The 59,352-nt window shown below is 33.2% G+C and overlaps 1 protein-coding gene and 1 long non-coding RNA gene across 2 annotated transcripts; both read right to left on the minus strand.

The window, feature by feature from the left end:
- Positions 1-3,624: 3,624 nt before the first annotated feature.
- LOC141283800 (uncharacterized) lies at positions 3,625-37,516 on the minus strand. The gene is made up of 3 exons (XR_012338218.1): positions 37,428-37,516; positions 14,649-14,878; positions 3,625-5,341 (listed from the first exon to the last, which is right to left on the minus strand). It is a non-coding gene; the product is annotated as an uncharacterized lncRNA (long non-coding RNA).
- A 3,334-nt stretch (positions 37,517-40,850) lies between these two features.
- LOC141283824 (DBH-like monooxygenase protein 1 homolog) lies at positions 40,851-52,144 on the minus strand. The gene is made up of 4 exons (XM_073817144.1): positions 52,091-52,144; positions 49,703-49,845; positions 42,655-42,823; positions 40,851-41,839 (listed from the first exon to the last, which is right to left on the minus strand). The coding sequence occupies exons 1-4, from the start codon at positions 52,103-52,105 to the stop codon at positions 41,678-41,680; spliced, it is 489 nt and encodes a 162-aa protein (XP_073673245.1). The 5' UTR covers positions 52,106-52,144; the 3' UTR covers positions 40,851-41,677.
- Positions 52,145-59,352: the final 7,208 nt, after the last annotated feature.

Raw genomic sequence — 59,352 nt, forward strand, 5'->3', positions numbered from 1 at the left:
AAACGTACAAAATCAGCAGGGGATCAAATAATTTTTTTCCTCAGTTTCTCAGCATGGATTTCACTCTGTCCGTGAGCATAACAAGTAAAAAAATCAATGGTACGGCATTTGGTTTAATCCTACACTTATATCTTTCGCCACCTGTAAGCCTTTTCAATAGCTGTGATCATTAGTATTTTATATTCTGAGTTTTGTGGTAAAAATATAACAGGTAGCAACCATTTCACATCATCAAAATAATAGCACCCACCATAGTCCAAAATATGCATAAAACTGTGGATTTTTTTAAATAACGTAAATCTTTCATGGGTTTTCTACTAGGTATTTGAGTGCAAGACATCATTTACATTATAATAAGCCAGACAAGTGTTAATACCCAGGGTTTCCTTTAACAAAATAAGTTTTTATAGTATTTGTTCATTTTATTGTTATAGTTGTAAAATATAAATAAACTCATAGTTTTAAATATGAAATGCACAGTATTTTTTAAATGAATGACTTCTTTTTTTCATCGTTCTTTCCTATCAAAATGCTTGCTACAGATGCGAAAATGCAGAAAACTGAACCTGATCCAATTTAAAAAACAAAAAAAATTATTATTATTATTTTTTTTATGACAGATGAGGCAATTGACATAAGGTGAGGTCATATTTATTTTGTAACATGCAAAAACTTTGGACAAGAATTTCGGAATCAGCGTGCAATGAGCTTAAGGGTGTTTAAATATTAATTTTCATGGTTGTACTGTACCGTTCTTGCCAGATTGTTCCACATAAATAGCACTTTTGCAAATCATGTCCCCTTACATAATATGTTTTTGGGTATTGTATCCAATGAAAACTAGTGGGTTTACTGGCTTTAAACTGTCATTACATAAGTTAAAAGATTGAATACAACTTTGTAAGGCTTTAAAACATAATGTAATGGAAATACTGTATGCACAATATATGTAAATATATTAAATGTCAAACTACTCTGACAGTTATATTTGCTTTGTGAGATTTGAGGTCATAATCACAAACTTTCATTTTACACGCTAGTGCACTCTATTATTCTGAGCCAGGTTTGTTCTGTCCTGTTTAATCGAGATAGACGCAATAAAATGCCTAAGGGATCTGTGGTTAACTTTTTATACACAATCAAATCAGACTTTGTGTGTTACTTAATGGCTTTGCTTTGAAATTCCAAGTTATGAAAATACAGGATATGCACAAAAAAAGCTTTGTCTTTATTTTAGCAGTATTGCTTGTGGTGAATCCCTCATTGGAAAGGCATCTTATTCAGCTCGGCCCGTCTTTGTGCTTAACTTTTCCTTAAAAGGCAATTCGTGTGGGTTCATGAGCAGGATTCTTAAAAAACATGCTCCCATGGCAAAGATCACTGTTCTGTGCGAAGAAGACACGCAGTGTTATCCGTACAGGACATTATCGAACGAAAACAGAATGTAGAAGAGTAGACAACATGAAAACAGCAGAGAACGTAGATCATTATACTTGCTGCTATAGCTTGCAAATCACGTTAGTGGAAAAAATACTAAAGAGGTGCCCAAAAAAGACGTTTTCCAGACAACTGTCGAGTCTTGACCTACTAACAACACGTCCAATCTAGCACGCTACCCTGCCAGATGTCGACCCTGCAGTTTCTGTTTTCTTTCAGTGTATTCAGTCATCTCACATGCCACCTTCAGGCATTGAGTTGCTGAGTAGGTCACGTCTTCTGGCCTTCAAAAAAGTAACTTTTTTCTCTCTTTCTCTTTCTTTCAAGTTCTCCAATTTGCCCAGGTGTTAACTTCATTTGCCATTCAATAGACTGCATGAAAATAAGAAAGACGGAAACTTGACTTCCTTTCATTTATTTGTGCAATTTGCCTCGTTCGCTGAGAAGCGAGGAAGCCGTGTACCCAAACAGTCATTATCCGTCTTTCATAAGCCGACATCGGTTGTTTGCTTTTGGGTGATTTAACAGGAATACCATTTTCTCTCTCTTTCTCCTTGTAATTTGGCAAGTACTCCTAACTGGTTTCCTGAAAGCGCTTTGAGTACTGTTGGTCAGATCTACCTTTTTTTGTTTCATCATGTGCCAAGGTAAACGTTTCATTCATAGGGAGTGTGACTTAACTGTTTTTCTTCACCGTTTTTTCCAAAACAGGTGTTTCATAGCGTGATACCCTGCTATCCTTCTCAGTTTTACTGCTTCTGATCCAAAGATATCAAAGGAAGCAGGTATGTTGTTTTTTTTCTCCAATGAATATTTAGTTCAAAACATTGCATTCACCCTGTAAATTCATGTGGCTTTGCCTTTCCTGAAGGCGCTGTCAGAGTCTGACAGGCTAAAAAGACCTACAGGTGTTACGGCTTATTTACTTAATGGTCACAGTCAGGCTTTGAATAACATTCGCTTCTCACTTCAAATGTTTTCAGGCATTTTTACAGTGCAGAAATTAGTCTTTTGTGTGTTTTTAAACCCATTATTATTAACTGAAAAATCACCTTGACTGTTCTTTTTGCCCACACTCCTTTGCACTTTGTAAATGTGTGAACAGCTTTGTCAAAACCTGAAAAGGCCTGTCAGTAATGGCCACTTTCTCTGGAAGCTGTTGGTCTTCTATTGACTTGCTAGACAGTTTTAGTACCAACAGCCAAATAGTTTGTGAAGTCCACCCTGGGAACTTCTCATAAACTGCAACTTACTAAGCCACAAGGGGTCAAAGACGAAAAAGGGTTTAAACATAAAAACAGTAAGTGTAATACTGCTTTAAATTGTTGTTTTTCCCAAAAAATATCAAAAAGTTTTCTGTTTAATTTAAATGCATTTTTGTTTTAGTTTTTCTGAGCAAAAAATAAATATCATACATTTTTTCCTGAATTTACAGAAGACACCCATTAAAATGGTCAAACAGTGTAATAATCTTGTCAGGCATATTTACAACTATAATCAGTTCATGACATATTAAAAGATGAAATACTTTTACCCCAAATACTAATTTTTAATGTAATTCTATGTTTGTTTTTTTTTTAAATATTGCCACTATCCTGGGTTCTGCCCATTTGTTAGTAAGCATTTTGTATTTAATAAAAACACACTAAAATTTGATATGCATTACACCCTTATTCTTTTAAATATTTTATTATGTAAGTCAGAATATATTTTTACATAAATATTGTGACGCTGAATGACAATGCAACATTATTTCAACACAATTTTGACATTTTATTCTCCAAAAACTTAAACTTTACTTATATTTAATGTGCTTTCTATGGGCAATCTTTTTTGTAAATTTATTTTGATGTGGACATCTTAACGTCTTTGACAGTGATAAATAATAATACATTTGTGTTAATTATATTACATTTAGAATTTATATTTTAAAAATCTGAAATCTAATTTAAAGGCCTGATATTTATTATATTTTATTTTAAACTCTAAATAAGCAATGACCTAATTAACAAATAATATATGTGGAATAACATATAAAATGTTACACAAAACAAGTTCATTCTTCAATTTTAATAAAACAGGAAGAGAAGAAATGATGCTCTCAATTCAGAGTCAACTGTCATTATAAGATAAGCTCTCTTTTGGGCTTTAGGGACGTGTGTGCTCATATCAAATAGCTACACTCTGTTATTGAGGTTTTTCCTTTTTATTAGGAAGTGTGTGTATGTCATAAAGATATATTTGAAGAGGACACAGTTAATGAGATAGCGGCTGTGTAAACAACCCTTAATGTCATTGTTCATAAAGTGTTTCATGTTCATTTTCAGTAATGGCAGTACTAGCAATTAGGCCTTGTAAAGCTTCAAACACATGCAGTACACAAGATCATTAACATGCACCGTGCAGAGTAAATTATTTTATATAGCCATGGTGAGAAAATACATATGATAAATTGCATATGACATCTACAGTACACAGATACACACATTTTTAATTTTTTGTGTTTTTTAAAGAAGTCTCTTATGCTCATCAAGGCTGCATTTATTTGATCAAAAATACAGAAAAAAAACAGTAACATTGCAAAATGTTATTATAATATAATCTAATGTTTTTTTTTTAATATGCTTTAAAATTAAAAATTAAAAATTTATTCCTGTGATGCAAAGCTGAATTTTCATCAGCTGTTACTCCAGTCTTTATTGTCACATAATGCTTCAGAAATCATTCTAATATGCTGATTTATTATTTTTATTATCAATGTTGGAAACAGTGCTGCCAATATTTTTTTGGAACCTGTGATGCTTTTTTTTCAGGATTCTTTGAGGAATAGTATTTATTCAAAATATAAATCTTTTATTAATTTCTAAGAATTTAATCATTTAAAATTTCCTGACTGCAAACTTTTAAACAAATGCTGTTCTTTTTAACATTTTATTGATCGAAGAATTCTAAAAAAGCATCACAGGTTCCAAAATACTAAGCAGCACATCTGTTTTCAACATTGATAATAAATCAGCATATTAGAATGATTTCTGAGGGATCATGTGACACTGAAGACTGGAGTAATAATGCTTAAAAATTAGCTTTGTATCACAGGAATAAATTACATTTTAAAATATATTCACATATAAAACAGTTTTTTTTAATTGAAAGAATATTTCACAATTTTACAGTTTTTTTCTGTATTTTTGATTAAAAAAAAGCAGCCTTGATGAGCATAAGAAATGTCTTTAAAAACCATATATATAAAGGAAAGGAAAGGAAAGGAAAGGAAAGGAAGTGAGGTGAGGCCAAGTATGGTGACCCATACTAGGAATTTGTGCTCTGCATTTAACCCATCCAAGTGCACACACACAGTAGTGAACACACACACACCGTGAACACACACCCAGAGCAGTGGGCAGCCATTGCTGCGGCGCCCGGGGAGCAGTTGGGGGATCGGTGCCTTGCTCAAGGGACTCACCTCAGCCGTGGTATTGAGGGTGGAGAGAGTGCTGTACATTCACTCCCCCCACCTACAATCCCTGCCGGACCTGAGAATCGAACCTGCAACCTTTGGATTACAAGTCCAACTCACTAACCATTAGGCCACGGCTGCCCCCATATATATATATATATCAGCTTGGCAGAACTTCAGTCCATTAATGGTGTTACACAATGACATCATGCTTTAACTGTGTGTCAGCATTAAACAACCTCTTTCACAGGAACACTGGACACCTTCCGAAATATTCTCAGACTGGAAATCATAAGAGCGAGAAAAGCCGACACCTGTTTAGTCTACGCTGCTGACCCAAATCTGATACAGATGCTGGTTCACACTTTATTAGCTGATGCTGCACATTCAACCGCTCCGATTAGAGCTCCACCTCGCTGCTGCTGAATCAGACGAGATGCGATAGTCCTGTGGAAAGAGAAGACAGGCTTGATTGTGTGGCTTAAGGGTGTAACTGGGTGAAAGTCTTAATGCAGTGTGGTCACTCAGCCTTGACTGATCATCGGGTTTAAGAAACGGTATCGCATAGAACGTGTTCTGCAAAATAGCAAACACCCAGAGTCCGGCCCTTGAGTCATTGTCCAAGTATGCTGGAAAATGGCTTTTCATAGTCTTTGTGATGGTTTTGTTTTAAACACCCTCATTCCAGTGCTAATATCGCCTCTCAGATCTTCCTTGCAATGTCTGATTAACTCACCATCAACATACTTTGAAGATTTCTAAAGGCAAAACAGGAAAGTTGAAAGACTTGAATGAACACAATTAAGCTCCTCATATCAAAACACTTGAGTTGCACCTACATTAGCACATTTTCGCAGCTAAAAAATGTCTTAGTCTGTTTTGTCACTTTGTACACGGCAAAATATTATTTTCATCCTTAGTGTTTTTGTCTTGTTTTCTAGTATATCTGAAAATTCTTAAATCAGGATGCATTTACATACAAGTAAACAGACTTGAGATATTATGTCTTGCTTTCTGAAAAAAATTACCCAAATTTTGTTAGTTTTTGCTTAAAGCAAAGATATCTGCCAATGGGGCAAGCAAATAATCTTTTAGCCTTTGATTTAAGATTATTTTTCTTACCCCATTGATATGTTTGCTTGTTTTAATCAAAAACTAACAACATTTGAATTTTTTTTATGAAAACAAGACATATATCTTAAGTAATTTTACTTGTCCAGTTAATGCATCCTGATTCAAGAATTAGTATCTTTGTTTTGTTTCTAGTCAAAATATAAAAAAAAAAATCTTAAATTAAGATAAGTTACATAAGATATTCAATCTTGTTTTAAGCAAAATGCACTTTATTTATTTATTTCCCCCCATGAAACAAGTAAAAATATCTGCCAGTGGGGTCAAATATTCTTTAAACAAGGGTCTTTTACTTTCCCCGCTGGCAGATAATTTGACTTCTTTTAAGCAAACTGTGCTTAATTATTTTTTTCTCTCTGGAAACAAGACTGAATTTTTAGATATTTTGACTAGAAAGAAGACAAAAATACTTAGAACAAGCTAAATAATCTGCCAATGGGGTAAGCAAAATAATCTTATTTCAAACTGAAAACAAGATTATTTTCATAATTGAAATGATTATTTCAACCCTATTGGCAGATTGTTTAGCTTGTTTCAAGCAAAAAAAAAAAAAAAAAAAAAGCTATTAATATTGACTTGTTTTTACTGAAAACAAGACATTTTTTTTACTTGTCTAGAAAATCCTTGATTTTAGAATTTTACAAAATATTAAGTAAGAAAAGCCTTTTTTTGCAGTGCACTTTCAAACCAAGCTGCTTTCTGTAAGTAAACACTGCAAAAATACACAAGCAAAATAATCTGTCAATGGGGTAAGAAAAATGTTCTTGTTTTCTGTTTGAAATGAGATTTGTTTTGGCAGATTGGCATATTATTTAGCTTGTTCTAAGCAAAAACTCACTTAATTTTGAATTGTTTTTCTGAAAACAAGAAACTAATTTTAAGAATTTTTAGATATTTTGGCTGGAAACAAGACAAAAATCTAAGTAAGAAAGGCATTTTTTGCAGTGCTTATAAATGCATCTTAATTTAAGAATTTTTAGATATTTTGACTAGAAACAAGACAAAAATACCAAGCAAGATATGCTTTTTTTGCAATGCACTTTCAAACTAAGCATTGCGAAATCTGTGTGGATAAATTTCATGCAGGATTCTTAATTGAACGGATTTGCATTGAAACGTTGCTTGTAAAGATGAACAGAACACTGGTAAATGTGACATTTTTGAAGTGACCTTTAACGTGTGTTTTACGTTGATTATATGAAATATTCTTGTTCCACTGTCTGTAAACTTGTGTTCATTGGTCTTATGTAACAAATGACTAAAGAATGAAGCGAGATGTCATCATATGGCTCTGTAATTGAATAATGGTCAATAATTACAGAAAAAAATACTAGTTGCAGAATTAACTCCCCCATGCGTGTGTCAATTATAGGTTTCATGTCTTAATTTAGTTTTGGAGGCTGCATTTTTGCCTCCAAAATAGATGTATGCACAAAATCCATGGTTATTTGAATAGAAAACAGAGTAGTTTATAATATAGCAATAATGTGGTTTTAATAAGAAGCAATAATTCTGATATTAGATAATAGCATTAGAAATAAGTTATGTAAGGGTGAAGTTATTATGCAATAGTGAATAACTTGAATAACTATGACTCAAACTGCTCTTTGTGATTTATTTTTTTATTTATTTTCCTGGAACGGGAAGTTTCTAAATATATAGTGTCTCAAGGGAGACAAAGTTTCCAGCTGATGAGTGATGAAGTTTCATCACATTCACTGAGACGAGGAAGTAGAGAGACATCTTGAACGCATTTGACCCGGGGTTTTAGAGGTCAGCTGTGTTTGCTCACAAGTGCGTTCTCCCTCAAAGTCAAACAAAGCTGATCAATTATGTGTACATTCCACTGACAGAACTCAACAGGACTGATTCTTTCTCGTAAACATTTGTTAAAATGTTTTTAAATTGGATTTTTATTTTATATTTTCCAAAAGTTTTTAATTTAGTTTATTTTTTTGTATTTTTTTGTAATATTTTTTTAATATTACTATACGTTTATTTTATATTTATTTCAGTTTAAGTTTAGTTCTAGTTTGTTTTGAAGTAGTTATTATATTTTTTGTAATCATTTTAATTTAGTAACTTTGCTTTTTTTGTCATTTAATTTTTTTTATTACTAGGTTTCATTTATTTTTATTTCAGTTTTAGTTTTTATTTCCAGTTAGTAATTTTACAGTTTTTCAATATTTTTTATATCTAATACTTTTTCCACTTTGCATACAATTCTCCTACCATTCGATTTACATTAATACATTTTAATGTTATTTTAGTCTTAATTTATATACTCGTATAGTTTATATTGATATTTTGAATTAGATTTTTATTTTATATATTTATTTATTTATTTTTCTAAATATTACTATATACGTTGATTTTATATTTCAGTTATGATTTTAGTTCAGTTCTAGTTTGTTTTAAATTAGTTTTTATTATATTTTTAATTTAGTAACTTTGCTTTGTTTTTGTGATTTAATTTTTTTTACTATTTAGGTTTCATTTATTTTTATTTCAGTTTCAGTTTTTATTTCCAGTTATTTTAGTTTTTCATCTAATATTTTTTTTTATGTCTAATACTTTTTCATTTTAGTTAGTTTTATTAATTTTGTTCTGAGATTCATACAATTCTCCTACCAGTATATTTACATTAATACATGTTTACTGTGTTATTTTAGCCTTATTTACATACTGATATAGTTTGTATTGATATTTTGAATTAGATTTTTATTTTATATTTTATTTTTATTCATTCATTTATTTTTCTAAATATTACTACATACGTTTATTTTATATTTATTTCAGTTTTAGTTTTAATTCAGTTCTAGTTATTCTGAAGTAGTTTTTATAATATTTTTTGGTATTTAAATTTTAGTTACATTTTTAGTAACTTTGCTTTGTTTTTGTCATGTTAATTTTTTTAGTATTACGTTTCATTTATTCTTATTTCAGTTTTAGTTTTTATTTTTTTATTTATATTTTTATTTTCTACATTTTTTTCATGTATTTATTTTTCTAAATATTACTATATAAGCTTTTTATATTTATTTCAGTTTTAGTTTATATTTTTTGTAATAATTTTAATTTAATAACTGCTTTGTTTTTGTTATTTATTTTTGATTAATATTTAGGTTTCATTATTTTATTTCAATTTTATTTTTTTATTTATATTTTTATTTGATATATTTTTTTTATTTATTTGTTTTTCTAAATTTTACAATATAAGTTTATTTTTATTTCAGTTTTAATTTTAATGTTGAAGTACTTTTTAATTTCAGTTTATATTTTCATTTTTAGTAATCTTGCTTTTATTTTTATTTTTTATTTATTATATAATAAAAAAGACCTTTATATGTGTAAAACCAGTTGTCTTTCAGAATTAAGTTGCCTTATTATATAAAACCTTTTTGTGTGTTCGTGTAAAACGCAGACAGAAATTGATTCAAATGCATGAATTTGGGACTGTACACTGTCATGTAAGCAAGTCTGTCATTTATATGTTGCTTTTCTTGCAAAATCCGGGGACAAAGGAAAAGATTATATAAAGAGGTGGATTACATGGCCTGTTTGGAATCTGGATATATCTGGCTGATGTGTCTGGCAGACACCCATTTGGACGCAGAGTCGTATTGTCTGTCAGTGAAGGAGCCCCAGAGAGCTGCACTGTCTGTCTGGGCATGACTCATACTAAACAGTGCACTTTTACCTTCACTAAACCCACGCCACAGTCTAGTCATTGGTATGCAATAATCAAACCCCCTGAGTACCTCCTACAGTGTCATCATTGTGCTCTACAATGTACTGCCTCTTTCTAGTGATGATCCAGAGAGAAAGTAATGCACTTCAAAAAATGCTTAGCTTACTTAGTGTTTTTGTCTTGTTTCTAGTCAAAATATCTAAAAGAATTTATTTAATTAAGATGCATTTACTAGATAAGCAAAATGACATAAGATATTTTGTTTTGTTTTAAGCAAAATACACTTCATTTAATTTATCCCCCCGCTGGAACAAGACTTAATATCTTATGTAATATTGCTTATCTAGTAAATGCATCTTAATATAATATTTTTTTTTAACTAGAAACACGACAAAAAAAAAAAACGTATTTCAGACAGAAAACAAGATTAGTTTTCTTACACCATTGGCAGATCATTTAGCTTGTTTCAAGCAAAAACGCGCTTAATTTTGACTTGTTTTTCTGAAAACAAGACCATTTTTAATTGTATTGAAAAAACTTCTTGATATTTTGTCTGGAAACAAGACAAAAAATCTAAGTAATAAAAGCATTTTTTGCAGTGAGTGATTCACTGCAAAAAAAAAAAAAAAAAAAAAGGAATTTATTTTGTCTTGTTTCTAGTCAAAATATCTAAAAATAAATTCTTAAATGAAGATGCATTTACTAAGCAAAATAACAAATATTTAATCTTGTTTTAAGCAAAATGCACTTAATTTATTTATTTTTTTCTCCCTGGAAAAAAAGGAAAATTATCTGCCAGTATTTTATGTTATGTTATGTTATGTTGCAAATATTCTCAAAACAAGAGTATTTTACTTTCCCCACTGGCAGATAATTTAATTTATTTTAAGCAAACTGCACTTAATTTAGCTTTTCCCCACGGAAACAAAATCTAATACATTATGTAATTTTTCTTGCCTAGTAAATGCATCTTAATATAAAAAAATTCAGATTTTTTTTTTGACTAGAAACAAGACAAAAATACTAAGTAATATAAGCCTTTTGCAGTATGTAGTGAACATGACCACTGCAAAAATGTTTTTCTTACTTAGATTTTTTGTCTTGTTTCCAGACAAAATATCTACAAATTCAAGATCAGAGAAGGAATTTTTTTGTTGTTGTTTTCAGAAAAAACAAGTCAAAATTTAGTGAGTTTTGTATAGAACAAGCTAATGGGGTAAGCAATGGGGTAAGCAAAAAAAAAAAAAATCTTATTTCAAACAGAAAACAAGATTATTTTTCTTACCCCATTGGCAGATTATTTTGTTTGTTTCGAGCAAAAATGCACTTTATTTTGGCTTGTTTTTTTTTTTTTTTAAAACAAGACAATAATTATTACTCGTTTAGAAAATCCTTCTTGATTTAAGAATTGTTCGATATTTTGGCTGGAAACAATACAAACAATCTTAATAAGAAAAGCATTTTTTGCAGTGAATATGTGATTTTGGATAATCTAGCATTGCAAGTAGTACTAATATGATCCTAGGATTTAAAAGCAACTCATAAAACCAGTGTGTTTTTTGTCTGAGGGCCTCACGATGGGTTTTTTTCTCTCTCTTGAGCAAGATTTAACCTATATGGCATTTAGGTGACAGTTACGTAAAATCTGCGTGAGCTTGTGAAAAGCAGGTCTGTTTCTATTTAGGATCTCCCATGGTTCAATCAAAGTGTCTGTTTTCTTCTGTGCATGTATGTGTAATGGTGCTAAAAGCCTCAGATTTATGCTCTGGAAATAGTTCAAAATGACGTTAAGCTTTAGGGCTGGACACAGTTTGTCCTGTTCCTGATAGTTTGTTCAGCAGATTTGAGATTTGTTTTAAAAAATCATGCGCGTATGAGTTGCAAATGAGAAATATATCAGCTGATGAGTCTCAATTTGCACAAAACTTTGGGGATATTTTATAAAAAGTATTGCGAAATGATGGCGTTTCCATTAACCAATGTTATGCGACTAAACGTTTTTTTTTTTCCTCTCACGATAAGTCATGGCAACAGATTTTGCCTATATTTATTATATTTAATTTTTTTGCTATATTTAATCGAATGTGACTTGTAAATGCGAAAAAAAAAAACCCATTTCCATTGCTGTTTTGCGAAATAATATTCCTTTTTTTCCAATTGCCTGGAAAACCACTTCATGTGAGCGTAAAAACTTTTTTGAAATATGTGAAATTTTTTGCGCAATTGACGCATTTCCATTAGGCATATTTTCAATTCGCAATTTCAATTTGCACAATTTAAAGGGTAATGGAAAAACAGCTTTAGTTTAGTATCAGATTTCTGTAGTATCAGATTTGACACTGATTTCCATCCGAAGTTGCGAATTTAACTTTTGCGCAAAATTGGAATATTGCATTTGCAAGTAATGTCTGTCTCCATGCAACTAGTCAAGAGAACAAAATGATCACTTCCTGATAAACTGGCATTATATATCACCAATAAAGTAGGAGAAGCCACTGAATGTAATAGCTTTCATATATAATAAATTACTTGCGCCTCAGAGCAACCAGACGAAACTAGATGAAAATAAATGCGGTCGCTGATTTCAAAGGTGGATGCCTGCTGTTTAAAACTTAGTTGTGTAAGACAGTTTCTAAAGGCAATTATACAGAAATACTTTGTTGACCATAACAACATTTCAGATGCTGTGGATCGAGATCGGTTTGCTGGTTAGTCAGGTTTTGCCGTCCCATATGAGGATTTTATTCGGCAAATGCGTTTCCATCTCCCATTATTTGCAAAATAATTTTTTTGCGAGTTAAGAGATTTTTATTTGAAATGTAGCATTTCCATCCCTCGTTTCTGATACGATACACTCTTAAAAATAAAAATGCTTTAAAAGGTTCTTCAGAGCGATGCCATAGGAGAACCATTTTGGTTCCACAAAGAACTCTTCAGTCAAAGGTCTTTAAAGAACCATCTCTTACCTTTTTATAATCTGAAGAACCTTCTTTTGCCACAAAGAACCTTTTGTGAAACAGAAAGGTTCTTCAGATGTTATGGAACCATTGAGACACTAAAAGTTATTTTATGGCATCATGAAGCACCTTTATTTTTATGAGTGTAGTTCAAAATGCACAGAATAACAGGGCGATGGAAACACAGCTATTGTATTCAAGAAAGTGAGACATGGTTTATGTGTTGATTTTCTTAGCCGAGGATTGAAAGTGTGTACATATGTAGGATTTACTGAGGGTTGACTTTTGGTTGCTGGGTGCTGAGTTGACTATGTGATCGTATAGTGATGCAGGGGGTCCTCTTGCTCCAGATTGCTCAGGATCCACACTGAGGGCCTATTCACTGGCTCCAGCCCCAGAATTCCCCTGTGTCCAGGCATTCCAACACCTTTGCTTTTGAACATTTCGGAAAGTTGATAAAATCTCTACACATACACTCTTAAAAATAAAGGTGCTTCAAAAGGTTCTTCACAGAGATGCCATAGAAGAACCATTTTTGGTTCCACAAACAACCATTCAGTCAAAGGTTCTTTAAAGAACCATTTCTTGCTTACCTTTTTATAATCTGAAGAACCTTATTTGCCACAAAGAATCATTTGTGAAACAGAAAGGTTCTTTATAGAACCATTTAGAGAAAAAGGTTCTTCTGGCATCGTGAAGCACCTTTATTTTTAAGAGTGTAGGTTCATAGAGAATAAATGTATGCTTTGGATAAAGCGTCTGCTAAATGAATAAATATAAATATTTTTTAATTTCACGTTTTTTTTATATGTGACCCACAAAAAAGTGTTGATTTTTCAAAATTGAGATTTATACATCATCTGAAAGCTGATCCAGCTTTCCATTGATGTATGGTTTGTTAGGATAGAACAATATTTGGCTGAAATACACCTTTTTAAAAATCTAGAATCTGAGGGTGCAAAAAATCTAAATATTGAGAAAATCACCTTTAAAGTTGTCCAAATGAAGTTCTTAGCAATGCATTTTACCAATCAAAAAGTTTTCACATATTTATAGTAGGAAATTTACATGGTCCTTACTTAATATCCTAATGATTTTTGGCATATAAGTAGATCAATTTGACCCATACATTGTATTTAAAATATACCTGTGCTACTTAAGAGCTGGTTTTGTGGTCCAGGGTCACATATAATGTAGTGTCATTTAACATGTTAATTTACAGCCCTCATATTTATTTGACAAAGTTTACACACTGCAAAAAATGATTTTCTTACTTAGATTTTTTTAGTCTTGTTTCCAGCCAAAATATCTAAAAATTCTTAAAATAAGAAGTATTTTCTAGACAAGTAAAAATTGTTGTCTTGTTTTCAGAAAAGTCAAAATTAAGTGTGTTTTTGCTTGAAACAAGCAAAATAATCTGCCAGTGTGGTAAGAAAAATAATCATGTTTTCTGTTTGAAATAAGATTTTATTTTGCTTACCCCATTGTCAGATTATTTAGCTTGTTCTAAGCAAAAACTCACTTAATTTTGACTCTAGAAAATCCTTCTTGATTTTTACCATTTTTAGATATTATGGCTGGAAACAAGACAAAAAATCTAAGTAAGAAAAGCTTTTTTTGCAGTGTAGGTCTCCAATACTTGATTCCAATATTCCATACTGATCCATTGCTTATACTGATGTATAATCACATTTCCTTTATTAGACCATTTTGGTGAGACGGGGGCTTTACACATTCTCATGTTTGGTCCTGATGACGTCTGAAGTGATGTTAGTACACTGCATGTGTGTTTGCCTTCCACTCATTCTCACAGCGCGCTGTTGACTTCTCTCACCATAAACTCACACAGACCTGCATCCACAGGCCAGACGCCGAAACAGACCGACAGACAGAATCAGAGGGAATGATAATAAAAGCCTTAAGCTGGATTTCCAAAACAATTACAAATCATGCTCTTAAGAACATCTTAACTTACGTTGTACATTACTTAAGAATGAAGCGATGCTTGTTTCCCAAGCCAGCATGCCGATCATGTGCGATTAACATTTGTTCGTGTAATAGCGGTCCAAACCCAGAGTTAGATCCATACTGTAGCGTCTGCTGATCTTGAGACACGTCTGGAATCCTTATATCCTTTCCATCTCGCCATGTCTGGTTCCTCAGGTTCTCTGTTTCTGAGTAAGCATTGGGCCGTGGCCTTCTCTCCTGTCAGAGGGAAGCAGAGGAACCGGTCGGTGAGAGCTGGCAATGTGTCAGGCAGCACTGTTTCCAGCTGCTGTTGCTGAAGAAAAACGAGACTCTGGAAATAAAACCAGACAGACCCAAGTGCCTTAATAACTCACAGCAGGGCCTACAAGGAAAAAAAATAACAGAAAAAGAAGGGAGACGGAGACGGAGGCACGGCCTGATAGCAAATTATACGAAGGAAAATAGCAAGCAGTGTTTATGTTTCAGAATTTGAAAACACATTTTGCAGGATCTCCGTGTGTTACAGCCTTTTCATTTTACCAGCCAGCAAATTCACTTTAACATTTGACATGATGCAAAGACAATAATGTCATGGATTGACTGACAGCTCAGATTTAAATAAAAAGCAATAGAAAGAAATGTTGGCACTGTACTCTGCCAGTTGCTTCTAATTTGCACAGGTACTTTTTTGTAAGTCGTTTTTTTAATCGTACATATGCTAACAGAAGGAAAGAATAGAAGAACCTTTTTTGTCTAAATGGTTCCATAAAGAGCCTTGAACATCTGAAGAACCTTTCTGTTTCATAAAAGGTTCTTTGTGGTGAAAGGAGGTCCTTCAGATGATAAAAAGATAAGAAAGAGATGGTTCTTTAAAGAACCTTTGACTGAATGGTTCTTTGTGGAACCAAAAATGGTTCTTCTATGGCATCGCTGTAAAGAAACCTTTTGAAGCACCTTTATTTTTAAGATGAAGTTAAAGGTAAAATTTGGCCAGAAATCAAATGACTTTTTTTTTTTTAATAAGATATTTTGAAAAATGTGCTGGTTGCTCTTTTCCATGCAAATACATATACATTATTTATATCTATATTAATTGAATTTTCAGAATCATTACTCCAGTCTTTAGTGTCACAGGATCCTTCAGAAATCATTCTAATATGCTGATTTATTTTGGGAACAGTTGATAATAAAGTTGTTTAATATTTTTTTTGGAACCCGTGATACTTCTTTTCAGGATTCTTTGATCAAAAAAAGGTTATAAAGAACAGCTTTTATTTAAATGCTCACCTTCATGTCGTTCCAAACCTGTTTTATCTTCGAAACACAAATTAAGATATTTCTGATGAAGTCTGAAAGCTTTCTGACATTCAAGGCCCAGAAAGGTAGTAAGGACATTGTTAAAATAGTCCATGTGACATCACTGCTTCAACCTTAATTTTATGAAGCTACGGGAATACTTTTTGTGCACAAAGAAACAAAAATAGTGACTTTATTGAGCAATTTCTTTTCTTCTGTGTCAGTCTTTAACATGCGTTTACAACCGTACAGGTTTGAAACGACATGAGGGTGAGTAATTAATGACAGAATTTAAATTTTTGGGTAAACTGTCCCTTTAAATACAATGCATGAGTCATATGGACCATTTTTATGATAGCTTTATGGCACTTTCTTATCATTTTGGAGCTTGACACCCTCAGTCCTCATTTGCTGTACTTAACTGCCACTCAAAAGTTTGGGATCAGTAAAATTTTTAATGCTTTTAAAGGAGACTTTTCTGCTCATCAAGGCTGTTTTTATTTGATTAAAAATACAGAAAAAAACTGTAATATTCTGAAATGTTAATGCAATTTAAAATAGTGGTTTTCTATTTTAATATACTTTAAAATATAATTTATTCCTGTGATGCAAAGCTGAATTTTCAGCATCATTACTCCAGTGTTCAGAGTCACATGATTCTTCAGAAATATATATATTTTTTTCAGGATTCTTTGATAAATAAAATATTAAAAATAACAGCATTTATTTAAAATGGAAAACTTTTGTAACCTCGTTCAAAGTTTGGGGTCAGTCATTTTTTCTTTCTTTATCTCTTTGAAAGAAATTAATACTCTTATTCAGCAAGGATGCGTTAAATTGATAAAAAGTGATAGTAAAGATTTATATTGTTAGAAAAGATGTATATTTTGAAAAAAAAGCTGTTCTTTTAAACTTTTTATTCTCAAAGAATCCTGAAAAAAGTATCACAGATTCCAAAAAAATATTGTTTCCAACATTGGTAATAAAAATAATAAATCAGTATATTAGAATGATTTCTGAAGGATCATGTGGCACTGAAGATTGGAGTAATGGCTGGTGAAAATTCAGCTTTGCATTATTTTGGACTGCAATAATAATTTATAATATTCATTTTTTCTGTATTTTTTATCAAATAAATGGAACTTTTTTAAAAAAACACAAAAAATCGGCAGTGTATATATTGAAAAGAGAGGCCAGAATCATTAATGAAAGAAAAAAAAGTCATGTTTGGACATCAGAATGAATTAATTAATGTGTGAACCACAATAAATAATATAGAACTTATATGTAGCATCTATACGGTAATTGCAAAGAAGAGGAATGCATATAGTCTCTCAAACTCTACTGTATAAAAATGCTTACATTCACATTTTTAGGACCTTCAGAATCATTGTGTGTGTTTACATGAGTGAGAATAAAGTGCAGACATATCTTAAATCTAGTCTGTGGTTTGCTTGACCTGTTTGGGTGTCAGTAGTAGAGTTTCTCGTGCTATGGCACGATATGTTTGTGCAGGTGTGGAACGGCCCATAGGAGGAATTTCCTGCCTTATGGGAAGCTTAGAGCTGTGTGGCGTACGGCTAGACTGCTTTAACGACCCAGTACTCCTCACACACCCCTCATTGAGCACCTCCACACCATTCACTCAACACTTCCTCACCTTCAACACAGGTTAAAGGTCACAGATGAAACTTTTAGACTGCCTCTGTGATCTGTAAACACCTGAGTAGATCTTATACACACTCACTCACATAAGAATTGCTTGGATTGGACACATGCACTGAATTGTATTGTATGCATACACTGCCACTCAATCAGTAAGATTTTTAATGTATTTTAAATAAATTTCTAATGCTTATCAAAGCTGTGTTTATTTGATCAACAATACGGAAAAAAATGTAATATTGTGAAATATTATTACGATATAAAACACAATTTTTCTATTTTAATATACATTGAAAATCTAATTTATTTAACACTTAGAACAAGCAAAATAATCTGCCAGTGGGGTAAGCAAAAATATCTTATTTCAAACTGAACACTGCAAAAAATGCTTTTCTTACTTGTTAATTTTTTTTGTCTTGTTTCCAGCCAAAATATCTAAAAATTCTTAAATCAAGAAGGATTTTGTAGATAAGTAGAAGTTACTGTCTTGTTTTCAGAAAAAACAAGTCAAAATTATGTGCGTTTTTGCTTGGAACAAGCAAAATAATCTGCCAGTGGGGTAAGAAAAATAATCTAGTTTTCTGATTGAAATATACGGCATATACATTTTAAAAAAAAATAAAAAAAATAACACTACATAAAAATATAAATGCCTCAAAATTTCTCAAAAAAATTCTGCTTAGCATTTAGTATATGGAAATTACTACTATTTTTCATTTTTTCATAAAAAAACACCTTTGGCATTATGCAAAAAAAAAACAAAAAAAAAAACAGCATTTAAAGGGTTACAATTCTGAAAATGAATGAATGTTATGAATGTGAATCGATGGATAGAACAGATGCTGGTTAAAACATCGACATCAGTGAAAGTGGAAAAAAAAATATTAATCATATTTTTATGACCATTTTTGTCCATTTTGCACCTATGTGTAACTTAAAAAAAAAAAGGGTTAAATACAGAACTGCACAAACCATTATAAATGAATGCACAACTGTGCTTTTATCTTCAGGTGGACATCCAAAGCCTTAGTAACAGATGAGGGCAAGAACAGACGAAAAGAGAGTGAAACTCAGCAGGAGAGGTCGAAACAGACTAATAAAAATAAAGAAGAGATTCCTCAGTCAGTCAGCTGAATCTAAACAGAGCTATTTTTAAGTCCTAAGACCCCAAGGCATCAGCTGTCTATGAATGAACAGTTCCTGCTCACATCCGTTACATCACTAACCTGACCCGAAACCGTCGGCCCACACAGGGGATGCACAACAGATGTCTGCTGCGGCATGTGTGTTACCGGCTGTTGAGGTAGCCTGCAGCAAAATCACCATAGGAGGATTAATATATCTTTGCTGGTGGTAAGTAGGTTGCATACAAAACAGCAGGTCTGGGTTTTTTACACATGACTGACTGTATAATAACAAGGAAATGATGGTTTGGTTTTATCCTGAAACCACTTTAGGTAAAAAACATGTATCGTGACATTACTGGCAAAAGTGTGATTGCGTCAGTTGGTCACTGCCTAATAACAGTACAGTATGTGCTTTAGTATGTATGTAAACCTGTGTGTGGTATGATGATGCAGAGAAATGCAGACCAAGTCACTGTTGTTGTCATATTAGTGCTATGATGTCCTTGTAGTTACTTATTTCTCCTAAGGATGTCACAAGTTACTAAGCAACAATTCCAAGAAAATGCTGGAGGTCTTGAGGCCTCCTCAGCCACACACGACGGTGGTGGGTGGCGGAAATAACCACCAAAGTAGTCGTCTTGCTCACACACTTGCAAAAGCAAGGACACTGGCAGGCCGCAGTGCAGATGTTGGGTCTTCTCGAACTGTCTGTACAAGCACATTTCCGCAGTGCTGTTATTAGAAACACGGCCGTTGCAAAGACACGGTGTGTGTGTGGGTCGCGTGGTTGTTCTGCTATGTGTCAAGAGTTCATGGCAGGCCTTTGGGTCACTCTAAACACATTTAGGTTCTCATGATGCAATGACACATGTATTTTCGTGAGCTCAAGTAGGTCAGATTCGGAGAATGACCAGATAGCGTTTTGAACTTATGCCCTTAGCCGTTGCAATGCAATGACGTTACTCTCTTGCACTGTGCTGGTTGTCTTTGGTCCATATATCAGCCACTATCTGGGGTTGAAGAAAGATTTTGCTGTAAGAGCACAAACAGCATGGGGCACAGAAGTAGGGCAAACCAGTCTGTTTTTACCATTTCTATCATGATAACTCTCTGAAGACAACAAAAAATCCAGAAGAATGCATTTAAAAAAAAATATACATTGATTTTAATTTTAATGAATGAAATAAGTATTTGACCCCTTCGCGAAAAATGACTTAGTACTTGGTGGCAAAACCCTTGTTGGCAATCACAGAGGTCAGACGTTTCTTGTAGTTGGCCACCAGGTTTGCACACATCTCAGGAGGGGTTTTGTCCCACTTCTCTTTGCAGATCCTCTCCAAGTCATTAAGGTTTCAAGGCTGACGTTTGGCAACTCTAACCTTCATCTACCTCCACACATTTTATATGGGATTAAGGACTGGAGATTGGCCAGACCACTTCAGGACCTTAAAGTTCTTCCTCTTGAGCCTCTCCTTTGTTGCCTTGGCTGTGTGTTTTGGGTCGTTGTCATGCTGGAATAACCATCCATAGCCCATTTTCAATGCCCTGGCTGAGGGAAGGAGGTTCTCACCCAAGATTTGATGGTAAATGGCTCTATCCATCATCTCTTTGATGCGGTGCAGTTGTCCTGTCCCCTTAGCAGAAAAACACCCCCAAAGCATAATGTTTCCACCTCCATGTTTGATGGTGGGGATGGTGTTCTTGGGCTCATAGGCAGCATTCCTCCTCCTCCAAACGCGACAGGTTGAGTTGGTGCCAAAGAGCTCGACTATGTTCTCATCTGACCACAACACTTTCACCCATTTCTCCTCTGAATCATTCAGATGTTCATTGGCAAACCGCAGACGAGCTGTACATGTGTTTTCTTGAGCAGGGGGATCTTGCGGGTGCTGCTGGATTTCAGTCCTTCACGGCGTAGTGTGTTACCAATTGTTTTCTTGGTGACTATGGTCCCAGCTGCCTTGAGATCATTGACAAGATCCTCTCGTGTAGTTCTGGGCTGATTCCACACTGTCCTAATGATCATTGAAACTCCACGAGGTGAGATCTTGCATGGAGCCCCAGACCGAGGGAGACTGACAGTTATTTTGTGTTTCTTCCATTTGTGAGTAATCACACCAAATGTTGTCACCTTCTCACTAAGTTGCTTGACGATGGTCTTGTAGCCCATTCCAGCCTTGTGTAGGACTACAATCTTGACCCTGACATCCTTAGACAGTTCTTTGGTCTTGGCCATGATGGAGAGTTTGGAATCTGATTGATTGCTTCTGTGGACAGGTGTCTTTTAATACAGTTAACAAGCTCTCCCTTTAAGAGAGTGCTCTAATCTCAGTGTGAGACCTGTATAAAAGACTCCTGGGAGCCAGAAATCGTGTTGATTGTTAGGGGATCAAATACTTATTTCACATATTAAAATGCAAATCAATTTATAACTTTTTTTAAAATGCATTTTTCTGGATTTTTTTTTTGTTGATGTTCTGTCTCTCACTGTTTAAATAAACAAACCATTAAAATTATAGACTAATCATTTATTTGTCAGTGGGCAAACGTACAAAAATAGCAGGGGATCAAATAATTTTTTCCCTCACTGTACCCATAGCAGATCTATACAGGTGAAGCTGGGGAAGGTGGAGGGTTTTAGAGGAACTTCATGTCAGAACTTGGCATTATTATAGTAAAGATTGCATTTGGTACCTTAAAACAATATAAATAAACTACTTGACCTGTATATTGAGCTAGTTTATTATTTAGTAGGAAAGTGGCATGTTTGTAATAGAAAATGTGCGTCATAAAGTGTGTGCAATCCCAAAATCCAAACCCACTTCTCATAATCTCTGTGGCTTTGGGTAAAATCTCTGTAAAGCTGCTGACCTGATATTTTTAGTTGTTTTTCCAAAGCTACTTTGTGTGCGTGCGTATGCACCTCCATGTTGAAGTCATTGTTTCAGTGGTGCACACCTTGAATAGAGGTCAGCAGAAAACTTGGGAAATACCCTCTCTGCGTCCTCTGAGACTTGTGCGTTTCAGATTTATATCTCAGTGCCTGGGGATCAAGATAAAAAGGCGGCTAAAAGTCAGGTCTGGGTCTCATTCGTTTCGAGTTTAATAACTGGAGCCCTGGGAAGAGGGTGAGAGTATAAAAACAGTTATGCCGTGAGTTCACCACTCGTTCGCCCAGCCTATAGTCTCGTAAAACACTGCACGTTACCGAAACACGGCTTTCATCTGGGAACTCCTGGAGCTTGCACCTCATTCAGCAATGTTATAGAGTCTCTATGGAATGGAGAAACTCCCAGTTTCAGACATGCAGTGAAAAATGATCGAAATCCTTTTCGAAACAAATCAAGATTCTTAAGTTTATAGTTTAGTGCCAAATCGCTCAGCTAACCGTTAAAAACTCCAAGCCTGGCAAAGTCTGACAAACAACATCCAGAGTTATTTTTGCCAGGTTAAATCAGTTGTTATTTAAGTCATTTCGTACAGGTTTTAAATGACCTGAATGCCTACAGATTTGAGAAATCGAAGTATACTTGTAGTTAACCTAGGGTAAAAAGAATTTTATTCAAGTGTGCTATACTTCTTTTAAACTAAAATAGAAAAGTATACTTTCCGTCTACTTTTTATGTACAGTGCTTTATATACTTCTCATAAATATACTTAAAATGACATTCAAGTATACTTGACTTATAAAAAGTCTCAATATATTTGAGCTATACGTGCTCAGAGAATCTGTGTTTTCATTGTTATACACTAGGGGTGCTATTATACAACTTCTGTACAGAATTTCCAAAACACAAGTGAAGAAGAAACCAAAACAACAGATGCTTCCACATGTGATCTAACACAATCGTCAAACATAAAACAGCATCAAAACCATAGGTATAGAAAACTGTGTAACATTATGGAATAAAATGATGACCCATGAAGAGGTAATAATGACTGTCAAGCTTTGAGATGTTGATCAACTTCATATACATTTATTTACTACTTTTCTAAAACCTACCCACATTCAAATGTTTATAAAAAATAATGCATGAAGCTAGAATAAAATGTTTTTGTTTACAAGCAGATCCCCTGTTCTTTCTTTTGATGTTTTGTATGTTCAGATATTCATATAACAAAATATATACAGATGAATACCTAAATAGGGACATGATTTAAAGTATGATGTAAAGTTCATTTAAAGAAAACTTATGAGTATACTTGCTGAATAAAACTACTAAATGAGACTATACTTTAAAGTGTACTACAAATGCATAAAAAAGCATTTAATTAGTAAACTATCAGTATACCTGTATGTTCGCTTTTAGTATACTTGCAGTACAAACTGAAAACAGATGTAAACTAGTTGTGTGCTTAAAGTTTACTACTGTTATAGCTAAAGTATACTTAAAAGTATACTTTTATATAGTGCACATACAAAGATAATAAAAACAGTAATAATAAAGAGAATAGACAATATAAATTATAAATAATATCGTAATAATAATATATATATACTTTTTTTTTAGCATCTTTAAGTAAAACTTTTTTTTTTTTTTTTTAAGGTCATACTGTATGTCTTATGTATGTTTTAGGAAATGAACAGGGTGCATAATGTTGAATGAACTCTGACCCAGCCTGATAGCCATCAGATAGGACAGGCCCAAGTGTGCAAACATAAGCATGCAGAACCTAAAGATGTTTTTGACATGATAAATTCCTTTTTTTTTGACATTTTGGCACAATGGGTTAAAATCTTCTAAGTAAATGCCAAAATTGTTTGCACTACAGTGGGTACTGTTTGCCCCGAAAGGGGACATTCCGACTTTGGGAGTGTGATTTACGGCCTCCCGGTGTGGACACGCTACCTCTGCTCTCTCTGATAGCCAAAAAAGAGAAAAACAATCTTTTATGGACTATTTTAATCTCTCAAAAACATGTTTTCTCCCACACATTCATTTCCAGAGATAACTGTGAGTTGCAACCTCTTGACTCCCAAGTTCCTGAAAAATACAAGCAGTGCCTGATCTGACAAAAACGGATGGGAGTACATTACATAGCCAGATGAAAAACAAGTAGCTAACACATTTTTGTGGAATTAGTTTTTTCATCATAAATCAAGGGGTTTAATTAATCATACTCTTTGTGGAATGAAACCCAACTGAGGTTCTCTCGTGATTAGAGTACGTGCCGTTTCAAACGTCTTTGGCGCAGGGCTGAATGGAAAGCTTGGGAAACTGGATAATTCTTTGCATTGCAGTGCACACAGTAACCATGCAAAAAAAAAAAACCATGCATTCTTTAATCATAGATTGGTTAGTCTCTGTTCCAAGTATTAGCCCCACTTAATGCAGTTCAAATAAAACAAACTGCTTCCAGGATGTGCAGACACTCACACACATACATTGCTATTATTACGGCAGAACTCGAGAGGGGGTGAAGTCATTGTAATTGTTTGGGCTGCCAAAGATGAACCGAAGAAGAGAGGTATGTGACGTTAAGGCATATATCATGGGTGAAGTTTAAAACAGGCCTTGCATCAGAGCAACTGTGTTTAGATATCATTCAATAGTTATTCACTGCCTCAGACACCTCAGATAGCAACAATTCCGTCACCAGATGTCTGCGTTTATTTCAAAGGCGCAGAGAAGCAATACATCTTACATGGGGTTTGAAGTCATTTACAGAAAATAAAGCAGGAAGTCATACTCCACAAGTAATCAGGATTAGGAAAGATTATGTGCATTTCAAAGTGGATAAGATTTTATTGTGAGTTATATAATCAAATCAGTCTATACACATTTAAAGCAGTTTTATTTGAATTTGAATGTATTTTATTTTATTTATTTATTTATTTTTTTTATTTGCTATATGTGATCCTGGAGCACAAAACCTTAAGTCGTAAGTAGCACAGGTATATTTGTAGCAATAGCCAAAAATACACTGTATGGGTCAAAATGACCGATTTTTCTTTTATGCCAAAAATCATTAGGATATTAAGTAAGGGTCATGTTCCATCAATATATTTTGTAAATTTCCTACCATAAATATACTAAAAACTTAATTTTTGATTAGTAATATGCATTGTTAAGAACTTCATTTGGACAACTTTAAAGGTGATTTTCTCAATATTTTTTATTTTTTTGCACCCTCAGATTCTAGATTTTAAATAGCTGTTTTTCAGCCAAATATTGTTTTATCCTAACAAACCATAAATCAATAGAAAGCTTATTTATCAGCTTTCAGATGATGTATAAATCTCAATTTTGAAAAACTGACACTTATGACTGGTATTGTGGTTCAGGGTCAGATTAAAAAATAAACAATTACATTTACTTTTATTCATTTAGCAGATGCTTTTATCCAAAGCGGCTTAAGACTAAGGAATACAACAATATATTCTGTAAATTTCCTACCGTAAATATATTAAAAACTGTAATTTTTTATTAGTAATATGCATTGCTAAGAACTTAATTTGGACAATTTTTAAAAATGTTTTTTAATTTTAAATTTTTTGCACCCTCAGATTCTACATCATTAAAATGATTTCTGAAGGATCATGTGACACTAAAGACTAAAGTAACAGCTGATGAAAATTCTGCATTGCTTCACAGGAATAAATTATATTTTAAAGTAATATATATATATATAATATATATATATATATATATATATATATATATATATATATAAAAACATTTTATATTGTAATAGCATTCTGCAGTATTACTGTTTTTTTTCTGTATTTTTGGTTGAATAAATGCAGCCTTGATTAGCATAAAAGACTTATCTATAAAACATTACAAATCTTACTGATCCCAAAGTTTTGAGCAGCAGTGTATGTATGTATGTATATGTATATATATATATATGTGTATATATATATATATATATATATATATATATATACTGTATATACAGTATATATATATATATATAAAACTTAATCTTAGTGTCAATAAAGCTTCAGGTTGGGTTAATTATGGTTAATTATGAGTTATTATTAGTTTTATAAAATCCTAATTATATGCCAGGATGTATAATTGATATAAGTGTATAAATGATATGTTCACCTTGAATAACTCCTGGTTTATCTCCAGTTTCCGGAAGTCTATCCGTCAGTGAATGACCCGCATTAGGCCTGAAACAGGGCCTCTAATCATTTTCTCGTGCCCAAGATTTAAAAAAGATTTTTTTCAAAATACAAGGGCATTAAAGGTTAAAAAAACACTGTTTCTGAGAACTGACTTTTTGCTGTACAAGTTTGACTGGAAAATGTAAAATACTGTAACCACCTCTGGAGCTGTTAAAAGCATGCCACCGTGTTCACTGCAGCTAAACTTCAACTTTAGAAATGAAAGGCAAACATTTTCCCAACTAACTTCAGAAATGCGATAAAGTCTAATTTGACTTCATAAGGTTCACAGGATTAACTGTGACAGCTCGACAAACTCCTATAGTACATACTGTATTGAAAAAATGTCAAAGAAAATAAACAAGTCCTGCATACTGCAGGACAAACAACCCCAGAATTCCAGAGCGATCCGGTGTACTGTGTGGTCAGTGAACGGTTACAAAGAGCCCCTGTGTCTGCGAGGGTGGTGAAACGGGGCCTTACGGACATTCCAGCGGACATAAGAAGGCTTCTCTCTCTACGGCCGTTCGAGCGGCTGTTTTCGTAAGCTACTTTAGAATGTTTGCGCAACTGCTGTTGACCACTTTATTAAAAATATCTTTTGATGCTGAAGCTATGTCCAGCAGTGGGGTCGGCTCAAACTGGTTTGCGAGGAGAAACAACGCTTTGTGGCCAATGAACGAAAGCCTGTAAATAGGGCCGCTTCGCAACTACGGTTTTGAGCTGGGGGAGCGTTTTTTGCGATCCGTCCCTGTTTGTCCAGGATGTAAGCGAGACGTACGCCGTTCGCACACACTCACCTGTCGAATTCACGCTTTATGCCACCTCAACCCCTCAGACACGCAATTGTGATCTCTCTAGCCCGTCTGCATTTGTTCGTCTGTCTGGACGGAGGTAAGAGAGATGGAAAACAAGCACAAAGCGGAAACGAAGTAGCCTGCGTGAGTTCGGAGGCGTTGCATGACGAAAGTAACAGTATGCTGTGAGTCAATAAATGCCTTGCTGCGGGGGAATCTGTGTGTGTGAGTCTATCTGGGAACTCTGAATATGTGTTATTAGAACAAGCTCAGGGGTCACAAAACAGCTTAAGTGTCTTTTTATTTTATTTTGATTTATCATATATTTAAATATTAAAGGTACCTCATTTTACTGGATTACTTTCTTTTATAGTGTTGGGGGTAACGCATTACTTTTTCCAAGTAACTAGTAAAGTAACGCATTTTTTAATTGACAAAAAAAAAAAGAGTTACTTTTTTAAATAAGTAACTCCAGTTAACAGATACAGTATTCTTCAAAATGAATAAAAACACTGAAATTCAACTCAGAATTCAATGCAAACCTGCAATAATTAAATGTTTAATAATACAAATATCCTTATGTATTTAATCCAATTTTATTAACCCATGTCTTTGCTGCCGAACTTCAATGATCCAATTTATTCATATTAATAAGCAAAAATTACTCAAGATAATCTAACATTTCTTTTCCTTTTTTTTTATTGCTGAGGAGTTGACATTTTTTCTTCAGCGATCTACTGTACAGACGTCAATTTACTTTTCTCTAAGCCTGAGGCTTTTGGTGTGAAAAGTCTTTTAAATTTGCAAAAAATAGAACTGCCCAGCCCAAACAAACCCTGCCCAGATTTAAAAAATAATGCAAAAGTAACGTATAACACATTACTTATCATAAAAAGTAACCAAGTAAGGTAATTAGTTACTTTTTTATGGAGTAACTCAATAATGTAATGCATTACTTTTAAAAGTAACTTTCCCCAACACTGATTATCAGTACAGATTTGCTACCAGAGTGGTCACAAAAAATGACACGTGCTGAGCTAATGGGATTTTTGTGGTTAATAAGAGGCATTTGAAATGTGAAGGAGAAGGACATAGAAAACAACTAACTTCTGACTGGCTTCAGTGTAGTCAGGTCTTTGACTCTTGACCTTTGATCTCTAAGTCTGTCTGTTATTCTCCATATAACTGTGCCTACAGACCTACAGATGGTTAACTATGAACAACTGATCTGTAAAGTGTGAGTTAATGTATTAGTTAAGTGTTAGTTATTAGCTTATGTATGTTAGTGGGACGTTATTCTAAAGTTGCAACTATTCCTCATTTACTAACAGTTAATAAATGAAGAATAGTTGCAACTTTAGAATAACGTCCCAATAACATATATAAACTATTAAATGATACTTAACAAGTCTTTAGTAAGTAATTTACTAACAGCTTGTTCATGATCTATTACTAATTTATTAGGTATAGTTATAAATCATTAAAATACAGTTAACAAGTCATTTATAACTTGTTAACTAACAGCTTGTAAGCTATCTATTGGCTATCTATAAGGCACAGTTATAAATAATTAACAAACTATTAACTGTTATTTAACAAGTCATTTATTACTCATTAACTAACAGTTTATTAATGATCTATTAACTAGTTATAACGGATAGTTATTATAAAGTGTTACCCAGATCACTTTAACCTCATAAAGTGCCTAGGTTTATGAGCCACGATCAAACAATATGCCTAAAAGCGATTTTAAATATGAGGGCATGGCAACAAAGTGCTCTCTAAAGCAACCCCCTGAGCATAAACGAAACACAGCACGTCTATCAGCCGTAGTTTTGCTAAAATTGATGGATGAAAAATGACTCTTTACCCAATAAAATGGCAGATAGGGCTAACAATTGTCTAAATTATGTCCCACAAGACGCCAAAATGTTGGTCTGGTTACAAATGCAGGAGTGACTGCATTTCTGTACACACGGAACGAAAATTTACGTTTAAATGCAGTAGAAACATTGGCCATAGAAACATTTTGCTTATTTCTAGGAGACACCAAACAATACATTATGTGTTCTAAAATCGGCTCAAAATATGGAAGGAATCATAGTCTTAGGCTAAAAAAAGATTTTTCAGTGACTGCCCAAAACCTGCAAACTAGCTTTAACTTTCCTCTAGCCTCCTCAAGACTGCAAACTGGGGCAAAAATCTGGGAAAACATTGTGCAGTGTATTCCAGACATAAGGGATAAGGGATAAGTTTATCCATAATAAAAATATTTTTTAAACAGTGAAAGAAAATGATGTCAAAGATTTTTAGACTTCAGTTTCTTTCTTAAAGAAAGGTTTAAAAAAATAATGCATAAATATAAACTTATTTTATTATACTTTTATTTTTGTCCTTTTTGGACCTTGATGGCCTCTGATCCCTACCCACTAATGCAAGAAAACAGCAGAGACAGTTTACGCAACTTCTACTTTTGTGTTATGTGAACGAAATAAATTATATGGAACAAATTCAGGATGACTAAATTATGACAGCATTTTCATTTTTGGCTCATCTGTCTCTTTAAAGCATATTCTTGGTCAAGGCAGTGCTTTCTAAAGCAGCCTCTCGAGCATAAACAAAACACAGCACGTCTATTAGCAGTAGTTTAGTTAAAATCGATGGAAAAAAATAGTTTTTACCCAAAATAATGCCAGATAGGGCTAACAATTCTGTCCCACAAGATGCCAAAATGTTGCACTGGTTACAAATGCGGGAGTGACTGCTGTTCTGTACACACATGGAACGATAATTCACGGGATTCAATCGGCTCAAAATATGGAAGGAATCATAGTCTTAGGCTAACTAAAGATTTTTTAGTGTAGTCTGTCAACTCTGACAACCCAAAACCTGCAAACTAGCTTTAACTTTCAGCAACTAACGCTGACTCCTCAAGACTGAAGACTCAAACTGGGGCAAAAATCTGGGAAAACACTGTGTAGTGTATTCCAGACATAAGGGATAGTTTATCCATAATAAAAATGGTTAATAAAAACTTTTTTATACAGTGGTATCCACGATTTTAAAATGTAAATTTCAGTTTCTTTCTTACAGAAAGCTACATTGAATGGCTTCAAAAAATAGTGCATACGTATAAACTTCTTTTATTATACTTTAATTTTTGTCCTTTTTGGACCTTGATGGCCTCTGATCCCTACCCACTTATGCAAGAAAACAGCAGAGACAGTTTACGCAACTTCTACTTTTGTGTTCTGTGGACAAAATAAATTATATGGAACAAAATCAGGATGAGTAAATGATGACGGCATTTGAATTTTTGCCTCTTGGTCAAGGCAGTGCTCTCTAAAGCAGCCTCCTGAGAATAAACTAAACACAGCATGTCTATTAGCAGTAGATTAGCTAAAGTCTATGGGGAAAAAAAGAGTCTTTACCCAAAAAATGGCAGATAGAGCTAACAATTCTGTCCTGCAAGATGCAAAAATGTTGCTCTTGTTACAAATGTGGGAGTGACTGCTGTTCTGTTCACACATGGAATGATAATTTACAGGAAGCATATGAGAAGCATAACACATTATGTGTTCTAAAATCGGCTCAAAATATGGAAGGAATCATTGTCTTAGGCTAAAAAAAGTTTTTTCAGTGAAGTCGGTCAACTCTGACTGCCCCAAACCTGCAAACTAGCTTTAACTTTCCTCTAGCCTCCTCAAGACTGCAAACTGGGGCTGAAATCTGGGAAAACGTTGTTCAGTGTATTCCAGACATAAGGGATAGTTTATCCATAATAAAATCAATAAAAAAAAAAAAATTTATACAGTGGTGTCCAAGATTTTCAGACTTAAATTTCAGTTTCTTTCTTACAGAAAGCTACTGAATGGCTTCAAAATATAATGCATATGTATAAACTTTTTCATACTTTTATTTTTGTCCTTTTTGGACCTTGATGGCTTCTGATCCCTACCCACTCATGCAAGAAAGCAGCAGAGATAGTTTATGCAACTTCTACTTTTGTGTTCTGTAGACTAAATTAATTATATGGAACAAAAATGTAAATGATGACGGCATTATTTTTGGCTGATCTGTCTCTTGAAAGCCTATTCTCGGTCAAGGCAGTGCTCTCTAAAGCAGCCTCCTGAGAATAAACAACAGCACATCTATTAGCGGTAGTTTAGTTAAAATTGATGGACAAAAAGAGTCTTTACTCGAAAAAGTGGCAGATAGGGCTAACAATTGTCCAAACTAGCTTTAACTTGCCTCAAGACTGCAAACTGGGGCAAAAATCTGGAAAAACTTTGTGTAGTGTATTCCAGACATAAGGGATAGTTTATCCATAATAAAAATGGTTAACAAAAAATCGTTTTTATACAGTGAAAGAAAATGGTGTCTAAGATTTACAGACTTCAGTTTCTTTCTTACAGAACGCTATTGAATGGCTTCAAAAAATACTGCATACGTATAAACTTTCTTTATTATACTTTTATTTTTGTTCTTTTCGGAACCCATTTATGCAAGAAAGCAGCAGAGACAGTTTACGCAACTTCAACTTTTGTGTTACGTGGACGAAATAAATTATGTGGAACAAAATCAGGGTGAGTAAATGATGACGGCATTTTCATTTTTGGCTCATCTGTCTTTTTAAAGCATATTCTTGGTGTGTCCGGCCCAATGTTAGTCAGGTCATACCATGATGGAGAATGTGAAAAGGAAAAGAGGTATTTGTTAATATTGCCCTAAGGCGCTGAACTCGGGGCATTTGGGTCCAGAGTCTGAAAGTGATATTGTCTGCAAGTGGAAAGTGCGCTGGTTTTGCAAGGACAACAGCTCAGCAGCGCTCTGTGTTTTTGAGTTTCCAGCATGCGATTTTAACAACAAACAGTGTCTGCTGACATGGTAACTTGGGCTGTAATGGTTTACTCTGGCAAAGCTGATGTCACTCACTTGGCAGGGTGGACCTGATTTACATCACTCATTTCTATCCATTTTTTCTGTTTGCTTTGACGCAATTTGTCGTGATTTGTGGCACTGTGTGGCAAGATCGTGAAATACACGAGTCATTTAACTCCCTGATCCAAGATAAATTCCAACGCTGAGTCCTCGGAATAAGATACAATGAAACGATGCCATCCAACATGATTTTTCTGGACAGGCCTCCAGCCAGAAAGGAAAAGGACAGGTGAAAGGAAATGTTTGCCGTCAGTCGTGTGCGTCACTAGCGTTGGCACATCAAATGTTCCACATTCCTTGCAGACCCGAGAGGAATCCTGACCATCCCGAGGCCATGTTACCAGACTCAAAAACACTGCGGAGTAGACTAACCCTCATCCTAAACTTAACTCAAAGGTCCCGTCCTTCAATTACCGAGGCTTGAGGCCTGAGGCAAAAAGCGAACTGTATTTTTTACACGGCTCATGAGCAAACACACAGCATCTGCACACATAGACGAACAACGCGATCGCTCCAAAGTAAAGTTTGCATTCCGTGGAGGTTTTGATGAATTTGACAGAATGCGTTGTGGAGGAGCTCCTTGAATCCAGCCGTAAGCGAATCCAAGCTGGAACTGTTTTATTGGGCGGTAGAGGAATGTACGTTTCGAACAAGAGTTGTAGCTTTTTGGTTTGCAGTTATTTCCTTTCCCTCCGGATAAAGATAAATACAGAAATGTATTTCCCGTGGGCTGGCACCGTGTCTAAAAATATGGCTGGCAGAACACTCTGGTACATTTGGCCTGGCTCTCAGTGGGATTCTGACAGGAATCAAAGACAAATGAAACTGGGCATGAGTTCTGTTTTTTTTTTTTCTTCTGGTTTTCTTCGTCTTTTTTTGTTACATTCAATGCTATTTTAGAATTATTTATATACTACGATAGCAACATTGGTTGTACTGCATTAAAAATAATGAAGAAAATAATATAATACTTAATGCTTTTAATGCAGTAGAGAAAAAAAATGGTTTAGTTTAGTTTATTAAGTAAACTTAAGGTTCAAGTATATTTTTAAGTATACTTTATGTAGTAAGTATACAAATATCAGTGAACTAGTAGTATGCTTTTAAGTGTACTATTTCAATACTCATTGGGACTAAATTGGCCCACTTTCTAGTATATAAAAGTATACTTTTAAGTGTAACAGTAATAAACTTTGAGTGCACAACTAGTTTACATCTATGTTTTCAGTTTGTACTGCAAGTATACTAAAAGTGAACTTATAGGTATACTGAGTCTCAGTAAACTACTAGTTTAGTGGTTTTATACTGCAAGTATACTCATAGGTTTTCTTTTAGTGAACTTTATATCATACTTTAAGTATACTGCCCTATTTAGGTATTAATTTGTATATATTTTGTTATATTAATATCTGAACATACAAAACATCAAAAGCAAGAACAGGGCATCTGCTTGTAAACAAAAACATTTTATTCTAGCGTCATGCATTCTTTTTTCATAAACACTTGAATGTGGGTAAGTTTCGTAAATAAAAATTAATCAATAAATAAACAGCATTTTGAACAAAAAGCTAAAAAAAATACTATTGATGATAATCAAAAAGTAGATGGAGTCGATCAACACCCCAAAGCTTTTATTCCATAACGTTACACAGTTGTCCATATCTATGGTTTTGATGCTGTTTTATGTCTGAGGATTGTGTTAGATTACATGTGGAATCTGTTGTTTCGGTTTCTTCTTCACTTGTGTTTTGGAAAATCTGTTCAGAAGATGTGCAATAGCGCCCCTAGCGTATAACAATGAAAACACAGATTCTCAGAGCACAAGTAGAGCTCAAATATATTTAGACCTTTTCTGATATTTCTGATATATATCCATATTTCTGAGAAGTATATAAAGCAAATTTCTGAGAAGCACATAAAAAGTAGACTGAAAGTATACTTTCCTATTTTTAAGTTTAAAAGAAGCATAATAATAGCACACTTGAATAAACCTATTTTTCGTAAGGGTAGACTAGGAAAACTATCAGTTTATGAGCCTGGTTTAAGCAGTCAAAGGATTAGTTCACTTGCAGAATAAAAAAAAATACAGTTCATGTCTCTCTGTCTTCAGTTGAAAAGAAACTAACATTTCAGGATTTTTCTCCATATAGTGGACTTTAATGGTGGCCAATGGAATAAAAGTCATCAGTCATCAATGCAGCTTCAAAGGGCATGATCCCAGAAAATGTCATTTATTATTATTATTAACAATAAAATGTACATCGTTTTAACCACAATCGACTTCACGCATTACGTAATCACGTTGGAAAGGTCACAAGTGATGCAGGTGGAAGTACTTCCATTTATTTGATCAAAAATACAGAAAAAAGTAATATTATGAAATGTTATTGCAATTCATATTTTAAACCTTTTATTTATCAAAGAATCCTGGAAAAAGTATCACAGGTTTCAAACACTTTTAATCATTTCCAAGACTGATAATAAATCAGTAGGCTATATAAGAATGATTTCTGAAGGATCATGTGACACTGAATACTGGAGTAATGATGCTGAAAATTCAGCTTTGCATCACAGGAATAAATTATATTTTAAAGTATATTAAAATAGAAAACCACTATTTTAAGTTGCATTAATATTTAATTTTTTCTGTATTTTTAATCAAATTAATGCAACCTTGATGAGCAGAAAACTCCTTTAAAAAGCATTAAAAGACTTGCTGATCCCAAGCATTTAAGCGCCAGTGTACATACATTTTTTTCTAGAAAATGGCTGATTGTTTTGCTAAATATGACTATTATTCCTCGGCTGGATTTGTGTAAAACCCTTTGAAGCTGCATTGCGATTTGGACCTTCAACCCGTTGATCCCCATTGAAATCCTTAAAAATTAGTTTTTTCTCAAAAATGTTTTTTTCCCTCTTTTTCATTTCTTTTCAACTGAAGAAAGAAAGACATGAACATCTTGGATGACATGGGGGTGAGTAAATTATCAGATTTTTTTATTCTGGAAATGAATTTATCCTTTAACTAGCCTTTTTTCCCAACAGGGCCGTTTACCGGAAAACAGTAAAAGTCTGGTTTTAGGCCTATAGAGAGATATTTAGGTCAGTGTGCTCCTCTGGTTACATTCTAAACGCTGACCTCAAACTCCTAATGAGGAAACCAAGATCAGAACTGGGAGTTTGGAGCATGTGCTGTGCCTCAAAGCTCCTCATTCCATAGTCATATAATATTTAGATAGATCCAACCGTAAGCCTTTGAGGATGTTGAATGAATGTAACATCTATTTTAAGCAAATAGTCTTAGTCAGTTGTCATTCAGGGACGAATTCCAGTAATGCTTTGACTGCTTTGTAAAATAGCTGAAACTTAGAGTGACATATAGAATATTTTATCTGGTTATTCAGTTTCAGCGACATACTGACAGAATAAAAAAAGTTAATGAGCGGGGACAGAATGTACTAATGGAGCAGATGGGATTTGAAATTTACAAGCGTACTTTAGCAAAGGTCTTTGAATGGAACAAAAAATGACTTCAAATGACAGGCCAACTAATAAAAGCCAGACTTGGTGTATATGTCACTTTAGAAAACCATTGCAAAATCTTCAAACATTTAAATCAACTTGTTTATAGAATTAGTTGTTTTGGACATGTTCAAAATGTTGAGATCAGTAAGATTTGTAATGGTTTTTAAAGACGTTTCTTATGCTCATGAAGGCTGCATTTATTTAATCAAAAATACAGAAAAAAAATGTATATTGTGAAATATTATTTCAATTTAAAATAACTGAATATATTGAATATATTTTAAAATGTAATTTATTCCTGTGATGCAATGCTACATTTTCAGCATCATTACTGCAGTCTTCAGTGTCACATGATCCTTCAGAAATCATTCTAATATGCTGATTTATTATTAGCGTTGAAAACAGTTGTGCTGCTTAATATTTTTTTGGAACCTGTGATAATTTTCAGTTTGGGGTCAGTACATTTTTGAAAGAAAGTAATACTTTTATTCACCAAGGATGTGTTAAATTAATAAAAAGTGATAACATTGATTTACATTGTTAGAAAATATTTATATTTTGCAGAAATGCTGTGCTTTTTAACTTGTTATTCATCAAAGAATCCTGAAAAAAAAAAATGGCAGCACAACTGTTTGATAATTCTAATAATAAATCAGCATATTAGAATGATTTCTGAAGGATGAAAATTCAGCTTTGCATCACAGATATAAATTATATTTTAATGCATATTAAAATAAAAACCATTATTTTATATTGTAATAACATTTTGCAATATTACTGTATATTTTCTGTATTTTTGATCAAATAAATGCAGCCTTGATAAGCATAAGAGACTTTAAAAAACATTGCAAGTCTTACTGATCCCAAACTTTTGAGCTGCGGTGTAAGTGATAGTATCTTATCATATATATACACCATATAAATACATTAATTTGATTTTGAGTACCATGATACTACCATCTGATGTACAGCCACAGTATTTCTTGGTAAGGTAGTAATAAAAAAATAGAATATTGCTATTTATATATCATTGTATTCAAATGATACACCAACATACTTAAAATAATATAATGGTAAATGTCCAAAACATGGTGTTATATCTAAAAAAAATACAGTGGAACTTTTGTAGTAACAAAGTATCATCTTTCAATATAGGTTTATTCTTAAAATACTAGAATAGATAAATACATACATACTAGTAAACACTTTATTAGTATTCTCAGACTAAAGAACATCTCTGTTTAGACTTCCCTTTGCAAGAAAGAAACCAGAAAGTAATTTCCATCCCTGGCAAACACTGCCCTCTGCTGGCTCTTATGGGAATTCACACAATCTGAAATACTGTGAAGCAACACAAAATGTCCAAAAATCTCATGTCAGGTTTTCAGCCTTTTACATAATTTAAAAATATTGAGAATTCATCAGTTATAACATCAACAACATTAAAATCACAAAATGCCTTCAAGCAAACATGTTGGTAGTGCATGCAGATTTAAAACCATAGAGGTCAGCAAAGTTTTATATAAAGCCTGGTCAAGATGGAAACAAAATCAACAGGAAGTTGCCTTGGCAGGACAGGATGTGTTAGCTTTCTCGTTGCCCTGCCATATTCTCAACTGTCTGCGATGTTCCATTACGAAAATCTAAACCTCAGTTAAAGTTCAGCTCAGACTGTTGGACGACTAGATGACCAAACATGACTTTTTCAACCAAGTCTCTCTGCTTTATATAACCCAGTTCAGGCCGCAATACAAACAATAACTCCACCACAAATACTGTACATATTTAAAAAATCTGGGCTTTTAATCCTTGTTTCTTTACATTAGTTGAGATTTTGGACACCATCTGAGCCTCTGTGGTTCCTGTGAAGTGGCTAAACTGATGAAGATCGGTTTCCCACACCAAAGCCTGGAAACTCTTCATCACAAAAACGCTTTTCACGGCTCCGGCTGACAAGAAGAAGAAGTGTAGTCCCAAACCAAAGGCTATTGTCCCTGTATTACATCAGTGACTTCCTCTCCTAAACTCTACTATGACCGCAACCGCCTATAGGAGGCCCGTTAACTATTACGACCCCTGCTGTTTTCCATATGCCTGTTATAACAGGACTAAACACATAAACCAACATTAAAGACATGAGGTATACAAGCCCGAATCTTTTGAAGAGAAGGAAAAAGAAGGAAGATTATACTTCCTCTCCCTCCCTCTTTCAGTCTTAGGTTGACGATTGTGGTACAGTCATCTTTTCACCACAACTAGCCCTTCATTAGAGCCATCATGGGCTAAGATGGAAACAGTAAACAAATAACAAATCTTACCGCTCTTGAAGAACATCTTGGGGCTGGTCGGAAAGACTTAGGAATGAGAGACTGAGGGAAGGACACCGTTCTGTGGCATTCTCAAGCACACATTGGCACATTTTTGCCGTGTTGGTGTGTGTGTGTGTGTGTGTGTGTGTGTGTGAGAGTGAGAGAGCCTGGAGGCCTTAACAAGAGATGTTCCGTGCTGTACCAGGGACTCCCAGGCGGTAACAGTGGGCTTACAGTACCCCGCTGTAACACTGGATAAACCGACTGCGAGCCTTCAGAACAATCACATCCCTTCAGCTTCAACTTTACCATCTCAAATAACTCCAAAATACATCCTAACTAGTTCTAGTCTCGAAGAAGAGCCTGTTGAAGGGAGACACTGCACCTGTCAAGTTTGAGATTTTGGGCTTTTTGTTTTTTCATAAAGTATTTTTTCAGACTAGTGGAAAGAAAACATCCAAAAGACACTGTTAAGTGTTTCTTTCATAGCACTTGATCTATTTGTGTCAATAGATTTCAGTTACAATACATATTTTTAAAGGCCGTTTTCTCAAAATGAGTTTTTTCTCCTACACTGAGCCATAAATCTCCACTTCAGTAGCACTTACACACACCAAACTTTTTTGGATTTGTTTATATATAATTTGCTTGATTTTATACATTTTATTCCCCAAAAAGCCGTAAAAATATATTGTTTTCTGCCTGTATTTTCTGATTATGGAGTGACAAAATGAGACCCAAAATTCCTTCTGTAAAAACATTTGACTCTAATATGTCAAAAAAAAAAAAAAAAATTAAGCTAGAATTTTGAAACAAATTAGCACATATTTAATTAAATAATGCCTCGTTTGCAATTGAAACCTAACATTTTAGAAAACTTGTAATATAAAAAATTCTTGCAATTAACAATGTAATTAATCAACTAAGTAAATAAGGTGATATTATTATTATTATTATTATTATTATTATTATTTTTTACCCTATTCACCTGCAGTGCATCAACTTAAGACTTACATTTATAAAACATTCTCCTCTTCAACTTTACCATCTCAAATAACTGTAAAATACATCATAACTAGTTCTAGTCTTGAAGAAGAGCCTGTTGAAAGGAGACACTGCACCTGTCAAGTTTGAGATTTTGGGCTTTTTGTTTTTTCATAAGGTTTTTTTTCGGGCTAGTGGAAAGAAAACATCCAAAAGACACTGTTAAGTGTTTATTTTATAGCACTTGATCTATTTGTGTTTTCTGCCTGTATTTTCTGAATTATGTAGTGACAAAATGAGACCCAAAATTCCTTCTGTAAAACCATTTGACTCTAATATGACAATAATTTTAAAACTGACCTCATCCAGTTTTTAAATTTTGGTACTAGAAATTCATGCAAATTAGCACATATTTAATTAAATAATGCCTCATTTGCAACTGAAACCTAACTTTAGAATATTTTTTTTGACTATACTTTGAAGGTTTTTACAGAGGGATCATCATTTGCTTGATTTTAGACATTTTATTCCCCAAAAAGCTGTAAAAAAAAAAGTTTTTCTGCCTGTTCTAAGTATTTATGTTCTAAGTAATTATGGAGTGGCAAAATGAGATAAAAACATTTGACTCTAATATGTCAAAAAATTTAAACAAGAATTTTAAAACTGACTTCATCCAGCGTTAAATTTTTTTTTTACCAGAAATTCATGCAAATTAGCAATATTTAATGAAATAATGCCTCATTTCCAATTGAAACCTAACATTTTAGAAAACTTTTAATACAAAAAATGTTTGCAATGAACAATGTAATTAATCAACCAAGTAAGTAAGATGATAACCATTAGTTATTTTTTTTACCCTATTCACCTGCAGTGTCTTGCCTTAAGACATCCTACATTTATAAAATATTCTCCTCTTTATCTACTGTATATAGAAGAATAAGTTTATTCCCGGATGAACAAATGCAAAGAAAACACAAACTTCTTTTGAGAAGGCAAGTGAGGCACTAAAAATAATACTGCAAAATCTAACTTTTAAAGGATTATTTCAGTTCCAGAACAATAATTTAAAGATAATTTACTTAGCCCTTTGTCATCCAAGATGTTTATTTCTATCTTTGTGTCTGCGTGTTTAAACTTGTTTTAATGCAGCTTCAAATGGCTCTAAACGATCCCAACCAAGGTAGAAGGGTCTTATCTAGCAAAATGATCAGTCATTTTTTAAACAAATGGACAATTTATATAATTTTTTTTTAACCTCATACGCTCGTCTTGTCTAGTCTTTGTGATGCACATGTGTAGTCTGTGTAATCCGGGTCAATGCAGTTAGGGTATGTCGAAAAACTCCCACCTTGTTTTCTTCTTCAACTTCAAAATCATCCTACACCACTGTTTTACCTGTTTTTACACAGTTTTTTTTGTAAATGGCATTTTTTTGCATGCTCACTTTGTAAACTAGAGTTAGAGGAGAAAATTAGATGGAAGTTTTTCGACTTACCCTAACTGTCTTAAACGAAGAATCAGTTAACACAGACCAATGCTGCGTCCCAATTCGCTTACCTATACTATGCCCTAAAAAAATTACATTCACAGTGTTGCTGCAGATGAAATATAATGCGGATAACATTAAATAAATATTTTTTATCAGGTTAGACATTGATTATTTATCACTCAAACCTCTTTCTACCTGTCTGTCGGTCGCGCATATCCGCCATATTTGTAGTTTTTAATGCTTTTTATGCGTGTTTGTAGTTCTAATCGAATCCTCGTCCACCGCGCAATGTGTTTTGGGCAATATTGGAAGAAGTAGACCATTCGGAAATCTTTGGAATACCTTTTTAAAACATACTATGATTTGGGACATACTAATTCTATTTTCGAGTACTATTTAGAATGGATAGTATGCGAATTGGGACGCAGCACTAGACAAGACAAGCGTTTGAGGTTAAAAAGTACATCAATTGTCAATTTGACTGATTGTTTTACTACTAGATAAGAACATTCTTCCTCGGCTGGGATCGTTTAGAGCCCTTTGAAGCTGCATTTTGGAAGTTCAAACGCAGGGCACTATATGGAGATCATTCCTGAAATGTTTTCCTCAAGAAACATAATTTCTTATCGACTGAAGAAAGAAAGACATAAACATCTTGACAAGGATGACAAGGAAGGTGAGTAAATTATCTGTAAATATTTGTTCTGGAAGTAAACTTCTCTTTTATCTGGCATTGGCATTAATAAATAGAATATTGATTACATTATTAATGTAAAAAAATATATGTATTTTTTCTTTTTCTGTAAATGTTTATTAACCAAAAAAAAAAAACGGAGGACTTTGAATTCTCATTTCAGAACAGCACTGCACACCATTAATATATATATATATATGTATTATAAAATGCCACGAATATGTCTTTTCATTAAAAACGTCTGCTACAAATACAAATCTCAAAATATTTATAAGAAATAAACATTTATTGCTTTAGACATAGACAGCATATAAAATGGAATGCTTTTGAATATAATTCCAGCAATCCTTTATGAAACACACATTTAGCTTATAATGAGAGGAACACAGTTCGCAGAGCTCTAGACTGAATGCATTTGCATGTGTTAGAGAGTCATTGTTAAAGGCAGCTTTCACTTTTTAACTTTTAATAAAACTTCCAGTGCGACTGAAACATTTATGTATTGAAAAATGTACACCACTTCTGTGGAAGTCTGTGTGACAGTGCTCACAAAGAAGTTTCAGCTGTTTTTGTCCTTACAATGAAAGCCAATGGGGCCCAACACAACCCCACTGCCTTTAATTGAATGTACAAAAATAAGCACCAATACAATTTGTCAAAATATCTTCATTTGTGTTTCACATGAGAGTGAGTAAATGATGAAAAATGTTACATTTTGGGTGGACTATCCTTTTAACCCACAAGACATCAGTTGTGGTTTGCTGGAGTGTGACAGCCTCTTGTGGCGAGATTATTAAGATTTACAACTACTGTGAGGCATTTCTTACAGTATAGAGGCTGTCAAGACCACAGTATCCTCTAACCAAGGATATTCTATGTGAAGCTTGCCTATATTCTTCATGAAAACAGCAGGTTGTGGTCAGTGATAGTGATAAACTTGATTTATAAGTAAGAGTGAGTCACACAGTGCAATTACTCTATAGTTTCAGCATGATGTAAATCTTCAACATCACTGTTTCTGGGAAACACTAGGCCCGATGGGAACCTGCTGTATGTATGTTTATGAGTAGGTGGCTGAGATGACAGCAGACATTAGAGGTGTGTGCAGGTCTGTAGTATGAGCGAGAGACATGCAGTGAGGAGCAGAGCGAGGGAGCGTTCACATTGAATCTCTGACACATTCCTACAGGCCACGACAGCAGCAGACGTCTGCTCTGACTTCAGCTCCGGAGGAGAGATGATCATCCCTTGAATCTAACAGAGACAGAAAGAAGTACTTGAATCAACCTTATGATGTTGATATGCTGCATTACAGTTTAAAAGTTTGGGGTCAGTAAGAATCTCTCATGCTCACCAAGGATGCATTTATTTGATCAAAAATACAGTTAAATCTCTAATGTTGTGATTTTTTTTACAACTTTAATTAAGTGTTTTCTATTTTAATATATTTTACAATTTTCTTTATTCCTGTGATGGCAAAGGAGCCATTATTTCAGTCTTGAGCGTCACATGATACTTCATAAATCAGTCTAATATGCTGAGTTGTAGCTCAAGAAACATTTCTGTGTATTACCATATGAAACATTAATTAATTTAACAATATTAGATGTAACATACAACCCTAATGTACAAAACTGATAAGAAAAAAACTAAGAAGAAAATTATTTCAACAAAAAAAAAAAAACCATCACATTTGAAATGTTATTCACTGTAAATTTGATGTTCTTTTTCACTTCTGAAAATGGTATACTACCGTAACATTACATGCAATGTCCAATACAGTCCAATACCGTTAACCATTACTGTAGCATTTTAACAGTCTTTTACCATTAAACTCACTGTCATTTTTACTTTTTATAATCCGAAGAACCTTCTTTCACCTCAAAGAACATTTTGTGAAACAGAAAGTTTCTTCAGATGGAACCATTCAGACAAAAAAGCTTCTTCTATGGCATCGTGAAGCACCTTTATTTTTAAGAGTGTAAGTGTCAGAATATGTGCAAGCGACTTTAGAATAAATGAAAATAAAAGAATACGGTACAGACCCGTGTGTAATCAAAAGCACTCACCGACCACTCTTCCTGGCCGATCTTGGAGCAGCGGACGTTCATGGGGAGTTTGCGTACAATGTCGTTGAATGCTTTCCCTCGCTTCCTCGTCCACTTGTATTTGTCCATGGCCTCCGTGAAGGAGAGGTTGCTGTATTTCTTAGGACTCTTAATCACAAAGGGCCAGGTTCTTCAAAAAGCAAAAGAGATTACATTTACTCAATGTCCCATTTAAAGTGATATTAGATCTGCTGTTATTTGTTCACTCCTTTAATCTTTCCAGTAGTTAAGTAGTTAAGTTACAAAGAGCAGGAACTGGAGCTTTCAAGCTTTCAAAAGGATGCGAAACACCTTAAAAGTATCACAAAAGGTGTTTATATGGTCCTTTTGAATTCAGAGACATTTTTGTCCATATTATTCTTTTGAATTCAAATGATAGAAATGACCTTTTTACCTAAAAGACATCCCTATCTCTTTTATTGGTTTGTTCATGAAAGAAGCAATGTCTGATCATCTGTTTAAAAATAATGATTCAGATTTTTAATGCACAACAACCTAAATGTTCATACTACTAATAATATGCTTTTGTGTACTAAAGGCTTCAGGTTTAATGCACTGACTGTAATTGCATGGAAAACAGCAAGCAGCACAAATTGTGTTTCATAGAAGAAAGTCATAGTCATTTTAAGTCAGCATTATTATTATTATTTTTTTTGTAAAGAATAGGGTACAACGGGGCTAAAGGCACCCTCTTAGGAAAAAAAGTGATTTCACTGTGCCCAAAGTGTTTTGTTGCAGAAAAATATATATGTTTGTATTGAACATTTATGGAGCAACAGATTTTGTGTGAAAAAAACATACATGTTGTTTATTTTGTTCAAAATTTGTATAAATGTATGAGGTGGCAAGAGGGGCCTTTTATTGGCTTTCATTTTAAAGGCACACAGTATGGATACAAATACTTTAGCTAAAATAATGTTGTTGTTTTATACTGTCTAAGTTGATACTTGTTCAAAGTTTGTACTATTTTCTGCTTATTTTGATATTTTTAAAAAAATATGTTAAGATTCTGTAAGCATTGAAGGAGATCCCATAGTAATTTAATAGATTTACAGTAGTAACAACAAATTATATTTTATTATATGATATGATTAATAGCATGTTTTTAAATATGATGGTTTCATTCTAAACATGGTGATTATCTTTAAGATGGACACCCAACATAATATACCATCTGATATTTACCATCTGAATCTAACAATGTCATGTCAACAAAAGGAAAAGTCAGCTTTCTATTAATTAGCAGGGCTGCTTTTATTCCCAAATACCATACTTTTACACATTCTTTCGTTATTTAAGGGGAGACACTGCAGGCAAAAACACTGTTTGTTTGATGTTTTATAGTGTTTTTTTTTTTCAGACTAATAGACAGAAAACATCCAAAAGACACTGTTAAGTGTTTCTTTTATAGCACTTTATCTATTTGTGTCAATAGATTTCAAATACAATACATACGTTTTCTCAAAATTAGTTTTTTTCTCCCACACTGAGCCATAAATCTCCATTTCAGTAGCACTTACACACACCAAACTTTACATTTCATTCCTGTCTATATATATCCTGAGGGATTTGTTCATATATAATTTGCTTGATTTTATACAACATTTTATTCCCCTCAAAATGGTAAAAAATAGATTGTTTTCTGTCTTTTCTCAGTTTGTTCATAATGAGATACCCAACATTTAAACAGGAATTTTGAAACTGACTTTGCACTTTTGCACATTTCATTAAATAATGCCTCATTTGCATATTTAAACCTAACATTTTAGAAAGCTTCTAATACAAAAAAAATGTTTGAAATTATCAATTTAATCAATCAACTTGGTAAGTAAGGTGATAACTATTAGTATTTTTTTACCCTATTCACCTGCAGTGTCTCGCCTTAAAAACGGTTGCTTTAATTCTCTTTAACAAAATTGCAAATCATTAAGAAGACCTTTGTCTCCAGATATATTCAAGAATTTGAGCAATGTTCATTTTTAACATTTTTAAAAATATCAAATATTAGGTCAAGCAAGCACAGAATCGAATGCGCTTCTGCCCACGATCGCATCAAGCATCAGCCAAATTTGCACGTGTATCTTGAAAAGCAGATGTTTTACAAAGTGCTACGCCACAGTTTTCTGCCATCCAGTGGTTTAGTGGAAAATAATATCAAAGTCGCCTTTTACCGACTTTATCTGTGAAATGAACTTGAAAATGTATAGATAATTTGGTACCATTTACCATATTCCCCATTACATATTTAATGGTTTGAGTGTCATTAATTTACTCACTGATCAAAGATACTCCTGAGGGAACCATAAACCGTATCTTCTCAATGAGCTTTATATGTGTGTATATGAGTGTGTGTGGTGATTGAAAGACAGAGGGCGCTTGGGGCAGAGCTTTGAAACTAAATCCGTTTGAAGTTGCCAGGTCTATCCTCTTATAATCCCCCTTATTCCAGCATCTGAGCACAATACTGCTCTGAGCTTCAGGGGGTCGAATAAACACACTCCACCAGCAGGGCCCTTCAGATGTTCCTCATTTATAGACGTACACACACACCCACGTCCATCCAAAACACACATTCGGCCGCTCACACACGAAATCACAAACAAACATGTGCCGACATAACAAACCACACATCTCTCTTTCTCTATACAAAGCAGTGAAAGGAATCTATACAAAACATCAGCGGCTCAGCAGACGCCCACAGAACCTGAAAGTCGCAGCTGTTTTGAGATATGAACTTCCCTTAAAACTCGTACAGTTTGTCTTTAGATTTATTCTGTGGCTGCGATAACATCTCAAAGAGCTAAAACTAGCCAAGAGGTACTTATCTTTGAAGATTGGAGAGCCATTATGTTTGAATGGGTTGCTACACTGCAAAAAATGCTTTCTTATTTAGATTTGTTATCTTGTTTCCAGCCAAAATATCTAAAAAGTCTTAAATCAAGAAGTAAAAATTATTTTCTTGTTTAAAAAAAAAAAAAAAAAACTAGTCAAAATGAAGTGTGTTTTTGCTTAGAATCTGCCAATGGGGTAAGAAAAAAAAATCTTATTTCAAAGAGAAAACAAGATTATTTTTCTTACCCCATTGCTTGTTTTAAGCAAAAACACACTTAATTTTGACTTGTTTTTACTAAAAACAAGACAATAATTATTACTCATCTAGAAAATCCTTCTTGATTTAAGAATTTTTAGATATTTTGGCTGGAAACAAGACAAAAAAATCTAAGTAAGAAAAGCATTTTTTTTGCAGTGCAAAGAGCTAAAAATTAGCCAAGAGGTACTTATCTTTCTAGATTGGAGAGCCATTATGTTCGAATGTGTTGCTACACTGCAAAAAATGGTAAAAACAGCCAAAATATCTAAAAAGTCTTAAATCTAGAAGGATTTTCTAGACAAGTAAAAATTATTTTCTTGTTTAAAAAAAAACAAGTCAAAATTAAGTGCGTTTTTGCTTAGAGCAAACAAAATGATATGATATGATATGATATGATATAACTTTTATTGTCAGACGAATCTGAAATTTTTCTTGCGTAACAGTATGTTGACACTCTTTACAAACAGACAAAAAAATAATCCGCCAATGGTTTAAAAAAAAAAAAATCTTATTTCAAACAGAAAACAAGATTATTTTTCATACCCCATTGGCAGATTATTTAGCTTGTTTCAAGCAAAAACGCACTTCATTTTCACTTGTTTTTACTAAAAACAAGACAATAATTATTACTCGTCTAGAAAATCCTTCTTGATTTAAGAATTTTCAGATATTTTGGCTAGAAACAAGACAAAAAATCTAAGTAAGAAAAGCATTTTTTGCAGTGCAAAGAGCTAAAACTAGCCAAGAGGTACTTACAGTATCTTTCTAGATTGGAGGGCCGTTATGTTCGAATGTGTTGCTACACTGCAAAAAATGCTAGAAACAGCCAAAATATCTAAAAAGTCTTAAATCTAGAAGGATTTTCTAGACAAGTAAAAAAATTTTTTTTTGTTTTTAGAAAAAACAAGTCAAAACTAAATGAGTTTTTGCTTCGAGCAAGCAAAATAATCTGCCAATGGGGTAAGCAAAAAAAAAAAAAAAATCTTATTTCAAACAGAAAACATGATTATATTTCTTACCCCATTGGCAGAATATTTTGCTTGTTTTAAGCAAGAACGCACTCCATTTTAACTCGTTTTTACTAAAAACAAGACAATAATTATTACTTGTCTAGAAAATCCTGAAAATTTTCAGATATTTTGGCTAGAAACAAGACAAAAAAATCTAAGTAAGAAAAGCATTTTTTGCAGTGCAAAGAGCTAAAAATTAGCCAAGAGGTACTTACAGTATTTTTTTTTAGATTGGAGGGCCATTATGTTCGAATGTGTTGCTACACTGTAAAAAATGCTAAAAACAGCCAAAATATCTAAAAAGTCTTAAATCTAGAAGGATTTTCTAGACAAGTAAAAAAATTTTTTTTTTTTGTTTTTAGAAAAAACAAGTCAAAACTAAATGAGTTTTTGCTTAGAGCAAGCAAAATAATCTGCCAATGGTGTAAGCAAAAAAAATCTTATTTCAAACAGACAACAAGATTACTTTTCTTACCCCATTGGCAGAATATTTTGCTTGTTTCAAGATAAACTGAAAACACACTTAATTTTGACTTGTTTTTTTTCTGAAAACAAGACTGTTTTTACTCGTCTAGAAAATCCTTCTTGATTTAAGAATTTTTAGATATTTTGGTTGGAAACAAGACAAAAATCTAAGTAAGAAAAGCATTTTTCCAGTGTAACATAATGGGTTATGCAACAGTGGTGTTATAATGCCTACAGATGTCATGTTTCCAATGAAGGATGGAGTTTAAAACTAAAATTCTAGAAATGTTAAAAGAAAGAAGTCTTTATGAATTATTTATTTATTTATGTGTAACTGAGGGATGAACAAGATTTGATACCATCTGTCTGGCGGCCTTGTGGCTTGTGGTTTCAGAGTGTCTTTCTTTTTTTAGCTCTCTTAGAATGAGACAAACACATTTTACAATGACCGTTCCAGATGTTGAAAAGGGTCGGACAAACAATTTGTACTTTCTGATGGAAGCAAGATGGCACATCATTTTGTCAAGCTCTTGTGCTGACATGACAAGCAGAACATTTGGAGAAGTGAAAACATTTATCCTCATTTGATCATGTAATCATCCGGTGAGCCATCAATCAATCGCTGTTAAACTATTATGGGTCTATGATAGTGAACTAACCCTTAGAAAATTAACCTTGGTTTTATTAGAGTAAAAGTGATTATCGATTACTATGTGTGTAACCACAGTTTTACTACAAATACAATGGTTAGTGTAGCAAAACCATGATGATTTGGGGTTTTATTTGTAGTAAAACCAGGGATAATTTTTGTAAGGGAAGCTGTCATTCACAGTATTGTCTCAAGTTGCTTTCATTTAAATTATTTTTTTTTTTTGTGCTTGAACTTTCTTTCCATTATTTTACTTCTCCCATTGTTTCCATTTTCTTTTGTTTTGGAACCTACTATATGTCCCACAGTTCTCTTTATTTATACTGTATATATGTAGCTTTCTGCATATTACTGTATCTCCTTTTGACAGTTCAAATTTCATTTTAAAGGAGCTGGAAGTTAGGAGCTGGAACCCCTTTTCTGCCACTGAATAAAAAATAAATAGAGGTAATTGCGACTTTTTATCTCACAATTCTTACTTTTTTCTCGCAAGTGCAAGATTACATGTCACAATTTACATTTTTTTTCTCAGAATTGCATAACATAAAAACTTTAAAAAGTTATAAAGTCAGAATTGCGAGATATAAACTCAGAATAGTAAGTTATAAAGTCACAATTGCGAGATATAAAGTCAGAATTGTGGGATATGAACTCACAGTTGCGAGATATAGAGTTTATACAGGATATAAACTCATAATTTTGAGAAATAAAGAAGGAATTGCAGGACATAATCTCACAATTGCGAGAAATAAAGTCAGAATTGCAAGATATAAAGTCAAAATTATTGTTATAAAGTCAGACTCACAATTGCAAAAAATAATGTTGCAATTCTGACTTTTTTTCTCACAATTGCAAATTTGTATCTTGTTATAAAGTCCAGTTTTGAGGAGAAAAAAAAATTGGTATGTTCACAGAATTGCGAGTTTATATCTCACAATTCTTCGGACTAAATAACTTGCAAATGCTAGTTTATATCATACAATTCTGATATATATTTTACAATTCTGAAAAAAAAAGTCAGAATTGCAAGTTTGTATCACGCAATTCTGAGAAAAAATGTTCAATTGTGAGATAAAAAGTTGCAATAAACTTTTTTTTTTTAGAAAGTGATGTAAGCCATTCTGGAACTTAAACCAGACTAAAGCCTAACCTAAGACAGGTTAAAAAAGACAGTCAGTTATGCTGCTTGATATTATTCATTATGATGTATTTGTGCTCATTTAAACTAAAATGGTGGATAGTTGTTTTTGAAAGTAACATGCCACGAATACACATAAAATGGAAGAAAGGGGTGGAGTGAGCAGTAGCTCATTATCATTTAACATGCGCCAAAATGGGTTGCTGTGAACCGTGGTGTTTTTAACAAGGTAAAAAAGAGGAATTTTAACCAATGTATTTTGCAGACATTCAGTGAAGACCCTAAAGAATCATACCAACTTATGAAAAAACAGGCATCGGATGTCCCTTTTAACCCTCTTACACAAGTGCTCGTAAATATGGCAGTCTATTGTTGTTGTTATGCAGTCTAATCTGTTTCTTTTCTTTTTTTTTTTTTTGAGTTAGAAACAATGGCCAAGGGAAATTTCCACCTTGCGAAACAACTAATTAGTGCAAAAAAATCAAAGCACATGTGAGAACTGAGCATGCATACTGACAGGCAGAAAATGCCTCAAAGTCCTTTAATTTACTAAACCAAAAAAAAAAAAAAATCTATTTTTTTCATCATTATGAGGATAATATGTGTATTTGCCACTAACAAAGAAACCCTTCACTGAAGTGCTTTCTCAGACTTACGTAACAGGCTCCTGGATCTCTTTGACCCCAATGAATTTAAGCTGGCCGGTGATTTCTGGTAAACTTTCACACCTGGCTAGGTTAACCCTGGGGTAGTACAGCAGATATGACAAACACATCTCATCCCGTGTACTAAGACCTCCCTGTAGGAAAAAAAAAAAAAAAAAATTTTGCATTACTTGGTTCAAGACCTTTGGAATACTACACGGACATAATGCATCTGAAGCAGTGTTATAGTCAGAGGCCTGTGACAGATTATGCCCAGTACTGAGCACAGCTGAACTGACATGCACAGAGCAGCAAATATATCTCTCTAATATGAATCCAAAACACCAGTGATTTGGCCCTGATGTTTATGGATTGTGGACTGTCTACAGAGAAAAAGCAGCTCAGCCTATCAGGAGTGCAGCTCACTGGCTGCATGTGTTCAGGAAAACGTCAGCAGCTGGATTCATCTCCACAGACCTGCAGCTGTTTGCAGACACATTGTTTAGCCAAGAGCATGCAGTCTTTCACAGACCGGCTTGGAAAAAAAGAGATTCAAAGACATGTTTCTAATAGAGCTGTTCAGTTTATAGTCATAAAACCTGGAAAAGAATTTCCATTGTCGTGCAGTGTGCTTCTTCTGAATATAAAATTATTTTAGTTTTTTTGTAAGAGCTTTTATAAAGTTGCTAGCTAGTTGAAACAGTAAATGTGTCAAACATTTACACCCAAATTACACCCAAAAATGACATTTCTGTTATTAATTACTCACCCTCATGTCGTTCCAAATCTATAAGACTTATAGGACAAATTAAGAACATTTTGATGAAATCTGAGAGCTTTCTGACCCTGCATAGACAGCAATGCAACTGACATGTTCAAGGCCCAGAAAGGTAGTAAGGACAACATTAAAATAAGCATGGTACTCTTGTGAAAGAGCGGCGAAGACTGACATGAAAGAGAAGAAATTGTTGAATAAAGTGGTTACTTTGTTTTTATGTGCATGAAAAGTACTCTCGTAGTTTTGTAAAATTACGGTTGACCCACTGATGTCACATGGACTATTTTAATGATGTTCTTACTTACTTTCTAGGCTGTAAACATGTTAGTTGCATTGCCGTCTATGCAGGGTCTGAGAGCTCTCGAATTTCATCAGAAATCTCTTAATTTGTGTTCCAAAGGTGAACAAAGGTTTTACAGGTTTAGAACTAGGGTTGCCAGGTTTTCACAAGAAAACCTGTGTAATTGCTACTCAAAATTATCCCAAAACTAGCCCAATTATGTTTGGTAAAATTCTGGTAGAATTTGCATTCCAGGGGATACATATTTGGGTTTTTTGGGGTCGCTTCAATTGTGTTAAATTATCCCAATTCTGTGGAAAAACCACTGGCTTGGCAACACTGTGCAGAAAGACATGAAGGTAATTAATGAAAGAATTTTCATTTTTAAGTGAACAATCCCTTTAAGGTAGTTGTAAAAATGTTGTTAGCAACTTACATTGTACAGGTATTGCAGGTTAACCATCCACATTTTAGCTAATGCGTCATTTAAAGGGATAGTCTACACAAAAATGAAAATTCTGTCTTGAATTGTTGTACCAAAGCTGTATGCCCTCCTTCTGTGATGTTAGGATATTTGACCCTGGCCCACAAAACCAGTCATAAGGTTCAGTTTTTTTTTTTAAATATTAAGATTTATACATAATGTGAAATCTGAATAAATAAGTTTTCCATTGAAGTATGGTTTGTTAGTATAGGAAGATATTTGGCTGAGATACAACTATTTGAAAATCTGGAATCTGAGGGTGCAAAAAACAAACAAAAAATGTATTAAGTTGCAAATTAAGTTCTTAGAAATGCACATTACTAATCAAAAATTAAGTTTAGATATATTTACGGTAGGAAATTTGGAAAAAATCTTCATGGAAGATGATCTTTACTTAATATCCCTATGATTTTTGGCATAAAAAAGGAAAATCTATAATTTTGACCAATGCAATGTATTTTTGGCTATTGCTACAAATAAACCCATGCTACTTAAGACATATGTTTAATAGAATAAAGGTTTGAAATGACATAAAGGGTGAGCAAATCAAGTCTGAAATTTTATTTTTTGCGTGAGCAAATTTGGTGAACAAAATGAGAAATGCTATTTTAAAACCACTTTATAAATTCTGAGAGGAAGCCATGTTAAATTAGACCCCTAAAAGGGCCTACAAATTAGACATCATGACTGCTTAGCTCTATTATGTTTGACTAAGCTTGCTGTTAACCTGGATTTCCGTCATGAACATATCTCTATAATTGGTGTAATTCACAAGAAAACCTAGGCAAACAATATGACACAAATCTATATAATTGTTCTTAGTGAAAGCAAAGACGGCTTTCCAAGCCTTAATCTTACCCAGGTCATGTTCATTCTGCCTTTAGTGTTGTATCTACATTCAGTGATTAGAGAATCCCCCTGGTGACCAAAAAAAAAAAAAAAAAAAACATTTTGGTAAACGTACAGATATTAAAAGTGAATTACAAAAACATTTGGTTGGGTGCCAGCCAAAAATAATAGACCATTTGAGTATAAACTGTTAAAATGTCGCTGATTGTTATCACACAACAGAACAGGATAACAAGTCACAACTCACACATGAGTCACCTCTCGCCTGTGGGCTCTTTAAAACAGACATCAGTCCTGCAGATGCACAGTGTGTGCTCTTTACATGTTGAATTTATTACACCACTCTTAGGTAATACAAAGTGCTTGGATATGGCTGAGACACTGGAGCAGATAATGATAATTGCTCTATTCTTTACTGCTAAAACACTACCAATCCCTCAGCTATAAACTCAGAGCCCTGAAAACAGCCTAAAGTCTTTAGTCAGAGCAAACGGCATGTTTAATTGGACCCAAACGAGACTGTGAAGGATAAAAGCACAGTCTGTTCACTATAATGTTGCATTCGTGCCTAAGCGTAATAATATAATTTTTTGGGGGAGTTGCCTGGAAATGTGTGGGAATTTATTTTATTGTTTAACCACAACTGACAACTGACACCCAGGTACATACCACTACAAAACTAATTCAGCAAGCATGCCTTAAATTTATCAAACATGACAGTAAAGATATTTATAATGATATAAAAGATTTTTCAAATAAAATAAACTGAATAAAAAAGTCAAAATTGTGAGTTAAAAAGTTGCAATTGCGAGCAAATCGTCAGAATTGTGTGTTAAAAAGTTGCAATTGCAAGTTATAAAGTCAGCATTGCATGATATAAACTCGCAACTGTGAGAAAAAAGTCAAAATTGTGAGTTAAAAAGTTGCAATTAAGAGTTAAAAAGTCAGCATTGCATGATATAAACTCGCAACTGTGAGAAAAAAGTCAAAATTGTGAGTTAAAAAGTTGCAATTAAGAGTTAAAAAGTCAGTATTGCATGATATAAACTCGCAACTGTGAGAAAAAAAGTCAAAATTGTGAGTTAAAAAGTTGCAATTAAGAGTTAAAAAGTCAGCATTGCATGATATAAACTCGCAACTGTGAGAAAAAAAGTCAAAATTGTGAGTTAAAAAGTTGCAATTAAGAGTTAAAAAGTCAGTATTGCATGATATAAACTCGCAACTGTGAGAAAAAAAGTCAAAATTGTGAGTTAAAAAGTTGCAATTAAGAGTTAAAAAGTCAGCATTGCATGATATAAACTCGCAACTGTGAGAAAAAAGTCAAAATTGTGAGTTAAAAAGTTGCAATTAAGAGTTAAAAAGTCAGTATTGCATGATATAAACTCGCAACTGTGAGAAAAAAGTCAAAATTGTGAGTTAAAATGTTGCAATTAAGAGTTAAAAAGTCAGTATTGCATGATATAAACTCGCAACTGTGAGAAAAAAAGTCAAAATTGTGAGTTAAAAAGTTGCAATTAAGAGTTAAAAAGTCAGTATTGCATGATATAAACTCGCAACTGTGAGAAAAAAGTCAAAATTGTGAGTTAAAAAGTTGCAATTAAGAGTTAAAAAGTCAGTATTGCATGATATAAACTCGCAACTGTGAGAAAAAAAGTCAAAATTGTGAGTTAAAAAGTTGCAATTAAGAGTTAAAAAGTCAGCATTGCATGATATAAACTCGCAACTGTGAGAAAAAAGTCAAAATTGTGAGTTAAAAAGTTGCAATTAAGAGTTAAAAAGTCAGTATTGCATGATATAAACTCGCAACTGTGAGAAAAAAGTCAAAATTGTGAGTTAAAAAGTTGCAATTAAGAGTTAAAAAGTCAGTATTGCATGATATAAACTCGCAATTGTGAGAAAAAAGTCAAAATTGTGAGTTAAAAAGTTGCAATTAAGAGTTAAAAAGTCAGCATTGCATGATATAAACTCGCAACTGTGAGAAAAAAGTCAAAATTGTGAGTTAAAAAGTTGCAATTAAGAGTTAAAAAGTCAGCATTGCATGATATAAACTCGCAACTGTGAGAAAAAAGTCAAAATTGTGAGTTAAAAAGTTGCAATTAAGAGTTAAAAAGTCAGCATTGCATGATATAAACTCGCAACTGTGAGAAAAAAGTCAAAATTGTGAGTTAAAAAGTTGCAATTAAGAGTTAAAAAGTCAGCATTGCATGATATAAACTCGCAATTGTGAGAAAAAAAGTCAAAATTGTGAGTTAAAAAGTTGCAATAAAGAGTTAAAAAATTCAGCATTGCATGATATAAACTCGCAATTGTGAGAAAAAAGTCAAAATTGTGAGTTAAAAAGTTGCAATTAAGAGTTAAAAAGTCAGTATTGCATGATATAAACTCGCAACTGTGAGAAAAAAGTCAAAATTGTGAGTTAAAAAGTTGCAATTAAGAGTTAAAAAGTCAGTATTGCATGATATAAACTCGCAACTGTGAGAAAAAAAGTCAAAATTGTGAGTTAAAAAGTTGCAATTAAGAGTTAAAAAGCCAGCATTGCATGATATAAACTCGCAACTGTGAGAAAAAAGTCAAAATTGTGAGTTAAAAAGTTGCAATTAAGAGTTAAAAAGTCAGTATTGCATGATATAAACTCGCAACTGTGAGAAAAAAGTCTAAATTGTGAGTTAAAAAGTTGCAATAAAGAGTTAAAAAATTCAGCATTGCATGATATAAACTCGCAATTGTGAGAAAAAAGTCAAAATTGTGAGTTAAAAAGTTGCAATTAAGAGTTAAAAAGTCAGTATTGCATGATATAAACTCGCAACTGTGAGAAAAAAGTCAAAATTGTGAGTTAAAAAGTTGCAATTAAGAGTTAAAAAGTCAGTATTGCATGATATAAAGAGAGAAAAAAGCAACTGTGCAATTAAGAGTTAAAAAGTCAGTATTGCATGATATAAACTCGCAACTGTGAGAAAAAAGTCAAAATTGTGAGTTAAAAAGTTGCAATTAAGAGTTAAAAAGTCAGTATTGCATGATATAAACTCGCAATTGTGAGAAAAAAGTCAAAATTGTGAGTTAAAAAGTTGCAATTAAGAGTTAAAAAGTCAGCATTGCATGATATAAACTCGCAACTGTGAGAAAAAAGTCAAAATTGTGAGTTAAAAAGTTGCAATTAAGAGTTAAAAAGTCAGCATTGCATGATATAAACTCGCAACTGTGAGAAAAAAGTCAAAATTGTGAGTTAAAAAGTTGCAATTAAGAGTTAAAAAGTCAGCATTGCATGATATAAACTCGCAACTGTGAGAAAAAAGTCAAAATTGTGAGTTAAAAAGTTGCAATTAAGAGTTAAAAAGTCAGCATTGCATGATATAAACTCGCAATTGTGAGAAAAAAAGTCAAAATTGTGAGTTAAAAAGTTGCAATAAAGAGTTAAAAAATTCAGCATTGCATGATATAAACTCGCAATTGTGAGAAAAAAGTCAAAATTGTGAGTTAAAAAGTTGCAATTAAGAGTTAAAAAGTCAGTATTGCATGATATAAACTCGCAACTGTGAGAAAAAAGTCAAAATTGTGAGTTAAAAAGTTGCAATTAAGAGTTAAAAAGTCAGTATTGCATGATATAAACTCGCAACTGTGAGAAAAAAAGTCAAAATTGTGAGTTAAAAAGTTGCAATTAAGAGTTAAAAAGCCAGCATTGCATGATATAAACTCGCAACTGTGAGAAAAAAGTCAAAATTGTGAGTTAAAAAGTTGCAATTAAGAGTTAAAAAGTCAGTATTGCATGATATAAACTCGCAACTGTGAGAAAAAAGTCAAAATTGTGAGTTAAAAAGTTGCAATTAAGAGTTAAAAAGTCAGTATTGCATGATATAAACTCGCAACTGTGAGAAAAAAAGTCAAAATTGTGAGTTAAAAAGTTGCAATTAAGAGTTAAAAAGTCAGCATTGCATGATATAAACTCGCAACTGTGAGAAAAAAGTCAAAATTGTGAGTTAAAAAGTTGCAATTAAGAGTTAAAAAGTCAGTATTGCATGATATAAACTCGCAACTGTGAGAAAAAAGTCAAAATTGTGAGTTAAAAAGTTGCAATTAAGAGTTAAAAAGTCAGCATTGCATGATATAAACTCGCAACTGTGAGAAAAAAAGTCAAAATTGTGAGTTAAAAAGTTGCAATTAAGAGTTAAAAAGTCAGCATTGCATGATATAAACTCGCAACTGTGAGAAAAAAAGTCAAAATTGTGAGTTAAAAAGTTGCAATTAAGAGTTAAAAAGTCAGTATTGCATGATATAAACTCGCAACTGTGAGAAAAAAAGTCAAAATTGTGAGTTAAAAAGTTGCAATTAAGAGTTAAAAAGTCAGCATTGCATGATATAAACTCGCAACTGTGAGAAAAAAGTCAAAATTGTGAGTTAAAAAGTTGCAATTAAGAGTTAAAAAGTCAGTATTGCATGATATAAACTCGCAACTGTGAGAAAAAAGTCAAAATTGTGAGTTAAAAAGTTGCAATTAAGAGTTAAAAAGTCAGTATTGACAATCACATCCCTTCAGCTTCAACTTTACCATCTCAAATAACTCCAAAATACATCCTAACTAGTTCTAGTCTCGAAGAAGAGCCTGTTGAAGGGAGACACTGCACCTGTCAAGTTTGAGATTTTGGGCTTTTTGTTTTTTCATAAAGTATTTTTTCAGACTAGTGGAAAGAAAACATCCAAAAGACACTGTTAAGTGTTTCTTTCATAGCACTTGATCTATTTGTGTCAATAGATTTCAGTTACAATACATATTTTTAAAGGCCGTTTTCTCAAAATGAGTTTTTTCTCCTACACTGAGCCATAAATCTCCACTTCAGTAGCACTTACACACACCAAACTTTTTTGGATTTGTTTATATATAATTTGCTTGATTTTATACATTTTATTCCCCAAAAAGCCGTAAAAATATATTGTTTTCTGCCTGTATTTTCTGATTATGGAGTGACAAAATGAGACCCAAAATTCCTTCTGTAAAAACATTTGACTCTAATATGTCAAAAAAAAAAAAAAAAATTAAGCTAGAATTTTGAAACAAATTAGCACATATTTAATTAAATAATGCCTCGTTTGCAATTGAAACCTAACATTTTAGAAAACTTGTAATATAAAAAATTCTTGCAATTAACAATGTAATTAATCAACTAAGTAAATAAGGTGATATTATTATTATTATTATTATTATTATTATTATTTTTTACCCTATTCACCTGCAGTGCATCAACTTAAGACTTACATTTATAAAACATTCTCCTCTTCAACTTTACCATCTCAAATAACTGTAAAATACATCATAACTAGTTCTAGTCTTGAAGAAGAGCCTGTTGAAAGGAGACACTGCACCTGTCAAGTTTGAGATTTTGGGCTTTTTGTTTTTTCATAAGGTTTTTTTTCGGGCTAGTGGAAAGAAAACATCCAAAAGACACTGTTAAGTGTTTATTTTATAGCACTTGATCTATTTGTGTTTTCTGCCTGTATTTTCTGAATTATGTAGTGACAAAATGAGACCCAAAATTCCTTCTGTAAAACCATTTGACTCTAATATGACAATAATTTTAAAACTGACCTCATCCAGTTTTTAAATTTTGGTACTAGAAATTCATGCAAATTAGCACATATTTAATTAAATAATGCCTCATTTGCAACTGAAACCTAACTTTAGAATATTTTTTTTGACTATACTTTGAAGGTTTTTACAGAGGGATCATCATTTGCTTGATTTTAGACATTTTATTCCCCAAAAAGCTGTAAAAAAAAAAGTTTTTCTGCCTGTTCTAAGTATTTATGTTCTAAGTAATTATGGAGTGGCAAAATGAGATAAAAACATTTGACTCTAATATGTCAAAAAATTTAAACAAGAATTTTAAAACTGACTTCATCCAGCGTTAAATTTTTTTTTTACCAGAAATTCATGCAAATTAGCAATATTTAATGAAATAATGCCTCATTTCCAATTGAAACCTAACATTTTAGAAAACTTTTAATACAAAAAATGTTTGCAATGAACAATGTAATTAATCAACCAAGTAAGTAAGATGATAACCATTAGTTATTTTTTTTACCCTATTCACCTGCAGTGTCTTGCCTTAAGACATCCTACATTTATAAAATATTCTCCTCTTTATCTACTGTATATAGAAGAATAAGTTTATTCCCGGATGAACAAATGCAAAGAAAACACAAACTTCTTTTGAGAAGGCAAGTGAGGCACTAAAAATAATACTGCAAAATCTAACTTTTAAAGGATTATTTCAGTTCCAGAACAATAATTTAAAGATAATTTACTTAGCCCTTTGTCATCCAAGATGTTTATTTCTATCTTTGTGTCTGCGTGTTTAAACTTGTTTTAATGCAGCTTCAAATGGCTCTAAACGATCCCAACCAAGGTAGAAGGGTCTTATCTAGCAAAATGATCAGTCATTTTTTAAACAAATGGACAATTTATATAATTTTTTTTTAACCTCATACGCTCGTCTTGTCTAGTCTTTGTGATGCACATGTGTAGTCTGTGTAATCCGGGTCAATGCAGTTAGGGTATGTCGAAAAACTCCCACCTTGTTTTCTTCTTCAACTTCAAAATCATCCTACACCACTGTTTTACCTGTTTTTACACAGTTTTTTTTGTAAATGGCATTTTTTTGCATGCTCACTTTGTAAACTAGAGTTAGAGGAGAAAATTAGATGGAAGTTTTTCGACTTACCCTAACTGTCTTAAACGAAGAATCAGTTAACACAGACCAATGCTGCGTCCCAATTCGCTTACCTATACTATGCCCTAAAAAAATTACATTCACAGTGTTGCTGCAGATGAAATATAATGCGGATAACATTAAATAAATATTTTTTATCAGGTTAGACATTGATTATTTATCACTCAAACCTCTTTCTACCTGTCTGTCGGTCGCGCATATCCGCCATATTTGTAGTTTTTAATGCTTTTTATGCGTGTTTGTAGTTCTAATCGAATCCTCGTCCACCGCGCAATGTGTTTTGGGCAATATTGGAAGAAGTAGACCATTCGGAAATCTTTGGAATACCTTTTTAAAACATACTATGATTTGGGACATACTAATTCTATTTTCGAGTACTATTTAGAATGGATAGTATGCGAATTGGGACGCAGCACTAGACAAGACAAGCGTTTGAGGTTAAAAAGTACATCAATTGTCAATTTGACTGATTGTTTTACTACTAGATAAGAACATTCTTCCTCGGCTGGGATCGTTTAGAGCCCTTTGAAGCTGCATTTTGGAAGTTCA

Source organism: Garra rufa, chromosome 13 (assembly GCF_049309525.1).
Source record: "Garra rufa chromosome 13, GarRuf1.0, whole genome shotgun sequence".
Classification (NCBI taxonomy): domain Eukaryota; kingdom Metazoa; phylum Chordata; class Actinopteri; order Cypriniformes; family Cyprinidae; genus Garra; species Garra rufa.

What these genes read in the sequence shown, in the direction of transcription:
- LOC141283824 (XM_073817144.1), bottom strand. An exon ending in GAGATCCAGGAGCCTGTTAC is followed by an intron (nt 42,824 to 49,702) that starts GTAAGTCTGAGA and finishes TGCTTTTTGAAG; the next exon opens with AACCTGGCCCTTTGTGATTA. An exon ending in TCGGCCAGGAAGAGTGGTCG is followed by an intron (nt 41,840 to 42,654) that starts GTGAGTGCTTTT and finishes TGTCTCTGTTAG; the next exon opens with ATTCAAGGGATGATCATCTC.